Source organism: Zingiber officinale, chromosome 11B (assembly GCF_018446385.1).
Source record: "Zingiber officinale cultivar Zhangliang chromosome 11B, Zo_v1.1, whole genome shotgun sequence".
In the NCBI taxonomy this organism is placed as follows: Eukaryota; Viridiplantae; Streptophyta; class Magnoliopsida; order Zingiberales; family Zingiberaceae; genus Zingiber; species Zingiber officinale.
The window spans coordinates 37686372-37758460 of NC_056007.1; the positions used below are offsets into that span (position 1 = coordinate 37686372).

The 72089-nt window shown below is 40.3% G+C and overlaps 1 protein-coding gene across 1 annotated transcript; it reads left to right on the forward strand.

Annotated features, from left to right (window-relative positions):
• Nucleotides 1-9726: 9726 nt before the first annotated feature.
• On the forward strand, nt 9727-45976 carry LOC122033634 (mitochondrial Rho GTPase 1-like). The gene is made up of 14 exons (XM_042592700.1): nt 9727-10086; nt 10162-10294; nt 10386-10535; nt 11486-11662; nt 11793-12044; nt 12828-12896; nt 13703-13758; nt 24392-24473; nt 40310-40521; nt 40698-40767; nt 41604-41716; nt 43452-43602; nt 44648-44834; nt 45664-45976. The coding sequence occupies exons 1-14, from the start codon at nt 9860-9862 to the stop codon at nt 45735-45737; spliced, it is 1953 nt and encodes a 650-aa protein (XP_042448634.1). The 5' UTR covers nt 9727-9859; the 3' UTR covers nt 45738-45976.
• The last annotated feature ends 26113 nt before the right edge of the window (nt 45977-72089 follow it).

A 72089-nucleotide genomic window follows, 5' to 3' on the forward strand; every position in this document is an offset into this window, starting at 1 on the left:
TCACGGGACTTTCTGCTTCACTCACCAGGACTTTCCCATGGCTTCACTCACCAAGACTTTCCACCTGGCCCTTGGTCACGAGGACTTTCCCACTGGCTTCACTCACGAGACTTTCACTTTCACCTAGCTTCACTCACTAGGGTTTTCACCGCTTCACTCACCGGGATTTCCAATCTCGGCTTCACTCACGGGACTTTCACCTGCTGGCTTCACTCACCAGGACTTTCCAGTCAAGTATCCGGTCAACCTTGACCTACTTGACTCTTCTTCATTCAACCTGATCAGACCCTGATCAGTATCTCTCCGCATGGACAACTGCACCTGCATTGTCCATGTCTACATGTCTTTCTGCATTGTCAAACATCGAAACCATGACCAAGGTTTACGCTTGGTCAACTAGGTCAACCTTGACCTACTGGAAATTGCACCAACAATCTTCCCATTTTTGATGTTTGACAATACCTTTAAGTTTGGCTAATCCAATAGCCTCAACTTTCTTCATGCCACTAGGTAATGAAACATAAGTTACAACCTTACATTTTTCTTCTAAGAAGGCAACCTCCTTCTTAGATAATGAAGGCCTAACTTAAACCCTTCATTCTCCCCCTATTGACACACATCAACAAACTCTCCCCTTGAAGAGTAAGTTATCGTTGTTCATAACTTCATTTGTTGTGATCAACAAACTCTCCTACTAACTCCAATGTTCTTCCTTGAACATTCTCTAGACATTCTCTCCCCCTTTTTGATACACATCAAAAGGAGTAAATCAAGGTCAAGAGTTTCTTCCTAATGAAAGTCCCATACCTTTCATTGAAACCCTTAATTTTCCCCTTGAAACTAAATTCAACAATCAACTTAGTGATAATCCCATATCACTCATCCTCAAAAATTTCGACGAGTAAAAACTCTCCCTAAAGGTCAACTCCCCCTTGACCATTGCACCAACAATGTCTTGGAGAGTTCCAAACCTTTAGAAACCTAAAACACCACTTCCCGAGCTGAAATTTCAGACAACCAGTCGAATTTCAGCAAGTTGGCACACCCTGATCGGTCACCGGACCGATCAGGCTTCCTCTGGATCGGTCTAGTGACCGATCAGGAAAGCCCTGGATCGGTCCAGTGACCGATCCAGACACTGATGGACAGATTTCTGAATTTTTCCTTCTCGAAATTCAGAAACCTCTAGAAAATCACAGAAAATTCGAAAAATTATGAAATTTTGAGGATACATTCCTCATACCACATACTATCATGGAAAAATAGTTTTCTATGAAAATATCTTCCATTTTTCAATCTTGATACAAAGTTCAAAAGACTTTGAAATAGCTCAAAGTTAAGTCATCTTTGTATCAACTTGTTCAATGATGAAGGCTATTACTAGAAAAGCTTCATCAAGGTTTTTCAAATCAATTTTGAAATGATTTTAAACCCTTTAATTTGGGATCACAATCTTGGAACTAAATGTACATGACTTGTACACAAGCTTTCCCCATGATCCCCCATTTAGAATTAGGTTCATCTAGGTACAAGAACCATACACCTTGATCCTAACTCATCATCCTGATATCTCACACACATCTAAGATGTATCAAACACATTCAAGTCAATTTTGATGTGAGATATGGGTTTAGGTCATCTTAGGCTAAGTTCTCATGCATTTTCTAAAACAACAACTTGATCTCCATATCAAATTGTGTGGTTTATCCTTAAGTCAATTTAATTGATCCTAAATGCAAGAGAAGAGATGATGACATGACATATAATGATATCATAAATAAAACATGTGCCAATGTCATGATGTCATGGCATAAAGTGTGAAACTTAAATAAAGCATGACATTTAAACCAACCTAAGCATTATCATGACATTTTAAATGATCATAAAATAAATATGATGTCATGACATGGCATATGGCAAACAATATATGGCAAATAACATGTAAAGGTATAGAAAATACCTAATTCTAGCCTTAGTTGCCATTTTTGATAATTTCGATCATTTTGTCATAAACTCTATATTCCTAAGTGTAATAGACCTAGCATCTTATACCAAAGATTTTTAGATCACTATGTGCCAATTAGATTGACTCTAGACAACTCCTCAAATTTGATTGGCACATTATAATCACCTTAGGAATAATTCTTAATTTCATTTTCAAGGCTTGATTATACCTTGAAAAATCCTAAAGTGCCACCTTTTGCCATGATTAGGTTAACTACCTATTCAAGTAAGGTTGGCACACCCTAACTAATCTAGCGTGATGAAATCACGCTCCTAGGAACCCAATACCTATTGGAGCTCATTGGGTTCACTAAATATTCACTAGGGATGACTTCCCTAGCAACCCTCTTAATGACCCTCCTAGGCTTTGAAGCCTTGGTCATTTGGGACTCATCAAGATCAACTCTAGGGGTGACTCCCCTTGTGACTTTGGTGTTGTTCTTCCTAGCCCTAGGTTTTGTTCCATAATCGAATGGAACATTATGATAATTGGGCTTGACTACTTGGGACTTAGGTTTGTGACCCAAACCTTTCTTGTCCTTGGACTTGGGTTTTTGACCCCTAGACCCTAGAGTCAAATCCTTAAGAGCCTTTTCTAGAGAGTCAAGTCTTGACCTCAAGACTAGATTTTCTTTCTCTAATACCTCAAGCTTTAATTTATCATTTTTCTTTGAGGTATTCCTAGGCATGTGTCTAGTTGATTTGGGATTTCTACCTAGGTTCTCCCTAACCTTAGATGAGTTAATCCTAGGATTGACATTTCTAGTGTTGTCCATACCTAGGCTAACATATTTAGCACCTAAGCACATATATTGGTTCCTAAAGTTAACATGCTTATCATTATTAACAATTGCAACAAAACTACTAGCATGTGTCTTATTGCAAGAGTGAGACTTAAATGTTACCTTAGGGTTTGCCTTCGCTCCCCCTATTGACGTGCTCGGTCTCTTGTCCTTGTGAGGTTGCCTCCCCCTCGGACATTGACTCCTATAGTGTCCCCTTCACTTGCATTGGAAGCACACCACGTGCTCCTTGCCCTTGCGTGTTGGGACTCCGGCTTCCTTGACCTTTGGCGCCGGTGGAGTCTTTCTAATCCTCTTTGGACATTTACTCTTGTAATGTCCAAATTCCCTACACTCAAAGCACATTATGTGTAATTTGCTAGAAACTAAATGGCTTGAGTTACCTAGAGTTGAGGATGGATGAACGCTCTCTCCTTCATCCCTTTCGGAGGTAGAAGCTTCTTCTTCTTGCTCCGAACTTGAAGAAGAACTCTCCTCCTCCTCTTCTTTAGATGTTGAGTGGCCCTCAACTTCTAAATCCATTCCTCCATGAAGTGAGCTACTTGGCTCACTTGACTCCTCTTCATGACTTGAAGTGGAGTTCTCCACATGGAACTTTGCCAAGTTGTTCCACAACTCCTTGGCATCGTTATATCCACCTATCCTACACAAAACATCATTAGGTAAAGAAAATTCAAAAATTTTCAATACCTCATCGTTGACTAGGGATTGGTGGACTTGTTCCTTGGTCCACTCCTTCTTCTCTAGGGTTTCTCCTTTCTTGTGCATCGGAGGCTTGAAACCTAACTGAACACAACTCCAATTTTCAAGGTTAGTCATAAGAAAGTACTTCATTCTTACCTTCCAAAACGCGAAGTCGTCGCGATCGTAGAAAGGTGGAATTGTGACGTCTTCTCTAAATAACTCCATTCTCTAGCTCGTGCTCCCCCGGGTGTTGATCCAACGAAGAGCGACCTCGCTCTGATACCACTTGTTAGGATCGATGGTCGCGGCTAGAGAGGGGGGGTGTGAATAGCCGCCCCCAAATTCGCGTTTCTTTCTACAAATCAAGGTTAGCGCAGCGGAAATAAAAATAATAGAAACGAAAGCGGAGAAATCAAACCTCAACACGCGTCGATGTAACGAGGTTCGGAGATATACTCCTACTCCTCGGCGTGTCCGTAAGGTGGACGAAGCCTATCAATCCGTCGGTGGATGAGACCCCGGAAACCCGGCTAATAATCACTCCTTCTGGGTGGAGAAACCTCGCCACAATGTCTTGCAACAGCAAGATAAACAGGAGTACAAGAATACAGCAGGAAACTAAGTACAATACAAAAATGTAATAACCCTAGCTTGCCTTCTTGTCGACTGGATGAAGCAGCAACTTCACGGGAATCCAACCACAGCACCAACTGTCCAGTTGAAGTCCCAACCTAGGGAAGCTCACGCGAAGCTTCAGCGAAGAAGAGCTCAACAAAGCTCAAGGAGAAAATACTTCAGCAGTCAGTAGGAAGAAGAGGAAGAAGTAGAAGATGTTCTGTAGTGCCTCTCGATCCTTTTATAACCTCTGATATCCTGAGCAACTGCGAACTGGAAGGCAAAAGGCCGAGGTGGCCGAAATAGCCTGGCGGTTGAGTCAGCGGCTGGGCTCGACCGATCAGCTCCACCACGATTGGTCGAGGTCTTCTGATCGGCCATGGGGCCGATCGGGCTCTATGCTGATCGGTCCCTAGACCGATCGAATGCTTCACAGTTGCCCTCTCTGTTCGTACCTGATCGGTCCCGGGACCGTCAGGCTCATCTTGATCGGTCCCCGGACGATCGATAAGCTGTGAACGGCACATCGATCGCTTCGATCGGTCTCCGGACGATCAGAAACCACAGATATCCTGGATCGGTGCACCGATCCAATGGCTGGGTTAGAGCTTCCACTCTAAACCCTAACGCTGGTCTAGAGAACGAGCTACCAAGCCCTCTCGACCTAGTCGGGAACGAGCTATCGAGCCTCTCCGACTTCCACGTCCGGTCAGAACGAGCTACAGGCCCTCTCGACTTAGTCAGGAGAGCAGCTCGAGCCCTCTCCGACTTCGTCCGGTCCGGAGCGAGCTCTCTCCGACTTCCCATGCCAAGTTTCCATACTTGGACTTCTCCGTGCCAAGTCTTCATACTTGGACTTTTCCCGTGCCAAGCTCTTTGCTTGGACTTTTCACCATATGTCTGGTCAATCTTGACCCATCTGGATTTCCCTTGCCTGGTTTCACTCATCAGGACTTTCCAACTGCCTGACTTCACTCACCAGGACTTTCACAACTGCCTGGTTTCACTCACCAGGACTTTCCCACTGCTTGGCTTCACTCACCAGGACTTTCCCACTGCCTGGCTTCACTCACCGGGACTTTCACTTTCACCTAGCTTCACTCACTAGGGTTTTTACCTGGCTTCACTCACCAGGATTTCCAATCTGCCTGGCTTCACTCACCAGGACTTTTTCGTCTGCCTGGCTTCACTCACCAGGACTTTCCAGTCAAGTATCCGGTCAACCTTGACCTACTTGACTCTTCTTCATTCAACCTGATCAGACCCTGATCAGTATCTCTCCGCATGGACAACTGCACCTGCATTGTCCATGTCTACATGTCTACATGTCTTTCTGTATTGTCAAACATCGAAACCATAACCAAGGTTTACGCTTGGTCAAGTAGGTCAACCTTGACCTACTGGAAATTACACCAACAATTATCACATAAGCAACATTAAAAGACAATAGTTTTTTTAAAACCGTTGTCTTTGGCACACATTAGACAACAGTTTTTTTAAAAACTATTGTTATTTAAAAAATATTATGGTGAACAACAACAGTTTTCAATAAAACTGTTGTTAAATGGAAAAAAGACAACAATTTCTTGAAAAACTGTTGTCTATTAGGTGTGGTTAAATCCAAAATTTCTTGTAGTGTCCAATCATTGGGAAAGCTAATGTACAAGCCATGTGCATTGAGCTTAAAAAACATGGTTGAAAATTGGTTTTAAAAATCATTTTAAATATACTTTGGAAAATCTTGGTGAAGGCTATCTTTTGATAGTAATCATCATTGAAAAGTTAGACACAAACTAAAATAAAATAGTGAAGTTTTTAAGTTTGTGTCGATCTTTGAAAATAAGGTGTATTTTCTTATAAAAGTATTTTTTTTCCATGATAGTATATACCCTAAATAATGTCTATAAGAGTTTTTCATAATTTTTAGAATTTTATAGAATTTTTGGGGTATTTCTGAATTTCGCTGAAATTCATTTTTAGGAAATCAGAGCTTTAATCGATCACCCGATCGATTGGAGTGTCTCAATCGATCGGGCGATCGATTGAGATAGAGTTTTCTCGTTAGTAGAGGCTCGTGGAATCAATCAGTCGATCGATTCACTCATGCCTGGATCAATTGAGCAATTGATTTAGGGACATTTTCCACAAACAGAAGCTCATGAAATCGATCAGGCGATTGATTGAGCAAGTGACAATCAATTAAGTCCCAACCCAATCGATTGAAAAGGCTGATTTTAGTTGGGAAAGCCTGATTTCAGCACTTTAAGTCACTTTTAGTCTCTTTAACCACTTCTAACCCCTTGGAATATATTTATATACATTTAAGGATAATTTTCATGATAAAAACAAAGAGAAATGGTTGAGGAACACTAGATTGAAGTTTAGGATGAGGTTGGTTTCAATATTGAATCTTTTAAACATCAAAACTTCAAGTTTTTGGATTTCCTAAAGGTTTAGGGATTCCAAGTCATTGTTGGTGCAATGACAAAAATTTGGAGCATGTCTTTAGGGGGAGTTACTCTTTAAGAACATGAAAATTAATTTTTTTTTAAATACCTTGGAAGGTGGTTAACCTTCTTTAGAGTAATGCTCAAGGTTAAGCATTGAAAAATAATGAAGAGTGGATATCTTTGTTGTTAAGTTGTGAATGCTCAAGGATGAGTATTATGAAGTGGATTAATGCTCGCTACAATGATGGGTATGAGACCTTCATTGTTGGAATGATGAATGCTCTAGGATGAGTATTGTGAAAAGGTTTAATGCTCAAGGGTGAGCATTTGATACAATGAAGGGTATGAGACCTTCATTGTAGTGTTGTGAATAATATGTGAGGTTGTGAACAACGTTGAGTAACTCTTCAGGGGGAGAGTTTTTTATGTGTGCCAATAGGGGAAGAATATAAGGTTTAAGTTAGGTCTTTATTGCCCCTCTAGCAAAGTTTGGGGGAGAATGTAGGGTCTAAATTATGCTTTAATTATCCAAAGGGGGAGTTTGTCCTCTAGGAAAGGGAGAGAATGAAGAAAACCCTCATTCATACATTAGCATGAAGAAAAAGTTGAGGCTATGGGATTAGCCTAACTTAAAGGTATTGTCAAACATCAAAAAAAAAAGAGAGAGATTGTTGGTGCAATATCCATTAGGTAAGGTTGACTAAGTTTGAATTGACTCAAGCTTGAGTCTTGATGTTTGGATTTCGAAATTTGACAATATATGGAGATTGCAGGAGCAATTGTTCGATTGGAGAGATTATTGGAACAATTCCCCTCTAGTCAAGGTTTGACCAGCCTGATGTGAAGAAGAGTCAAGTAGGTCAAAGAGTTGATCGGATACTTGACTAAGAAAGTCCTAACTGGAGGTTAGGTAAGGGGAAGTCCTGGTGAGTGAAGCCAGGCAGTTGGAAATCCTTGTGAGTGAAGTTAGGTGAAAGACCTAGAGAGTGAAGTTAGACAGTTGGAAAATCCTGATGAATAAAGCCAGGTGAAAGATCTAGTAGTGAAGCTAGGTAAGTGAAAGTCCCGGTGAGTGAAGCCGGGCAGTGGGAAAATTCTAGTGAGTGAAGCTAGGCAGATGAAAAGTCCTGGTGAATGAAGCCAGGCAGATGAAAAGTCCTAGTGAGTGAAGCTAGACAGATAGAAAGACCTAGTGAGTGAAGCCAAGCACGTGGAAATTCAGGTGGGTCAAGGTTGACCACCCTTCTTTTATAGGCCTTTTTAGGTATCTAGATCCCTTCTAAGCGCTTCAATCGAAGCCTATCCGATCCGCTTACATTGTAGCTTATCCATATACAGGCGCCTGGATCTCTTCTAAGCGCCTCAAACCCTAATGTGGCATTAATTGGATGAAACTTCATCACTCGAGACTTTATCTAGTCCTAGGCCCCTAGATCCCTTCCAAGCGCCTCGGTCCCAGGGCGACTGGATCCCAAGTGCCTTGATCCCTTTTAGGCGCCTTAGTCCCAGACACCTAGATCACCTTGGTCCAAAAAATTTATACTTGTATCACAGAGTTAACACATAAGTATAATATTAAACATAAAATAGTTTGATAGTCTTTGGACTGTTTGATCTTGACTTTTGGATTTTTAGTGAAACCCTAGGTCATACTAACACCTAGTATTCCCTCTTAGGGAACACATCTTTTGTAATATACGGTAATTAAATAATAAATATTATTGAAAAATAACCTTATAATTTTTGAAAATTTTTAGAATTTTTTCGGGATTTAAACAAAGTATGTATGATACGTTTTAAGAAAATGAATCTATTGGACTAGGAGAAAGTCTATTTGGAATATCCTTTAAATGAGAGTTGATTGATTTAATTAAACTAAGGTTTATTTCATTAACCTAAGTATATAAATCTAAGCATAAGTGTTAATCCTTTTATTTTTCGCTATCTCCCTTCATAGTCGGTCCATTTTCTTCCTCTCGAACCCTATGCATCTCTGATGCGTCGGCGCCCCTTCTCCTCGAGAGGTTGGAACTGTGACACTGTAGGCTACTACCGTCGGGGAAGTAGAAATCACCCCCTCTCCGTGTGAGGCTAGCTAGGCAATGCAACATGTCACTGCCAATATGAGAATCGACGCCACCACCTCTCTCTCTCATCGTCTACTCTGATCCTTTTATTTTTTCTAAAAGTATCAGTTTTATCGATTTAATCGGTTCAATATAGATTTTAAAAATCAAAATTTGATTAAATCGAATAAATCGATTTTTTTCACTGGTAGAATAAATCACTAAAATCGGTTGGGTAATAAATTAAAAATTCCTAATTCCTTCGCTCAATTGCTCCTCACATGGCTCCTTTTGCTCGACACGCTTGGCGCCCTTCACCCTTCGCGACTTCAACAATCTAGGCTGGACGTCGACACCACGAGGATGTGGGAGGAATTCTCTTGCCGCCAGCTCCTCCTAGCTTCTACCTCGATGCTCTCCCTCCTTCACAACTTCGACAACTTAAGCCGAACACGACTCCAAGAAAACATGAGAGGATCCTGTCGATCCTCCTAACAGACACCCTTCCCACGGCTTTGACAACTAAGGTTGGACGTCACGTTGGGTGGGACATCCTCAGGAGAATCCCTAACTCTCGTTATCAGCATCTTTAGTGAGCTCCATATGTAGCGCCAAATACACCTTATTTTCATTCTACTTTTATTAATCCTTTTTTTCTTATGTTATTTTTTCTTTCCACTTGATTCCCAACCTTTCAATCACTCATATTCGATTAAAGGAAAAGGTTATCAATTCATCTCGCGCAACTCTTTTGAACCAGTTATAACGAGCTCTCCAATGATTAATTCTTTGACTGTTAACCATCATCATCCTATCTCTTCCTTCAAGCGTTTTCTTGATTTTAGGAAGTTAAAATGGAGTTAAACATTAAAAATTAATTAATTTGATTAAAATTAAATTAATTGATATTTTATTGGTTTAATTTATTTAATTTTTATTATAAAATTAAGTCGATTTAATTAGTTAAAAAATTTAATTTATTCAGTTTTAATTAATTCATTTTCATTATTTTGATTTATCGCTTCTTATGTAATAATAATAATAATAATAATAAATATTAAAAAAAAACAAAGAAAAAAGGGGGCATTTTTACCGATACCAAACAGCCCTAAAACCTCTGCCTCGCCTCCAAGCCCTCGCACGCCTTCATTAATTAGGACACCTTCCTCGGCGCCGCCTCTCGACTGTCAATCCCTCACCATCCTCTAGCAGGTATTTGCCAAATCAATCGATTTTAATGGCCAGTGATCCAGTTGCAGCAGCTGGTGGAGGGAACTTCGCCGGCCAGGCGAACGTCCGGGTGGTTGTTGTGGGGGAGGCCGGCACCGGTAAGTCTAGTCTCATCGTAGCCGTCGCCACTGAGTCTTTCCCGGAGAACGTGCCCCACGTATTGCCCCCAACTCGTCTCCCTTCTGATTACTACCCGGATCGCGTCCCCATCACCATTATCGATACCTCCTCCAGGTACGTACCCACAAATGTACCGCCTTTCTTCATCTTCATCTTCTTTACTTACGTTCAGATGCCGTTCTGTTCCAGACCCGAACACAAAGCAAAGCTGATTGCGGATTGCAAGGCCGCCGATGTCATTGTTTTGACCTATGCCTGCGACCGACCTTCCACCCTAGACCGCCTGAGTACTTATTGGCTTCCCGAACTCCGCCGACTGGAGGTTCTCTAATTATGCCTCTCTTCACACGGATTAGCTCTGCATTTAATAGGTCTTATTTTCATCTCTTCTATTTGATTTACCGGATTGGCAGGTAAAGGTGCCAGTACTTGTGGTTGGATGCAAGCTTGACCTCCGGGATGATCCGCAACAAGTTAGTCTGGACCAGGTTATGGCTCCAATCATGCAACAATTCCGGGAGATCGAGACATGCATAGAGTGTTCTGCCCTCAGACAGATTCAGGTTTGAGTTGGTTGTATATTTTAGTTGTTTCTTTGGTACATCTGGCTAGTATTTATATTATCAGGATAGGACATAAGGCTCAGTTAAATCAGTTAATTGATGGTTGAGATAGACAATGGCAAGGCTCTGCATAGTTTGTTGATTTGCTAGGAGTTCTTACATCATCCCTTCTTACTATTCTCATGCAATTTAATGCTCTTGTTTGTGCAAATATGTAATCGATGCTTTGGTATTCTTGTAGCATCTCACTAGAGAACACATTACTTCTGCTTCATCTGATGAGTTGACCACCATATATTAACTTACGAAACTTGAAAGTGGATGTCTAGCTCTTTGATCGGTGCTAGTAAAATCCAGTGTTGGAGGACTTGTCCAATGCACTAGGCGATGTAACATGCCACATATACCAATGGAGAATGCCTACAAATGTAATTGCAACTGTTCTTGGTGCTCAAAATCATGCAACTATTATTCAATTATTTTAGAAACTATAATTCAATTATTTTAGGAACATACATAATACAAAATTAGAAAACAGGTATGTCTTAATTTCTTATTATCATTGTGGAAGCTTAGTGAATCACATGAGATCCTTGAACATGTATGTCAATTTCTTATGATCAACCTTATTAGGTGGAATTAGATTATAGGTCTACAACCAAATATTCGTGCATAATGCTTGTGCAAAGTTCATTGACATATCTTATGTGGAAGCTGTACAGCCATATCTTTTGTGGACTTTGTACGTGAAGGTTGTACGTCTACCGCTTCAATCCTATTACATACTATGCTTACACAAGCAGTTGTAAATACAATTTTTGGAACATTATATGCCATGCCATAAACTATCAGCTCTCTTTCGTAGTTTATGTCAACTGCTTAGATTTATTAATCATTTTTTGATTTTATCGTATAATCATATTTTGTCTGGGAATATTCTTTTGCTTCAGGTCCAAGAAGTCTTTTATTATGCTCAGAAAGCAGTTCTTCATCCAACTGCTCCACTTTTTGATCAGGAGACACAATCATTGAAGCCCCGATGTACAAGGGCCTTGAAAAGAATCTTCATCTTGTGTGACAATGATAGAGATGGTGCACTAAGTGATGCTGAATTGAATAACTTCCAGGTTATTCTATGTTTTACCTATGTTGTTTTTTCTTGCACTAGATTAAGTTCATTAAATGAATTTTAGAACAGGGTTTGTTATTAGTAATTTATTTGATAAATCATATTAATTGTGTGTTAAAAGCTTTCAGGTTAGATGTTTTAATGCTCCTCTCCAGCCATCCGAAATTGTGGGGGTTAAGAGGGTTGTCCAAGAGAAGATACCTGAAGGAGTTAATGACCGTGGGCTAACGTTGACTGGGTTTCTTTTTTTACATGCTCTTTTCATAGAAAGGGGCCGCCTAGAAACAACTTGGTCGGTCCTGAGGAAGTTTGGTTATGATAATGATCTTAAACTCAAAGATGAACTCCTACCAACAACATTCAAACTTGCTTCTGATCAGGTGCTCTTTATTTTTATCACTGTTCATTGCTTTATTTGATCCAAGATTGTTTTAAAATGGCTCCTGTGGGTATTCACTGTTTAATTTTCCTAGTTAGATGCGAGGGTAAAAAATTGTTTGGAAAAGTTTCAACTTCAAATTTGTTAGTTGTTCTTGTTCCATGCTAGGCTTGTAATCTTGATTGGGTTCCTCTTTCAGTGCTCAATCAGATTAGCATGGAGCACATGTATCAATATGGTACTGAGTAGTGTTCAAGAGAACCCATCAGTGGCATTAGGTATCCCAAGTTTTATGTTTGCACTCTAAATTGCAATTCCAACTTATATCTTAGCATGCTTCTATTTTTCCTTGGGGTCAATTCCTAGTCGATGCAAAATACCTCGTTAGGTGCTTGACCTTCCCATGCAAAGGGCCGCTGGGTTAGGGCAAAATGTCATCTGTGATTTACCTTACTGTGGGATTGGCGATACTGGGCGCTTGGGGTGAGCGATATCACCTTTTGCACCAATGCTTCTATTTTTACTTGATATATCCATCTAGGATCTCCTCTGTCTACTCCATTGTTCATTCCTTCCGCTATTAACAAAATTTTTTCTTTCACCATCTTTATAACCAACTGCTTGGTGCTTATTTTGAGCCAAATATTGGTTCATAGATATAATTTGATGATTTCTCTTCAAAATTGTGAAATGGTAATTTTCAGTTCGTATTTATCCTGGTAGAATATGCATTACATTTTAAGTGACTTTTTTTATTATTATTATTATTATTATTATTTTGCAGACCATAGAGTTGAGAGATGAAGCGTTGGATTTCCTGAAGGATATCTTCCACATTTTTGATATTGACAGTGTATGGAATCATTATATCTCTTCTGATATCAGGACATGTTCTATTTAATTTCTTGGATTCTACAGTGGTGAATAAATTAGTTGTTTATTGCATTTGTATTGTTGTATTGCTCCTTTATAGGCATCTTAAGAATGCGTTGAATAATGAGGGGAAATTTTCATGTGCTTTTATGTTCTTTTCCTCCCCCCTCCTGTTAATCCATCAACTAAACAGATTGAATGTCTCCATTTATATTATGGAAATTAGTATTCTTTTGTTTATATGGAGATTCTCTGTTTTGTATATTTAATTCAGAAATGGGAAGTTCATTGGGTTTTTTGTTCTGTTCATTGCCAAAATATTGGTTTCATAACACATGTAACTTATATTGATGTATCATAGTTTGGTCAAATGTATGTGATTGAGATGAGATGCAGCCCAACACAATTGCATTTTAATCACGAAACCAATGAAAATGATTCAGTTGTATATGGGTTAACTTGCTTGTACACAACTTCACAATTGCATGCACCAAGCACTGATGAGTTAAGATAATTCAGTTTCCAGTGTTTAGCTATTGTCCTTGAATGGAAATCCTTGCTGACAGTTTAGGTTTGATTCAATTTTTAAGTTGAGATAATTCAGTGTTTACTTCTTTATCAACAGTTCAAGACTGCTGTTTTTAGATTATTGAAAATCAATTGGAATAGTGTATCTATGAATTGTTGGGACACAGTCATATTTATCGATTGATGATGCATTGTTTATTCTTATACTTCATCATGGTTACTTAATACAACCTAAATATGTATATGATCATTTGGTAGGATGGGGCTTTGCGACCTTCTGAACTCGATGAGCTTTTTTCAACTGCTCCAGAAAAGTAAGTTATCCCACAAATAGATAAATATATTGCATTAGAAATACAATGATTTTCCTCTCTTTAGATTCAAGAAAAATATTTTGCACATTTATTTATCCTTTACATCGATCTGCTTGACAAAAATTTTGTCTGGTAAAATCATTATAGCACTCAATAATTGCTTTAAAATCTAGTTGACTTACTTAAATGAAGCTAGTTTACAAGGTCAATTCATGTTAGCATCTTTAGGAATATATTAGACTTGAATTTTAAGTTGATATAGTTTATAATATATATTTTATATATTTTATTGGGATAATTTAATTAACGTTTATAAAAGCCTATTTAAAATATCAAACGTGAGAATTGTTTAAATTAATTAAATGAAAAAATTATTTTTTGATCATCAAAATATCGTCGCGGGGTAGCGGTGGATCACGGTGGGTGGCCGCGGCGGATTGCGGGGGTGGGGGGGGGGTGTTGGTGCAATTTCTGTCAAGATTGACGAGGTTGACTAAGCTTGAGTTAACTTAAGCTTGAGTTGACTCAACCCTGAGTTGTGATGTTCGAGTTTTGATGTTTGGCAATATATGGAAATTGCAGGTGTAATTGTCCGTTTAGGGAGATTGTTGGTATAATTCTCCTTTAGTTTTGACTAGTTAGATGTGAAGAAGAGTAAAATAGGTTAAGGTTGACCAGATACTTGACTGGGGAGTCCTAACTAGAGGTTAGGTAAAGACATGCCCAATGGGATGGTTGACAGACGATATAAATTCAAGTGGGTCAGTGTTGAGCGGACACTTGGTGATAAAAAGTCCTGGTGAGTAAATCTAGGTAAAAAATCCTAGTGAGTTAAGCTAAGTAGATGGAAATCCTAGTGAGTGAAGCTACGTGATGAAAAGTCCTAGTAAGTGAAGTCAGGTGAAAATCTCTAGTGAGTAAAACTAGACAGACGAAAATCCTAGTGAGTGAAATTAGGTGATGAGAAATCTTGGTGAGTGAAGCCAGGTGAAAAGCCATAGTGAGTGAAGCTAGGCAGAGGGAAATCTTGGTGAGTGAAGTTATGTGGTGAAAAGCCTTGGTGAGTGAAATCAGACATGAGGAAATCTAGGTGGGTTAAGGTTGACCTGGCACCTGATGTTTGGAAGTCCAAATGGGTCAAAGGATTGATCAAACACTTGGCACGAGGAGAAAAATCTAAGTAAGTCAAATGATTGACCAGACACTTGAAACACGGAGAAAAGTCCAAGTCGATCAAAGAATTAACCTAATACTTGGTGAAGAAGTCTTAGCAGGTTAAGGTTGAGTGGATGTTTGGCAAGGAGTCCTAAAGGTCACGGTTGACCGAATGTTAGGTAAAGGAGCCTTAGACTTAGGATTAGAAGTTAGGGATTGGTAATCGATTAAGCTAATTGATTACCATAGCTTAAGTGATTACCCTAATCGCTTAAGCCGTTTCATTGTGGAAACAGATGCTACGGTAAGTGATTAAGCAGGGATGTTTAATCGCTTACTGCTAATTATTGCGCAAATAAAAAACTTTCTAATCGACTAGGTTAATTGATTAGGAAGGCTTAATCGATTAGGGTAATCGATTAAGCGTGAAAATCTAGTCGTTTTGAGCGGATTGCAGAGGTGGAATTGCTTAAGGGAAAAGCTTAAGCGATTAAGGCTCCGACGATAACCCTAGAAAAGGGTTTTTCGTGACCGTTGCACCCAGAGCGTTCGACTCCAGTTCTTGAGATTTGGGGAGACCAGTGTTGTTGCATTTCCCACCTTCAAGAGACATTCTAAAGTAAGAAGAGCTTAAGCAAATCAAGTTTCAAAGTGCTAAGGCGTTTTTCAATTTGTATTTGTATTTGTTTCCTTATTTTGAGTTGTATTTTTGTTCTTGAGCTTGTACGAGGATTCTCCACCTCAGGATTATTTCCAAGGAGTGTTTTCATAGTGTAGAGGTGTGCGTGGATCCTTAGATTTATCACCTCATTTGATGTGGATACCAAGTAAATCTTATTTGTTAACATTGGAGGAGCTTAGCTTCGAGTATTTCACTGTAAATCATCATCTTCGAAGCAAGCGAGCTATTCACCCCCCTCTAGTTCCGTAGTATCCTACTAAGTGGTATCTGAGCGAGGCGACTCTTCATTGGACTCATCACTGGAAGGGCAACGAGCTAGAGAAAGAAGATGTTGAAACCAAAATTTCAACAAGTCAAATACTTCATCAAGAGGAGCTCAAACTTCAAAATAGATTTCCGAGATGGATTCGGATTTGACACAAGGGTGCCTTCACCATTCACAATGATAAGCTTCGATCTTTGGAAATCAAGGATCGAAAATTTTTTGATGATAGAGATAGAGTAATGGTTTGCTCTAATGAAAGACTTTGAAGTTCTAAAGGATTCAAAAGGCAAGCTCATCAAGAGAAGTAATTGGAGTGAGGAGAAAATTTGAAGATGCGAGGCCAATGATAAAGTGACCAAATTGTTGGTCAATCTATTGCTGAGCAACATTTTGAGCCAAATTGGAGACTATCACGATGCAAAGGAGCTTTGGAATAATTTGGTGAAGCTCCATGAAGATTCATCCTCAATGGAGTGCAACGATAAAGGCAAAGAAGGAGCATACTCTTTGTTTCATGTGCATGAGGATTCGGAGGTTGAGAGATGCTCAACATCAGAGGGTGAAGAGGAAGAAACATCTATCTCAAGGATTGAGGGGAGCATGGATCATCAATGCCAAATCAAGAAGAAGTCTTTATATCCGAATCAAATGGAGGATCATGTGCCATCTCTACAAGTTGAAGGTATAACAATTTCAATTTGTAATAATAAAGATTACATTATTTGTTTTGAGTGTAAGGAAAAAGGAATTACAAGAATAAATGTTCAAAGTCGATCAAGAAGAAGGGTTAAATGACATTCAAGGGCAAGAGAAGATAAAAGAAGTTGGCCCCGTGGTACGAAAAGGTAAGAAAAATATTATATGCTTTTCTTGCAAGCAAAAGGGACATTATCAAAACCAATATCAAAAGGAGGAGGAATCCAACCAAGAACCAAGAACCAAGAACCAAGAACCAAGAACCAAGAACCAAGAACCAGGAAAGAAGCACAAGTCATGGGGAGCTCTTAAGAACAAACCCAAGGTATCTTTTACTGATACAATTCCTTTAAGTAATGATAAAAAACATGATAGTAATAATTTATATTATTTTAATACTATTTATCATGAAAATAGGAAGCATGATAGGATTAAAGAAAAACATGTAGCATATTATGCTAGAACCACCTTACCTAAGGATAGGAAAGTAGAAAATGATCTAGGCAAACATTCTAAGAATTCTAGATATATGTCTAGAAATAAAAATGTCCAAAGGGTTAATGAAACACCCAATTCTAAGGATTTAAAGGGCAACCCGGTGCACGAGGCTCCCACTATGCGGGGTCCCGGGGAAGAATTCATTGTACACAGCCTTACCTTGCTTTTTACAAGAGAAGGAAAATTAAGTCTTGAGGTCAAGATTTGATAAATTAGAAAAGACCCTTAAAAGAATGGAAAATATTTTAAAATAGATAGACAAGAACTGTCCAATGATAGAGAGGTTTGAGATATAGATCTAAAACCAAGAAGAATGTGACTTCATATCATAGGGTTCCATATAGTTATGGAAGGGGTCAAGCTAGGGTTTCAAGGGAGGCTATCCTTAAAATTAACCTTGAAAAGACCAATGTGATTAAGGCTTCTAAGAAGCCTAAAAAGGTCACTAAGAAGGTCAAAGGGAAGTTATCCTTAGAGTTGACCTAGAGGAATTTAGTATGACCAAGGTTTCTAAGAAGCCTAGAAAGGTCATTAGGAAGGTAATTAGGAAAGTTATCTCCAGTAAGTACCTAGCACACCCAAGAGTACCAATAAGTTTTGAGTTTTGAAGAGTGTGTTTTCCGCACCCTAGATGGATTTAGAGTGTCAATTCTAATTTGAAGGGTAGTTAACCCAATCTTGGTGAAGTTAACACATGGAGACATTTTCAAAGTTTTGTTAACCTTCGAAAATGTAGGTTTAAATGTTTACTCTTTTGAAAGAGTAAAATGTACCAAAATTTGAAAATTTAGATTTATTAAAATTGACACAATTAGGAAAGAGTCCAAAAAAAAAAATTGTCAAGTTGGGATTTTGACATTTTCTTAGAAGAAAGGACAACTTAGGAAATTGTTTAAGGATAGAAACACTTAGATAGATAATCTAGGTGTTTCCTTTATGCTAAATTGCTATGATTGTTTGCCAATCATATGTCATGACATCATAAATTTGCATTCATACTTGTTATTAAAAATAAAAATACCATGTTATGTTATACATGAATCATATAACTATAGTTTATTTTCTTTTGAAAATTAACTCATCCTTGATGTATGTCATAAATCATCATGCATTCTTTTAATTTCTTGTAAAGGACAATGACATTAATCAACAAGTGATATCCTAGGTGGATTATCAATTTTTAAAATGCCTATATAGAAATTCACGATTCCTTAGTTTAGGGCAAAATCAAAATTTACATCTTACAAGGACTATAGGTTGGCTTGTATGCATTTTGGTGCATATTAAATACAAGTGAGATGTTACGAGGATTAACACAACTCAAGATATTGATTTAGTGTATCTTTTTGAGTTTTGATTTCATCAAAACACAGATTATATGTTATCCAATCATGGGGAAAGTAAATGTACAAGTTATGTGCATTTAGCTCAAAAATCATGGTTGGAAATTTGATTTTGAAAATGATTTCAAAAATATTTTGGAAAATCTTGGTGAAAACTATTTGTTGATAGTAATCACTATTGGAAGTTAGATACAAACTTGGAAGAAATATTAAATTTTCAAGAGTTTCTAACTTTGTGTCAATTTTTGAAAATGAGATGTATTTTCTTAAAAAATTATTTTTCCATGATAGTATATGACATAATTAATATCTACACGAATTTTCATGATTTTTGGAATTTTATAAAATTATTTATGTATTTCTGAATTTTGTCAAAATTGAAATCAGAAATTCAGTTATGATAATCGATTGAGACAATCGATTACCACACCTTAATTGATTAGGTCAATCGATTAAGGTAAATTTATGTGAGCACAATGTCTCACAGAATTGATCAATATGATCGATTAAAGGTCTTAATCGATTAGAGCAATCAATTAACACTCGATAATCGATTAAATTCCAACTTTAATCGATTAAGAGAGGCTGTAATCGATTGGTAGCTGATACCAATCGATTAAGAATGCTGATTTTGGTTTAAATAGTTTGATTTCAGTTCATTAAGCCATGTTTGGTCGTGATAACTATTCCTAACCATAGGAAGTGCTTAGGTAAGCATTTAAGGGTAGTTTTTTTTTTTTGTTGAAACAAGAAAGGAATGATTAAAGAAGACTAAAGTGACGTTTGGTTCTTTCCTTGGAATCAAAATGAGAATGAGAATTATAGGATTATGGAACGAGAATGGGTATGAGCATAGATATCACTTTTAAAAATAATGTTTGGTTAATTGAATATTTTCTATCGGAATAAACCAAATTTCCTTTTTTACGCTTAGAGGAAAATAAGAGAAAAAATTAGATGTGAGAGAAAGTTGTATGTGAGAGAAAATATAATGAGAGACAATGATGATGAAAGAGAAAATGTGATGGGAAAGAATGAAGAGAGGGAAAGTGTGATGAGAGAAAATGAGGAAAGAGAGTGTGATGAAAGAGCATAATGAGAGAGGATGAGTGAAAATGTGATGAGAGAGAATGAAGAGAGAAAATGTGATGAGAGAAAATGAGGAGAGAGTGTGTGTGATGAGAGAGATTGAAGAAAGAGAAAGTATGATGAGAGAAAAAGTATGATGAGAAAAAAATGAAGAGAGTGTGATGGAAGAGAAAGCATGGCGAGAGGGGATGAGGAGAGAGAAAGTGTTATGAGAGAGAATGAAGAGAGAGAAAGAGTCATGAGAGAAAATAAGAAGAGAGTGAATGTGTAATGAGAGAGAATGAGGAGAGAAAATATGATAAGAGAGAACGTGATGAGCGAGAAAGTGTAATGAGAAAAAAATGAGAAAAGAGAGTGTGATGTGAGAGAAAACATGGTGAGAGAGGATGAAGAGAGAGAAAGTGTAATAGGAGAAAATAAAGAGAGAGAAAGTATGATAAGAGAAAATGAGGAGAGAGAGTGCATGGTGACAAAAGGCGAATACGCTCGCCCCCAGCGCCCCCGCCAACCCATCCCAGGGCCAACACGGAGGAGGTAAATCACAGGTGGCTACTAGCCTTTGGAATAATGGCTAACACATCAGAGAGATATTTACCTCGACTTTGCTGAGATTTGAATCCCAGACCTCATGGTGGCAACACCTCATGCGCTAGCCACTAGACCGTCCCGAGGGGACAATGAGGAGAGAGAGTGCATGATAGGAGAAATTGAGGAAAGAGAAATTATGATGAGAGAGAAAGTGTGGTGATAGAATTGGAAGAGAGAAAGAACGATAAGAGAGAGCACGAAGAGAAAGTGATATGAAAGAAAGATTGAACAAATATATTAAAGGTATTTTCGTCCAAAACTTAACTCTCATTCCCATTCCCATCAAAACCCAAGGGAGGAGGTAGGTTTTATCAATATCCAAATTTTTGGGTTTCATTCGAAGATTTTAATTTTATTCCCATCAGCCAAATATAAGATTTGGGAATGAATCCATTGCTTTATTCCCAAACTCTTAAACTAAACATCACCTAAGTTGGAGTTTAGGATGATATTTAGTTTTAAAGTTTATTTTTGAACCTCAAAATTTTATATTTTGGGTTTGTTAAAGGTTTAGAAACTTCAAGTCATTGTTGGTGCAATGATAGAAGTTTAGAGCATGTTTTGAGGGGGAGTTATTCCTTAAAGACATGAATGATTTTTTTTAAACAACGAAATAATTGAAGGTTGGAAACTTTCATTGTTATGAATTTTCTAGGATGAGTATGAGACCATTATTGTGGTGTTGTGAACAATAAGTGAGGTTGTGAACAACATGAGATGACTCCTAAGGAGAAGAGTTTTTGATGTGTGCAAAAAGGGGAGAATGTAGGGTTTAAGTTAGGATATTCTCCATATTCACATGGGGAGATTGTGAAACCCTTATGTTAAGGGGGAGAATGTAGGCAACTCTCATTCATGCTTTGACATGAAGAAGAAGTTGAGGCTATGAGATTAGTCTAATTTAAACGTATTGTCAAATATCAAAAAGGGGGAGATTGTTGGTGTAATTTTCTTCTAGTCAAGGTTTGACCAGTTTGATGTGAAGAAGAGTTAAGTAGGTCAAGGTTGATCGGATACTTGACTGGGAAGTTCTAACTGAAAGTTAGGCATGGGTAAATTCAACGGGAAGGTTGACAGAAGATAAAAATTCAAGTGGGTCAGTGTTGATCGGACACTTGGTGATGAATAGTCATGGTGAGTGAAACCAGGTGAAAATCCCTAGTATATAAAGTTAGGCAGATGGAAATCCTGATGAGTGAAGCTAGGTGATGAAAAGTTCCGGCGAGTAATGTCAAGTGAAAAGTCCTAGTGAGTGAAGCTAGGTGATGAAAAGTTCCGGCGAGTAATGTCAAGTGAAAAGTCCTAGTGAGTGAAGCTAGGTGATGAAAAGTTCCGGCGAGTAATGTCAAGTGAAAAGTCCTAGTGAGTGAAGCTAGGTAGATGAAAGTCCTAGTGAGTGAAGCTAAGTGATGAGAAATTCTAGTGAGTGAAGCCATGTGAAAAGCCATAGTGAGTGAAGCTAGGTAAAGGGAAATCCTGGTGAATTAAGTCAGGTGGTGAAAAGTCCTGGTGAATGAAGTCAGAAATGAAAAAAATCTAGGTGGGTCAATGTTGATTGGATACCTGGTGTTTGGAAATCTAAGTGGGTCAAAGCATTGATCGAACACTTGGCATCAGGAGAAAAGTCCAAGTGAGTCAAAGGATTGATCGGACATTTGACACGAGGAGAAAAATTCAAGTGGGTCAAAGGATTGACCAAACACTTGGCACGAGGAGAAAAGTTCAAGTGGGTCAAAGGATTGATCAGATACTTAGTGAAGAAGTTCCAGCAGGTCAAGATTGACCTTCCGGCATCGCAAGACTCTTTCGGCGCCTCCAGCGACGCTTCCTGCGCCCCCGACGATGCTTCCGGCGCCTTCGGCGACACTTCTGGCGTCGCTTCCGGCTCTGTCGGAGGCATCCTGCAATGCATTAAGACGGGGAATCTTAAGATGCTAGTTTCGGTCGGGCGACGGAACTGTAAAAACCGTCCGTGTCGCCCGACACAGAACGACATTTCAATCCATGATATTATGTTATGCATACTTTTAGTTTAACACCGGTGGAGATAGGATATTTATTAACTATTCTAGTTTGGATTGATTTAAAAGGGAGGTATTTGTGTGCCAGACATGGTGTATTTAGGACATTTTGGTTTTAAGGAGCATGCTTTTAGTATCCTGAATTGTTGTTGTCGCCCGACACAGAACGACATTTCAATCCATGATATTATGTTATGCATACTTTTAGTTTAACACCGGTGGAGATAGGATATTTTTTAACTATTCTAGTTTGGATTGATTTAAAAGGGAGGTGTTTGTGTGCCAGACATGGTGTATTTAGGACATTTTGGTTTTAAGGAGCATGCTTTTAGTATCCTGAATTGTTGTGTGCTATTTAAGAATACCCAAACTCCGTGTGTGGTTTGGGAAACTTGCCAAATAAATTCATAAACGAGCAAGTGAAAGAAAGTTTTAAAATCTCGACATGTGTTGAAGTTTCAGTCCCAGACTAAAACGATACAATTTTAGTACCATATGATGTCGTGCCCATATATATCATAAAATAATCATTAGATAAATATGTTATTAAATATAATTTAAAAATAAATTATATATTAATTTTATGTAATTTGATAGAATATCTTTTTCAAAACTTCTAACATAAAGGATAGGTAATCTAAAGTATTTTCTAGGCATAAATAATAGATACTTATAGCAACAAAAATATGTATTTCATATGCTTAGGAAGCAAAAAATCTAAAAGTAGAGAGGTAAATATCTTAATATATGGTTCCAAATCTGAAATTGATTCTAAAATAAAAAATTTATTATCCATAATAATTATATAAATTAATCCTAATTTATATATAATAATTATATAAATTATATTTTTTTAATTGTTAATTTATATAATATATGTTTATATAATTATAGTTTATAAATATTCTAAATAATATATATTAATTATTATAGCTTATATATATATATATATATATAGAGTTTATATTGCATTTTAAAATCAAATTTATTTAAAAAATTTATATATTTTTAATTTTTTAGATTTTTTTATAAAATTTTAAAATTATTTTAAATATTTTTATAAAATTTAAATCTATTTTTAATTTATAAAAATAATTTAAAGTTTGATTTTAATTTTTTTAAAATTATATAACTATATATTATATAAATTAACTATTTTTTTATATTTTAAATAAAATAATAAAAATTTAAATTATATATTATAATTATATTAATTAATCAATCGTTTATTTAATTAATTATTAATTTATATTATTATAATCTATATAATAATTAATTAAGAATGATAAATTATATATATAATTTCACAGTTTTAATTAAAACTTTTAATAAAATCCTACTTATTATGATCTTTTCCTTTCGTATTCCCCGATTATGCCTTCTTCCCCTCACGCCTCGTGGTTCTTCCGCCTCTTCCCCCTCACGATTTTTTCTTGTCTTGCCTTCACCGAGCTCGCCGAGCTAATCTTTCACCTATGCTTCCAAGTAATCTTCATCCCAAAATGGATTTCTTCTTCCTTCTTCCTTTTGTTGCCCGCGTGCACATGAAATTGTTGCGTGTTCTGTATCGGTGCTGGTCCCGTTTCGGATTAGTAAAAATTGTCCGTTTCGGATGGCACGACTTGAGATTTTATTCCTGGAGTGAAAGTCCTCTCCCACTTTTTTAAAAATATTAGCTCTCTTTATATATGTATGTATTCTATTATTTCCACTTCTTTCACCTTATCTCTTCCTTTTTCCCTCATACTAGTATTTTTTCTAATTTTGGATTTCCTTGCTTGGTGTTTTTTTTAGTGTGGTTGATTCACCTATAAAAATATATATTCCATTATGTTCCTCAGTTTAGTTTTTAAAAGTTTTGCCGCAATTGTAGCCTGGACTCTCAGACATTGATTACTGCACGTAGTGAAATCTTAACCCATCATTTTCCAACAATGTAATGGTTTGAAGCCAGTAGCACGTGTTGAAATTTTAGCCAATCATTTTCCAACAATGTAACGGTTTGAAGCAAGTAGAACAAATCGGAGATGTAGGCAATCATGTTCTGAAATGCATGTCACTAGCCTTTTCGTTCATTATTTTTCTGATCAAAAGCTATGACATGGCGACAAAACTTATAATCCATAGTTGCCCTTCTTTGATAATTTTGTCCCTGCATTTATTACATGAATGCAGTTTGTTAAAGTGCGTAGGCTCTTTGTTGCTAAACTATAATTTCAATGGTGTGAAATACAATATCTTTTCTCTTGTGCTTCTTTTGGTTTGTTTTGCCCTAAGTCTATTGTGTTCTTTATAGCCCGTGGTCCAAATCTCCTTACAAGGATGCTGCCGAGAAGAATGTTTTAGGCGGTTTGTCACTTGATGGATTCATTTCTGAGGTACTTCTATTTTGTAGTCTTAACATTCAAGATTTTTGCTTTGTACCTGAACTGTTAATATGTATGCATTTGATGGTTCTGTGCATTTTGGGCTTCCTTTGCTTCCTTGTTTCAGTGAGGTTAATTACCAAGTCTTTTTAGATTATGATTGATCTTTAACTTGAAATGTATTTAACAAGGACAAGGGAAAAATATGGTCTTCAAGATAGAATAGGGTTCTGAGGTTAAGTTGTACTTGTAAAGGAAATCTGATGGATTGCCTCCTAGAAAATTGTTAAAGGATGGATGAGGCTTCCAATAGACTACCAAGGAGTCACTTCAAGAGGTGGTCTGTTTCAATATTGGATGATTATTAAGCACATCCTTTGTTTTATTCTATATAAGAGGAGCAAACTATTGTATTATATAGTTTCGTATTTAGATGAATCACTAGACATGTATAATGATGTTTGATTCATCCAAACAACTTTCTATGTTTGAGGGTGAGGTTCATGTTTGAGTTGTATCCTATTAAATGTCGTTGATGATTATTTACATTACTACAACTTTTACTACTATGACAACCTTACACAACTTACCTCATTTTACTAAAATATAAACGATGCTTCTACCTACGTGTCATGTGGTGTGAATCAACAAAATACTACATTAATGTTAAATTGGTGAAGTTATTATGGTTTATCCCTAAAGTACTTCCCTCCAACTTTATATATACAAAAGATAGTCCGATGCATCAAGCTTTTGCCAATGTGGATCCGGGAAGGGACAGATGACATTGGGGCTATTGTATGCTTAATAGATTGTTTTTTGACTCGAACTTGTGATCACAAGGTCACACGACAACACCTATACCATTGCATTAAGGCTCCCCTTCTTCCCTCCAACTTTATATATATAAATATAAATATATATACACAAGAATGCTACCCTATTTACCTTATGGTGCTCACAAGTATATATTTTTTTCTTTATTTTTTTAGAGTTTAGGGTTTAGAATTTATGATTTAGTGTTTACAGTTTGGGTTATAGTATTAAAATTAAAAAAAAACCAAAAAAAATACACATGGGGGCTCACAAGGTGAGCATGCAAGTAGGGTATCAAGATTATATATATATATATTGATCCGATGATAAGGTGGCCCCCCCCCCCCCCTTTTTTTTTTCGTAGAGAAGTCAACACCATGTGAAGACCAAGGCCAGAGGCCGATTGGGGAAGGGCGACTGACCGGGCAGTAGGGGCGGAACGAGCCGACATGAAGGTCCGCTCGGCCAATGCATAAATCAATCAGACTGAATAGGCGTAGCCGAGCGCATGACCAAGATTCTCCCGAGCAGACTAGCATTTAAGTCTGGCTGGGAAGAATGGGATTGCCGATCGGCAGGACGTTCACCATAAACGTGAAGCAAGGGAACATCCTCTGACAGGAAGTATGGTCGAAGGACATGTTATGTACGAAGGCCTAGGACAGAATGTCCTCATGTCCCATCAGAAAGGTGGTCGAACTGTAGCAGTATGGCGTCAAGCAAAGTCACCTGACAAGCCATACCCGGGTATGGCCACAGTACACGTGTACACCTCGATTGGTGTGCATGAGCTTCCTCCAGCTCTATATAAGAGTTTACAGACTTCGCCGGAGGTAGAGTGACTCTCATATTCGGAGGGTTGTCGCCGGAAACCCCTTCCCGGCCCGACTTCTTTGCAGGTTCGCCGGAGCTCCACACGGTCAGCGGGGGAGCCACGTCATCAACTAGGAGAGCACCACGTGCCCAGCGTCCGTTGGTTCAGCGATTCGGACAGGATCAAATTGGCGCCGTCTGTGGGAACGCTCCTGCATCCGATCGGAATTAATGGACAAAGCTGGACGACCGCACTCGGTGATGCTTTCCACATCGGAATCAACGGACGAAGCTGGACGACCGCACTCGGTGATGCTTTCCACAGAGGAGCTCGACGCACTAATTGAGACAAGAGTAGCTAAGCTGGTGGAGCAAAGGCAGAAGTCGCAAGTCGAGCGGATTGAGCAGCAAGCGACCTCAGTTTCAGGTGGCCGAGCGGAAGCACCTCAGGCCACGGTTCCATTTCACCGGGCCCTATTCCGCACGCCTTCGGAAGCCGCAACAGTTAACCGCGAGCGAGGATCTTCATTGGACGAAGTGCCATTACGAGATAGCAAAAAAGGAAAGGCTCCCCGATCGGACGCTTCTCCCGAGCGGTCCAATCGTCAATTCTCAAAGGCTATCTTGCAAGATCCTCTGCCAAAGCACTATGTGCCCCCGGTAATCGGTGAATACGATGGAACCACCGACCCAGACGATCATTTGGGAAAGTTTGACAACCCTTCATCAATATACAGATGGAGTGAAGTGTCGGGTTTTCCTTACCACCCTCTCGGGATCCGCTCAACGGTGGTTTCGGAGGCTGCCGGACGGATCGATTACTAGCTTCAAGGAGTTCCGCACGGCGTTCCTCCATCATTTTGCAAGCAGTCGGCGTTACCAAAAGACTAGCGTCAGCTTGTTTGCTATCAAACAAGAGGCCCGAGAGTCGCTCCGTGCTTATATTCAGAGGTTTAATCGAGTGGCTATGGATATTCCGCTCGCTGATCCGGAAGCCGCCTCGGGATTATGATCACATGTTGCACCGAGCCAACGAATATATCAATGTGGAAGAAGCCCAAGCTGCAAGGAGAAAAGAAATTCCGGCCGAGCGACAGACACCCTCTGAGCGGAAGCAATCAACTGGCAATCAGCCGCCAAGGGGACCACGAGTTGAAGCCGCCCGCCCTCACTCGCATGTGAGAAATCAAGCCGTTCAAGAGGTAGCTGCCGAGCAGCCCAAGCCGAAGAAGAAGTGGACGCCCATGTTCTGTTCGTTCCATCGAACAGACACCCACAACACTCGAGATTGCAGAAGTCTTCCCTTCATTACGCATCCCGTTCCTCGGAATGACCGTCGTCGGTCCCCATCTTCCGACCGGCACCAAAGGCATCAAGTAGCCGGTCGTCAAACACCTAGGAGATCGCCAGATCGACATCAACCCCAGAGGCGTGGAGATAATACCCGGAGGTCCAAACAGCCAAGACCATCCGCCCGGGAGGAAGAAAATAGAAACAACGCGTCCCGAGGAGAAATCAACATCATAGCTGATGGGCCGACCGGCGGTGACTCCAATCGGGCACGGAAGGCAAGCGTCAGACAGCTCGAGATACACTCTGTCGGTTGCAGCCAGGAGCGGGCGAGTGGACCCGAAATCATCATCAAAGCGGTAATAGCTAATTATACTATTCACCGCATTTTTATTGATACAGGCAGTTCGGTCAATATCATTTTCAAGAAGGCCTTCGACCAACTACAAATTGATCGAGCCGAGCTGCTGCCTATGTCGACCCCACTCTATGGGTTCACGGGCAACGAGGTTCTTCCGGTCGGACAAATCCGGCTCGCTATTTCATTAGGAGAAGAGCCGCTCAGAAGGACCAGAACTACCAATTTCGTAGTGGTTGATTCCCCCTCAACTTATAATATTATATTGGGCCGACCAGCTCTCAGTGAATTCCGAGCGGCCGTCTCCACCTTTTATCAGAAAATCAAGTTTCTCGTCGAAGACAAAGTTGGAGAAGTACGAGGAGACCAGTTAGCGGCTCGGAAGTGCTACATTGAGATGGTCCGAGCGGAATCTAGTTTCGCGAGGAAGACGCCACGCCTTGAGGTGAATGCCATAACCGAAAAGCCTCCCTCCTTGGTTTATGAAGAAAAGGAGGAGGTGCAGATTCATCCCTCCCGACCGGAAGTCACTACATTCATAGCATCTGATCTGGGAGCAAGCCAAAAAGAAGATGTGATCAAATGGCTCCAGGAAAATCGCGACGTCTTCGCTTGGTCAACACATGAGCTGCCTGGAGTATCTCCAAACATCGCCCAACATGAGCTCCACGTCCGACCGGACGCTCGGCCAGTAAAGCAAAGAAAGAGAGATTTCAGTGCCGAGCAGAATGCTATAATTCGAGGGGAGGTGGAAAGACTCTTGGAGGCCGGCCACATACGAGAAATACAGTTCCCAAGGGATCTGAACAAAGCGTGTCCGAAGGATTTCTACCCACTGCCCCGGATTGATCAACTAGTGGATTCCACGGCCGGATGCGAGTTCATCTGCATGTTGGACGCATATAAGGGTTATCATCAGGTGCCGCTCGCCCGAGATGATCAAGAAAAGGTCAGCTTCATCACCGACGACGGCACTTACTGTTACAATGTAATGCCGTTCGGATTAAAAAACGCAGGAGCAACTTACCAGCGCATGATGAATAAAGTATTCAAAGAGCAGATCGGACGCAATCTAGAAGTATATGTGAACGACATTCCTTTCGCCTTGGTCCTCGCCGCTCGGAGGCTTCGCCCATACTTCCTGGCGCATACTATCATTGTGAAGACTAATAGCCCGCTCGGAAGAATACTCCTCAATCCAGAAGCGTCCGGACGACTCATCAAATGGACGACGGAGCTCAGCGAGTTCGATATACAATATCAACCCCGCTCGGCAATCAAGGCACAGTCCTTGGCAGATTTTGTGACGGAGGTGCAGAAGCCGGAGCCCGAAGTTATATGGAAAATATTTGTGGATGGATCTTCCACTCGGCTAGGGAGCGACATTGGCATCCTACTGCTCTCTCCTCAAGGCGAGCGAATACACCTGTCCGTCCGGCTGGACTACAGAGCCACCAACAACGAAGCGGAGTACGAGGCCCTCATAGCTGGCTTGCAGGCGGCTCAGCATGTAGGAGCCGGTCGGGTGACACTCTACTCGGATTCTCAGCTGGCCGCCCAGCAACTCTCAGGTACATTTGAAATCAATAACGCCCGGCTCAAGCTTTATGCAGAGGCCTTCGAAAAGCTCAAGACCAATTTCAGAGAAGTCATTATCCAGAAGATACCCCGAGCAGAAAACCATGCGGCAGATGAGTTAGCCAAGCTCGCAAGTGCACTAACACCAGTCATCCTTCCGCGGCCAGTCGAGCAAGTGTCCTTGGTGGCACATATCGATCGGATGGAGGGCATCACATTCCCAAGCGATTGGAGGGCAGCTATCGAATCGACACCATCCGGCCGGGAGGGCCCGTCTATCGAGAAGGAGGCGGTCGGTTCACACTCGTTGGTGATCAACTCTAAAGGCTTTCTCCCGCCCACTTTTGAAGTGTGTGAGCTGGAAGGCCGAATACATCCTCCGGAAGTGCACGAGGCTCGTGCGGGGGACGTGGCGATCTCGAGGAAGATCCGTTGGCGGGGCCACGATGACCGCTCGGACCGTGTCGGCGTGCCTTTCTTGCCAGTATCATAACTTCTCCCACCGGAGGAGATGAGGCATCCACGGTCGCCTGCCGTTCGATCGGTGGGAATGGATATTGTTGGTCCATTTCTGATGGCGACCGGAAATTTTATTGGTGGCGATCGATTATTTTTCCAAGTGGGTGGAGGCCGAGCCGCTAGCCAAGATCACCGAGCAGATAGTCAAAAGTTTACATCTGTCGGTTCGGCGTCCCTCGCCGACTTGTTTCCGAATTCACGGGGAAGTTGCTCGAAGATTGGTGCAAGCTATGACATCGAGCAACACTTCGCGTTTGTGGCTATCCCAGCGGTCGGCCGAAATAGCAATCGGAAATTCTTTGATGCGCTCGGCTCGACCGTTTGGGAGCGGGTGGATGAAGTGGGCGTCTATGGGCTATCCGCCCCGAAGGAAGGAGCACGCCATTCCGTTTGGTGTCGGTGGCGGCATCGATTGAAGTCGGCGTTGAGTCCGTCGGATCGAATTATGATTACGATAAGCGAAGGAACATGGGTGGATTTGGTCGAGAAGCGAGCCAGGCGTCCGTCCGGTGATGGCGTCTGAAGAATGAGCGGAACTACAACCGTCGCGTGATCCTAGAGCCTTCAAGTTGGCGACCTTATGCGGAAGAAAGTAAAGCGGTCGGCGGCGTCGGCAAATTGAAGGCTCCTGGCGGGCCCTTGGTCATGGTGCTCGCTCGGGTGCCTCTATCGGAAAATGAAGGCGGCAACTAGAGGCGTGGGGCGAACCACCTCCAAGGTGGCCTGATGTAAATCATCCTGTATACTTTTTTTTGTATACTTGAAATGCAAATGAAAAATCGGAAGACTAAAGCAAGTATAAGGCATCGTCAGCCGAACCGTGCCGTTCGGGCGGAGGTAAATTATCCGAGCAGTGCTCAGCGAAGGCCCGTCTTGGTTTGGTAGGAGGTAAATTATCCGAGCAGCTCGAAAAGAAGGCAGGACCGCTCGGATCGGAGGTATATTATCTGAGCGAGGCTCGATGCGAAACCCTGCTGGTTCGGCCGTGTAGACATCGTCAATTAGGCTTAGAAGACCGTCGAGCTCAGGCGTTAAATATCGAGGCGGCGGCGTCATAAACCCTCCGGCGGAAGCCGTCGAGCTCAGGCGTTAAATATCGAGGCGGCGTCATAAACCCTCCGGCGGAAGACCGTGCTCCGGCGTTAAATATCGAGAGTCGGCCCGGCGAATAAACCCCCGAGCGGAAGGCCGTCGAGCTCAGACGTTAAATATCGAGAGTCGGGCCGGTGACTCCCGGCGGAAGACCGTCGAGCTCAGGCGTTAAATATCGAGGCGAGGCGGCGTCATAAACCCTCCGGCGGAGGCCGTCGAGCTCAGGCGTTAAATATCGAGGCGAGGCGTCATAAACCCTTAGGCGGAAGACCGTTGAGCTCGGCGTTATCGAGTCGGGCGTCTATAAACCCCCCGGTCGGAAGACCGACGAGCTCCGTCGTTAAATATCAAGAGACGAACCGGCGTCTATAAACCCCCCGGTCGGATAGCGTGCAGCGTGGCACTGGCCAATGGTAAGAGCAGATCGACAACAGCATGCTCTATGAGGTCAATATACGGATGAGCGGCACGCTCGTCAGCAAGGCCTTCCAAGTAAGGAGGTAAAGTAAAATGTGATTAATGAATAGAGAGCGAGGGAATGAACGAGGTTCGCACGCCGAACGGTAATCGCACAGGCTCTTGGCGAAAAATACTTGCAAATAATCGGCTCTAATCCGAGTTAGCATATTGAACCGAACGGATAACTCGCAGGGAATACTTGGCAAAAACAAATTTCAGTTATACCCAGCGACGAACAGACAAAAGTTGATGACAAAAAATATTTTTGCCGAACGGCGAGGATACGAAAAAGTTGATAAAAAACACTCCTCACGTGTCAAAATCAAAAAGAGCATCAGGAATGACTCCCATCACGGTAGCCAGATCCTCTGGGCGATGGTCAGCTCGGCGGGAAGGTGACCTTTAGTCTTCAAGTAATCCACCGCCGCCTTGATCGCCTCTTCGAAAGTGAGGGAAATCTTGTCGGTGAATTTCTCTCCGAAATCGTCCGAGCGGACAAATGCCTTCCTCACTTCGTCAGAGTGGGCCGACTCCCCATCCTGATACCCTTTGAGCGCGGCTCGGGAAGTATCGTTGGCGGCATGAAGATCCTTCAAGTCTCCTTCAAATTTGAGCAGATCGGCCGAGCGGCTCTCCCTCTCGGTGGCCAGAAGGGCATCCAGATACTTGACGCGTTGCTCTAGCCCTCTGATCTCCACCTTCATTATGTCCATGTCGTCGATGGCCTTGCGCTTCCGAGAGGTCGCCGTCTTGATCTCTTTATCCCGTTGTTTGACCACAGCTTCAAGCCGAGCGACCTCGCTCGCCAGATCGGAAGCTCGTTTCCGTTCGGCTTCCAAAAGCTTTTTGCTTTTCTCCAGAACAGCCGTGGATTGCCCTTGGTTTGCCTCCGAAAGTTTGAGCAGTTAAGTTAAAAGTTAAAATAAAAAGTATCAGTAAAGCAAAAAGGCATACCCCGGTCGTCTGCTGCAGGTAACTGTCCCCTAGCTGACTGGGGGACATGAGCGCGACGCGTATGCGCGCGTCCTCCCAAACTTTGGCGAGCGGGCCGGTGAGGGTTATTTGTTGTTCAGGGACTGCGGGCCGATCAGCAGCCGATAGATACTCCTCCGAAGGAAATCGGAGAACTGTTTTGACCACCCTCGGGCCGCTCGGTCAGGGCAGGACGCTTGCCTAGTCGCTTGAGGCGACGCAGAGGCCGGGAGGTGGAAGGCTGCGTCTCGGAAACGGTCGGGGGTAATCCAACCTGCGTCGGAGTGTGCTCTGAAGAGACTGCCTCAGAGACCGCGTGAGCTGCATCACTCCGCTCGGAAGGCTGCCCATCTGATGAGATCGATTGAGGAGCTTGCTCTAGATGCCGGCGCTTTCGAGTCGCCAAAGGTGCCTAGTCAGCCGATCGGCCTTCCTCCTCGGCCTGGGCAGATGTTGTGATATTGGCCGCGGCCTCGTCAGTGGAGACGCGGGCGGCCGAAGCCTCGGGAGCAACTTGAGTTCCCTCGCTCCCTTCAGTTGTAGGGCCGGTCAGGACCAGCCCTCGTTCGGCCGCTTCCTTGTCCTTCACCGCCTCAATATTGGCGGCTTTCAGCTTGAGCTTTTCGGTTGCCTTAGCACGCCACATAACTTCAGCTGCAGAAACAAAGAATAAATCAGTTAGAACAAAAGAAAAAGGGGGATAAGAATCGCTTACTCATGCTACAAGGCAAATCGGCTTGGATGGGAAACAAGCCGAATATATACATTACTCCAGGAAGGAGCAACTTGCCGATATCGTAACGTTGGCCGACTAGCTGGTTGGCCGCATGAAGATACGCCGGATGGCTCTTGAATTTGCCAAGACCCGGTTGATTCGGCACCGCCGTCTGCCACTTCATTCGGAAGGCCGGCCGCTCGGGGAGACGCATAAAAAAGAAATGCTCCTTCCAATGCTTATTGGAGCTCGGCATGTTGGTAAATAGGACGAAACCCGATCTAGATTGAAATATGAAGGTCCCCCACTCGGATTGTTTTGGGTAGAAGAAATAGTGGAAGATTTGGGGGTCCAAGGGGATATCGTTCAATTTGAAAAGGACTATCACCCCGCTCAGCAACCTAATTGAGTTCGGGACTAATTGGCCGAGCGGGAGGCGAAAGTGGTTGCATATTTTGAGGATGAACGAATGTGGAGGAAAGCGCAGCCCGACCAAAAATTGATCACGGAAGAAGCAAATGGTACCGGGCGGCGGATCATTAGGCCGATCGGAAGGCGTAGCTACAACTATCTCATGGTCGGCCGGAATTTCATACGCCCGAATGAGACGCAGTGCGTCTTCTTCATCGAATCGGCTCTCCATAGTCGTATACCAGAGACTAGGAGCGCCGACTGTAGGCGTAGAAGTACTCGCCATGGTCGAAACAGAAGAGATATTGACAGAAAAACTAAAAGAAAATGCCGACAGAATGAAAAAGAAAGCAATACAGGAGGTGGGGAGCTGAAAAGGAAGGCTTACGGGTACAAGAAAGATCGAGGAAAGGAAGAAGATGACGAGCGCACCAAACAAGCGGAGAATAAGGATCGTCGGAGCAAAGAGAACAGTGGAAAGCCGAAGAACGAAGGAAGAAGAATGTGGCAAAGAGGAGAAGGTCCGGCTTTATAGGGTTGGGGCCGAACGGCCTCCACCGTTGGATTAGGTCGCAAAGAACAAGGTGGCCATCGGGCCGTCCATTTCAAGCGGCGGCTGTCCCATCGACGGTAATGCCACCGCACACTGACGACTGCTAATCCGCCACGTGTTAGGCGGACACAGGGCGCATTTAAGGAAAGCGTGCTCAGTAAAAAAAAAAAAATTTGCAGGATATCGAAAGAGGCAGCATTAACCGCCTGCCCATGAGGTATTGCCGAACGGGCGGCACAAAAAGGAATGGCCGAGCAGAAGAGCATTCCATGGGCCGGCTCAGCGATCATTATTCGGTTAGACCGACAGTCCAGTCAGTCGGACTTAAGCGCCTCCCTCGACTAGACTTGACGGGGAGGCAAGTGATCCGGTGATAAGGTGGGCCCCCCTTTTATTTTCGTAGAGAAGTCAACACCATGTGAAGACCAAGGCCAGAGGCCGATTGGGGAAGGGCGACCGACCGGGCAGTAGGGGCGGAACGGCCCAAGGGCATAAGCAGAAGCATAGACCCGACGAGGGGTCGGGTTTCCGATGCTCATGATAAACAAGGACGCCGAGCCGACATGAAGGTCCGCTCGGCCAATGCATAAATCAATCAGACTGAATAGGCGTAGCCGAGCGCACGACCAAGATTCTCCCGAGCAGACTAGCATTTAAGTCTGGTTGGGCAGAATGGGATTGCCGATCGGCAGGACGTTCACCATAAACGTGAAGCAAGGGAACATCATCTGACAGGAAGTATGGTCGAAGGACATGTTATGTACGAAGGCCTAGGACAGAATGTCCTCATGTCCCATCAGAAAGGTGGTCGAACTGTAGCAGTATGGCGTCAAGCAAGGTCACCTGACAAGCCATACCCGGGTATGGCCACAGTACACGTGTACACCTCGATTGGTGTGCATGAGCTTCCTCCAGCTCTATATAAGAGCTCACAGACTTCGCCGGAGGTAGAGTGACTCTCATATTCGAAACCACTTTTTTGCTGCTTGCTTGCCTGACTTGAGCGTCGGAGGGTCGTCGCCGGGAACCCCTTCCCGGCCCGACTTCTTTGCAGGTTCGCCGGAGCTCCACACGGTCAGCGGGGGAGCCACGTCATCAACTAGGAGAGCACCACGTGCCCAGCGTCCGTTGGTTCAGCGATTCGGACAGGATCATATATATATATATATATATATATATATATACAGTTTCATTATTCTACCCGACTCATTGTGTGCGACTGAGTGGTCGGGGCTTCCGGAAGCGAGATCTAAAGTGAATGCACTCAGGGTTGCCCGGATCAGTTCCGGGCATCCCGACCACTCAGTCGCGCACGGTAAGTCGTGCAGGATAAAAGTGCTCTATATTATGTATATATGTATATAAGTTTAACTCTGAACATAATTGCTTTCTTATGTATTCCAAGTCTCTCTCTCACACACACACACAGACCTAAATCCTCTATGCCAAGTGCTTCAATTCACTTAATCCTCCGTTTGAAAGCGTCAATATAAATCTTGCTTGCAAAACTGTCATCAATTATGATGATTTTATCCACATAAACAATAAGAATAATATGTTTCAGACTAAGATGCAAAAATTGAAATCCAGAATGAGTTGATTTACTTTTGATTACTAAACTTACGAAGAATTTATCCATGTTTATTATACCATACTCTTAAGATTTGCTTCAGCATATATAAATACTTTTTTACTTTAGATAAAATATTAGCTTACTATAAGCAACAAACTTAGAAAGTTGGTCTACGACTTCTCCTCTTAGGACTTGATACTCTCTATTGACACCGACTCCTTTGCATTAGAGCCAACCTCTTGCGAAGGCCAGGAAGGATATCTCTATGAATGTCAGGCCTCTCATTGAGCTAAGGAGGCACTCCAATTCTACTTGTCTTGAGTGCCGACTTCCTAGAGAACTTGGGTAGCCCTGAGATGTTTGCTCGGCTGACCCCAGGGGGCCTCTGTCTGAGCTAGCTCAACTCAAGATACCTTTGCCCCTTCAGCCACTCTGATTCAACTTGGCCACTTCTTAGCACGCTCACTCCTGCCCACTCTTTTCTAGCTTGGCCTCCCGACCTTGGGCCATACATCATTGACTGTTAAGCTTGACCTTACATTACCGACTCCTTAGCTCAGATGAATGATGCCGATCTCTCGACTCAGCCTGAGATCTCCTGTAAGTGGCTAGCTCGACTCAAGGTGTCCTGTGAGTTGACAACCCCCTCCCTCTCGATGTGGTCTACTGGAAATGCAGGGAACATAGAGACCATGAGATCACGTGGCTCCTTATCCATCGCTAGCAAGAACATCGAAGATCATGGGGCGATGTGTCCACCTCCCTTGAAATGTGGGTAATCGGGGCGCACATTGAGGAGAACATGGACCTCAATGACTCTTTGAAAGATCGCCCGCTCTTGCGGGCGTAGGTATGAGCATACCAATCCTTGAACTCCCGAACCTTTCCCTATTTCCTCCAACTCACGCGCACCCCACTGACTTCGGAGTGGCTTCATCGGGACACCTCTCGACACCATTCGAACCTCTTTCTTTGTGAGCCTGGCCGTTCCTGTCCCTTGCCGACATTCCCTCAAGAGTTGTACAATTTACCCAATTCGTTGATGGGTGGTTTGACCATCTACGGTGTTTAAGCAGGAACAATCATTTTGCCACTAATCTAGTTTTAAGTTTGTCAATGGAGCAGTCAGAGAATGTTTTAATGAAAAACAGTCATTTGCAACCCAAAATAGTTGGCCAAAGAAAGAAGAACAAGTTTCCCATGTACCATTATAATCTGCTATCTTTCCAATTGGTTATCTATACCTTTAATCTGAAAGAACCTTTAAGTTAGTTTGGAAAATTCTAAATGAATGTAACATGGAAAGACAAGTAGAATACTAGAAGCCAATGAAGCCTAAGAAATGTATTAGGAGCATGTAAGGTGTTAAACTTATGAGTATCGTTAAAGCAATGGGAAAGTCAAGGCCTGAGATAGGATCTGAACAATAGGTGGTGTTGGGATAAGACGTAGTTTGAAGGACTATTTATGACTTGCCTGACTCTTCATCCTCTATTTCGCACTTTGATGAAATTGTGTCCTTGTAAGAGAAGGTGGTTTAGGAATAGATAATAGTGATAAAATAGATAAATCCTTCAGGACAAACTTGAAAATAGATGGTTTGTTAGAAAATAAAGAATAAATTCAAATAAATTTTGATTTGTGGAGACAATTGTATATTGTAGCAAGGATACCTCCTATACATGGAAATTGTCTAGTATTATTTCCACTATGAGATAGTGCATATCAAAGCAAGTATAAAAATGATATCATCCCAAAACTTGAGAGGATAACGCATATTTTTCTTTTAGCACCACCATTTTGCTAGTGTATGGCTCTATGGAAATTATTCTCAAGGAAGATTCATTTAATAGATCTTGAAGTATTTTTTATTCTACAATGAGATGAGTAATTCAAAGCAATTATACTGGCACAGTGGAATTAGCGTAACATAGAGAAGACCTTCACTTATCGATCAATCTAAAATTATGATAATTTATAATTTATATATATATTACCTGGGGTAATAAGGATTCTAGGATGTATAGACAGTTTTCTCTCTTGTGCATCGTTTGATGGAGAATACAAAGATTCCTAGGACAATCACGTTTTACTATTTTCTACTTTAAAGTTTATAGCCAATAGGTTTAGGTGTTGATGTTGATTTCCATAAGTGCATGGTTGTCGTCAAGTAATAAAATATCGATCTCACAAGACTATAAATCGAGTACTAGTCAGTCTTCTGGAGCAGATTATCTAAATCAATCAAAATCGAGAGAAATCGTGTGAACGAGAAAACAAACTAAGAAAGCAAAGAAAGTTTGTGGAAGAAAATCGATTTTTGGTAGCAATTTTAGGATTTCTGTTTCACCACAATGATCGTTGACACCCTAAACATTTTCACTCTTTTAACTTTGTATTTGATAATTATGAAGGTGGTCTATCTCGTGGTACTCGATATAGATTTTTGAAATTATACTGGTGTGTCTATCAAACGCGGTATCTACTTTCAGAACCTTACTAAAGCGACGATTTTTCAGGGGGGCTTCTGTCATAGTGTCCCACAGTCCTTTATGTGTTATCCCCTACTTCGTGACGTCGAATCAGGGTAAACCCATTAAGCTTTGTGATAGCCAATAGTGTCCTATTTTGAACTATTTTTGTAAATAATCCTTCAAATGTTGGACTTTAGGGGTCGGGGAATTGAGTTCATCTCTCGGTCCTTCCCCGCATCTCGTGAGATGAAAATGCATGCAAGTGTCATAATCATGTATGCATTCTAAATCCAGATCATAAATTAAACATGTCATGCGATAAAAAAAAATAAAAACATGCAACAAGTGTCAACAATTCATTAGACTATTCTCTCATCTTAGAATTAAAAGAACTACTCCCTGGAGATGGAGTTACAACCAAAAGACATGCAGAAAAGTGTTTTACAACTCAAATCAAAGAGGAGAGCAGAAAGGCTTAGTCATGGTGTCCGTAGTTGTCTTTGGATGAACTCCAAGCTCTCGGGAGGATAAAATCTCAAGTGCTCCTTAGAAATGATACTCTCCTAGGGTTCCTTTCACAAGGAAACCCCCTTGATGCCCCAAAACGAGGCCCATTGGTCTTTTTAAAGCTTCAAAAGCCTCTAAAGTATTTCAAATTGGTCATGACTTTCCAAAATTGACTTAACATGGTCATGCTAGTCGGCTCGGCCTGGGTGTATCGGAGGCTAGATCGATGAGCCAATCGACATAGCTAGGCGTGTCGGAGGCTGACCAAACTGGCTCTTCGGTAGGAGGGAGCACCACTGTGCTTGTGGGCATGACCAGCCCCTGTCAAACTCTACAAATTCCGTGGTTGCTCTATTTTGCGTCTAACTTCGGCTAGAGGAACACTCATGTCATGGGACACGGCCAAAGCATGTTCCATGTTCCTTGTTGTGGACTCTCGTTTAAAGGCTTTTTAACTCCAATTAATCTTTGAATTTGCGTCCTTTCAATCCAAAAGTGCAAAGAGTAGTTCTCCAAACTAAAATAATGAAAACAATGCGAAAGAGATGAAAATATGCTCATGTGATGAATAAAATGCATGCAAAACAATATAAAAAATTATATATGAAACATACACATCAGGTGTCACCCTCAGCAACATTGTTGCTGGAATCTTATTTTTCTTTCAAGACAAGATATTGCCATGGGGATTTGAGGGGAAATCAGTTTGCAATTTTGGGTTTGTTCTGCATTTTTTTTATTTTTTTTAAAGAGTTTTAAATTTTTGAATTTTCTTGGAAAGTTCATTATATATTTTCTGGGATATGTTAGGTCAGTTATTTTACAAAGAATTAGGTAAGCACAGGATCCCACGTAATTGAATTAGCTTTCATTCTATCATTTTTTTTTCTCTTTTCATAAGTTTTGAGTGGTTAGCCTACCCCACCTAGTGGGAAAAGGCTTGGTGGTTATTGTTGTGTGTTGGTGCTATATCAATAGGCTGATTAGCCTGGTGCCTTGTCAATTTATTTTTTGGCGTGTTTGTGCTTCACCACTGATTCATTGACCCACTGGAGTCAGGATGGCAAGCAACAAGTCAGTGATCCATTAGTGTTTGTGTAGTCAATTGGTCTTGTTCATTGGAGGTCTTTTCTTACATATGGGAAGCCATTTTGCTTTTATGGAATTTTTCTCCCTAGGTGCAACCAATCCCACTTCAAACATATATGCAATGATTAGATAACTGGTCCAGTCAGTCTCTGTCTGCATTATATCAGTATATACCAGATTCCAAAGTATAAAATGACAGCCTGGTTGGTTTAATATCAAGTGGATCACCAGTGCATGAACTATAAAGAATATATGGAGTACAAGTTTATGGTGGATTTATTTGGTGATTTGTCTATTTGTTATCTTTTGATTTCAAGATTTTGAATTTCCTATCCCACTTTCTTCACTTGTGTTTTTGTACTTTTACAGGTTCAGTAACTCGTTGAATGCTCTAAACTTCACCTTGGCCTACACTATTTATCTGAAGTTCCTTTACAATAATGTTAATCATTACAATTTTTTGCATTCAGATTGAAGTTAATAAATCTCATTATAACTTCTTGGAATTTTCCTTGTGCAAGAATTCCTTTTTACATATACTAAATGTGACCTTTAGTATAAAAATTCCCTGATGCATCACTTTTGGTCGTGCTTCGTTATTATTGACCAACATATCCTATCTGTCACAGTGGGCTCTTATGACACTTCAAGATCCAAAGGCTAGTTTAGCTAACCTGATTTACATTGGATATACTGGTGATCCTGCTTCAGTATTTCATGTAACAAGAAAAAGGCGTTTGGATCGAAAAAAGCAACGTACACAGAGAAATGTTTTTCAATGCTTTGTCTTTGGTCCTAAAAATGCAGGGAAAACCACATTGCTAAATTCCTTTATTGGAAGGTGAGCCTTTACTTTTTTTTATATATATATATTTTTATTTTTGCAATAAATTGATCAATTAATCTGTCTTGCTGTCTCATATTGTTCACAGGTGCATGATAACTGCTCACAAAGTTTGTTATCTTTTAACATGGCTTCTTAGGGATTATATCTTTATTTCATCCTTTGTCATGCAGGACATTCTCTGACAAGTATACTCCTACAACATCTTATCGTTTTGCTACAAATGTTGTTGATCTTCACAATGTAAGTGCAGCTGAACAAAGAAGCACCATTTGTTTTGTTACTTTCTTTTGGTGCATCATTATTTTTTCTACTGAATTTGGCTAATTTCTAGTGATCAATACTGTAGCAAAGATGTGCATGCTAAGGTGGATCTATGTGGGAAAAGACAAAAAAAAAACTATGTATACTTTATTAGAGGTAACTCTAATAGATGGTACAATAAGAGAAATCAGCTTGAGATGATATTCACATGTTCAAATAACCAATAGATTGTATATTTTGAAAAGTTAACATCTTTTAAAGTAAGAGGGGTAACAGGTAGAGAAGGCTTGTTCATCTTAATGATGGTGCACACTAATTTGATCAATTTGACTATGATTTGAACCTAGTTCAAGCTGTCACCCATCAAATTGAGCCCACACCTCACTTGATTTAATATTCTCAATCCAATCCAAATTAAGCCTTGAATTGATTTTCCCCCCCCCACATTTTACCTCATTTACATTAATTAAAAACTTAGTTAAAACAGCTATACATGTTGCCTAAGTTGCCTCTAGTTCGAAACTTGTTAAATAAGTGGATCCTCGAGGGAATGGAGCTGTGGGAGAACTCAAAATTGTTAAATTTCATATCCTTTCAAAGCCCCATTTTCTTCCCCCTTCCTCATCTTTTTTCTGCTAGCTCTTGTCTTCTCACAGCATGAGTTGTACCAGTCTCGTTTCTTTTTAATCACCAATACATATGCTTGAAGATTTACTTTCATAATCTTTCCATAATCCAGGACTAGATAACCTGCGCATTGACTTATTTCTCCCTTTTTTATTTGCATTCCTAATTCTGTATCTGTTGTTTTGTAGGGTACTAAAAAGATACTTGTAATGCGCGAGATTCCTGAACAGGAAGTTAAAAACCTGCTTTCCAACAAGGAGTCTTTGGCAGCATGTGATATAGCTGTATTCATCTATGACAGGTACTATGCTCTAGCTATAGCTGTATGATTAATGAACTCATTAATCATTAAATTTTATTGTGTTTTGTATGTCTTTTATTTGTGTAATTTAATTAATATTGAAACAGAAAGCATACCACTCTTTTCTTATTGTGCATCTAACTAATAAGACCGCATAGTCTTGTTCAATGGAGAGATAGGGTCCAAGTAGCTGACCCCAATGGTTGGTGTGTAAGACTTGTTCTAGCTAAGATAATTAAATATATGTTCGTTTAGATAAACCATGTATTGATACTGGCATTTTTTGTTGAATCAATTGGAAATCAATCCAATTGACCTCAGATGATTCTAACTGATTTTAATTGATCCCTTGAGAATTTAATTATGGTGCGTAAAAAAGGAGAGACAGATATAAAGCAATTCAACAATTACAGCAACAACCGAGTCTTATCTCACTAAGTGAGGTGGCTATATGGACCCTTAAAAGATGTGAAAGCAATGAATTAAGAAAAAAAAATTAAAAGAGTGGATAAAAGTTAAGTGTTCTAGATGGAAGAGGGGACCCAAATTTGAATTTTCAAATCCATAGATGCAGAAAATAGGATAAGTTTGTTTTTGTTCTCCTCATAATAGATGAGTGCAATGTTAAAAAGGTTCCCTAAGCGCATTGTATGCATATGTTACTTAGACTTGTGAAAGAGTACCTCCGTATCCATGTTGAATATGAATCTTAGGTACATGATTTTTTTAGGCATAAGATTTTCTCAAAATGAGGACAGAATTGATCTTAAACTTCAAATACTAATATTTGATCAAATAATAGCTAATTAATTTGTATATGTTTTAAGTTATATAACCTAACTTTTAAATTATATAACATATATTATATAGTAATTATTATTATAATAAGTATAACTTATAACTTATATCTGAATTTATATTTTTAAAATATGAATCTGTATAAACTAACTTATATAAGTTATATTCTCCATAACCCTAACCCACCTTTAGTTCCAACACAAGCTGCTCTCTTCTTCTCAATGTGAGCTACTCCCTTTCCTCCAGAGGCAAGCTGCTCCTACAGGCCACCTCCTTGCGACATGAGAACCAAACTCCACTGCTGCAAGCAACACTACTGAACTTTGAAATCCCTTCCCTACGTGCAAGCTATGGGCCACCTACTTGCGACATGAGAGCCAAACTCCACTGCTGCAAGAAACTCTACTGAACTTTGAATCCCTTCCCTAACGTGCAACCGATTCAATAATGCTCTCCTTGCTCGTGCATGGCACTCTTGAACTCTAGGTTCTCCCACCATGCAATTCGCTGGTAGGTTTCCTTTGCTTCTTCTAGCTCTCATAGGCAAGGACGACTACTCGGACTCGTGTGTCATGTTTGTGTCCAACTACTCAGACTCGTATATCATGTCTGCATCCATGATGTATCATGTCTACACAGGTATGTTGGGGTTAAAGGCTAAATTTTCAGTAACAAAGTTGTGTTCTATTTCTGCATGTTTTGGACTTGTTGCTCTCTTAAAAGATCTATATGATCCTTCACTTGTCCATGCTGTGACATGTTTCAACTTTTAGCTCCACAATTTAGAATGGTCTTGTTGCTGTTCTTTTGGACTGAATAAACCCAATAAAGTTGTTAGCTACTGGGTGTTGCTTTGCAGTTATCTTCATTTTTTATGCATTTCTACTGTGTTATTTTTTTTCCTAGGGAGTTTAAACATTAGTTTTTTTATTTGCAGTTTCAATGAAGAATCTTGGAAGAGAACCAAAGAATTACTGGAGCAAGTTGCTTATCATGGAGAGAACACTGGCTACGAAGTTCCTTGTCTTATCATTTCTGCTAAGGATGACCTTGATGCCTATCCCTTGAGCATACAAGATTCAACTAGGGTACTTCAAGCCATGTTTTGTTCATTGTTATTTTTTTGTCTATAATATTATATTATTTACTTTCATGGAAATTTGGAATTGTAATGTAGCATTAAGTTGCCATTGCATGTTGGGAACACTGGTCCCTTTGGTACCATTTAATAAGGTTAGAGATCGCTATACCACTAATTAAAACTTGCCACTACAAACTAAATACTTCTATCTATATCTGGTGTCTAGATGTAGAATAATCTTTACTCCACTGCCATGTGGTGGGATGTTTCCCTTGGTAGAATAACACACACAGACGATCAATTTAATGTGGTTCAATGTTAGCCTGTTCTACAGAGAAAATCCAAGTCTTGATGAGTGAAAAATACAATGTAATAGGACAAATCAATGTCTATTCTGCACCTTGCATAGTATCCCCTCAATTTACCCTAAATTTCTCTCAATACTGGTGGAGAAAAATAAGAAAATCTCACCTTGAACACTTGGGCACAAAATTCCAAAAAAATAAACTTGTCTTCTCCACAAGAGATGATTTCCCATGGGCTTCCAAATGCAGCCAAGGTGTTGCCTGGGTTCTAGAATGCTCCATCGATGAAGATTCATAGCCATTGAAAAATTCCAACCTGTTACATGCAAATGAAATCCCATAATAAGAAACTGCTAGAATTGGCACTAAAACTGGGTTATCATGCGCTTGGCCACAGGCACATGAGCCAGTAAACGTTTGGTTTTCTATGCCAGCACTTATGCTGGTAAAAGCCCAACACTGCCTCTATTCTTTCCACAATTTGCTAATGTTACCATAATATCCATCTAATTGAAAGCAATCAAATACCTATATAATCAATTAAAAAGAGATAATAGTACATCTATATATAAGATTAGGATAATGCCTTATGCTGGTATGTCCATGTGGGATTAAATTACATTTTCTAATGCTTTTGATAGTGGATAGTTGGTTCCAGTATGTTCGAGGACCTTTTCTATTTTTGAATGAAGTATGAGCATTCACTACATTGTTGATCCTAATTTTATGTTTTTTTTTTACTGGAAGGTAACCCTTGAGATGGGAATCGAGTCACCTATACCCATCAGCATGAAATTACGAGATCATAATGATGTTTTCTATCGAATAGTTAGTGCTGCACAACAGCCTCATCTAAGTATTCCAGAAACTGAAGCTGGCAAAAGCCGCAAACAATACCGACGCTTTATTAATCAGTCTCTCGTGTTTATCTCAGGTACCATTAAAACCTTTCAATAGCACCTGCTTTTTTGTTGATTCTTCTTTTATTTCAGTGTTTTGAAGCTGCTCATGTTTATTAAGTTACATTTATGGAAAAAAAAACTTGAAAGACGTTATAACTTTTATTTGGTTGTTTCCTATTTTTATGTGTACCTTCATATTCTTACTCTTCTTACTGATCCATATTCCATACATTTTGGTAATCCATCAGAAGTATTGGACATATGTTTTGTTGGAATAAGCTGTTTGCTGTTATTGGCAAATTGATGCATAATTTTTCTAGTTATTCATTGCTCGAATTACTCTTCTTACTGATCCATACTTCTTACTAATCCATACACTTCGGCTACTTGACAGTCCCAGGCCCAGTTGCTCTAGAAGCTTAATACTTCTTGAGCCGACTTAGGACCAAGACCGTAACTTGGCTCGAGATTTCAAATATTAATTTAATTAGTTTTGCAGGTTATAGAATGCCTGACTTTCGCTGGGAACCAAGTGATCTTTCAAATTTTTGTTCTTAATCAGTTCCAACTTCCAATTTACTAGCATCTACTCCATCTTTTTCGCTGCATCCATCTTAGTGGGATTGCCCTCTTACTTTGCATGCATATGTGCTTATCTGCAAGGATTTATTTAGTTTGGAGGGCATTTTACCATATAAAACCTTTGGGACGTAAAGTTTGATGGCATTTTTTTTAAAAAAGGGTAAACCAGGAAGCATTTTACAAAGAGCTGAAATTTATTTGCAAAATGTTATCTTCGTTGTCTTTGTGACTCTTTGTCGTCTTGATTGTTTATTTACTTTTGCCTGTCTTGCCATACAGTTGGAGCTGCTGTTACAGTTGCAGGACTGGCAGCTTATCGAATTTATGCAGCAAGAAAGAACACATCAAGTTGATGCCACTATCATAAAATACGATGGTACTTGGTTTGCTATGTTTTGGAGCTTTCCCAATCATCAATTTTCTCTGGTTGTATAGCGTTAGTGAACATGTAGCTTCCTTTTCTATTTGACTTTGTTATTTTGATGTTTCCTTTTCTCTGAAGGTTAACAAAGCAAAACCAATCTACTTCTAATTGGTTTGTAAACTCACACTACTTAAATCTATGTTTATTTATGAACTCACCTTGATAATATATAAATTCTGATAATTAGGTAACGAGGCATGCAATGTTAATCTTATGGAGGTGTCATGCTACAAAAGCTACTCTTCCTGCGCATAGGAACGACAATTAAATGTCTTTGATAGACTACACTTTCACATTGAATATGATAAATGCCATGTACTTGGAAATTTTTTGGTGATATTACCTTGGTGATATTACTCAAGTCGTTTACCATGCATTATTTTTAACCTTCATTAACAATTTTTACCTAACCACAATTTGAATTTAACAACTCGTCATTTTCATATAGAAATCAGTAGATCAAGCAAGAACTTACAGCAATATGTGCACAGGAAATCAGTTGAACAGGTCTATCAATGTGATTAAGTTGCATTTACAACAAATTAAGCGCCCTCAATAAACCTAAGTGTTTTTAAAGTAAATGCCAATCAATAATGAGAAGGAACTTACCACAGTGCTAACTGAGCAGCAGTTGACTATTCGAAACTCAGTATTAACAATTCAAATATTATAATACAACACCATAGAAATGAAAGGCGATGACCAGGCAAAGAGCTGATGAACTAGAAACAAATTAACAAATACAAAACTCAACTGACATGATATGTCTTGAATATGTAAATGAGTAACATATATTGACCAAGTTAAATTAATATGACTTTAAAAGACTTTATTTTACACATTTATTTTTATGAAGTTTGGTTAATCTAAAAAATAACAATAGTTTTGAACTAACACTTAATTTTGAATTAACACATGTAACACAATCCATTTATGAAATGATTAGCGGAATTGCCACCCCATGGTTAGGAGAATTGTAAGGATGCTTTATTGGAAATTTGATCTGATAGATATATGTTGTTAATTTGGAGGAGCTTAAGGGATGCTTTATTATTGTTATTGCTTTCTATTTGTCTTGAATTATAATATGGTAATTAGATCCTATATAATTGTAGCAGTTATCTGGTCAATATTATAATATTATATTGTAGTAACTATGAATTGTAGTTATTATTATATAAATAATTTATTTCTGGTCAATATTATGCTGTACCGACTACAAGATTGTAGTTGCTATAACAATGTAGTTGTAGCAGTTATAAAATCATAGTTGCTATAACTGTGTAGCAGCTATGATCTCATAGCTGCTATAATATAATAAAAAATAAGGATATCTTTGAAAATAACTAGGTCAAAGTAGGATGAGGTGCTATTTTGATAATAATTAAAAAGCACTCTTGATTTCTGCCTTGATTTATCCCCAGTGATAGCTAGGGGTGCAAACGAATCAAATCGAGTCGAATAATAAGAAAATATTAATATTTGAATTAGAGCTCAAAAAATATATGTAATATTCGATTCAAAGTTAGAAAATATAAATAATTTTAGCTTGAACTCAGTTCGAAATAAAATTTGAGCTTGAGTTTCACTGGAATTATTCGAATATCCAGTAAAATTGAACTATAGTTTGAAATCGGCTTGAATAATTTGAGCATATTAAAATTAATATTAAAATTAATATTAAAATTATATAAAAATAATCTAAGTTTGATTTGAGTTTATTTCGTGAATAATCGAACAAAATATTATGGGTTCAAATTTGATTAAAAAAAATAATCGAACATGTTTGAGTGGGGCTAGATTTCAATAAGTTTGAATACGAATAAAATATTTTTTAAACCGGCTCGAAAGGCTCGCTAACAAACTCTATTTGGTTGGGAGGATGGTTCATTGGTGAATTTGATTTCGTCTACAATGCTAGTTACACATATATAGTCAATAAAAACACAAATATTGCAATAAGACAAGAAGATAGAAGCAATAAAGATGAGCAATTTTATGTGGTTCGACAATCCTCCCAAAGACACCGACTCCATACCCTTGATACATAAGGTGGATCACATCTTGAAGTTTCCTCTAAACTTTCTCCTCCATGGTTGACAATCAAAGGTAGGGGAACAATCTTACACTAATGTATAATTTAAGTAAAGAAGAGTATGAAGGTCCCTTAAGACTTTCTTTTGTAAATCAAATTATAACTTTCTTTTGTTTTGTTTTGGTTACAACTGGGAAGGTTGTTAATCCAAGACGTTGAAAAACACTAACAAACTCCTTCGAAGAAGGCAGAGAAGCATCTTACAGTAATTATAAGGAAATAGGTTGCTAAATACGCAAACGCGCAGCGGGAAAACCTATTTCCTCCAGAAGATCCATGCGAAGGGAGAAGAAAAATATACTAAGTTTACATAGGAACATGAGAGATTATACCTTTGTAGCGTGCTCACGGACTCCCGATAGCTCAGTTCATAGCACGATCTTACGTTCGCGCCTCTACGGTATCCACACGAACAAGCGTTCGTTTGTCTCACAAACTCACAAGATGGAGAAAGGTTGTGCTAGCAACCTATAGAGTGGATTTCGGCCAAGAGGAGAGGAGCAATGAGAATGAAGAGAATTAAGCCAAAATGAAGAGAAAATAATTAAGTATTTTCATCCAATGAAAATACTTAATTAGCATTAATAGCCTTATTGAGCATTTACACTCCATTAAGGACCACACACTTGTAACTCCTCATTTCAAATAACTCCTCATTTCAATTTCGAAAATTGAATCAAATGTATCATTGAATTTCGAAATTCAATGAATGTCTCATTAATCCTCACTTGAGTGTAACTCAAGTCTCCTTGCTTGAGTCTAACTCAAGTCTAATTCACTTGAGTCTAACTCAAGTCTAATTCAATCGAGTCTTACTCAATTAATCTCATACAATTCAAATTCAATGAATCACATTTCATTAATTTGAATTGACTCTTTGAGTCTAGTTTGAATTAGACTTAATCTAACAATTAGATCCAATTGATTCTAACTCAATAAGTCCAATTCGGATAAGACTTAATCCAATGATTCATCATATGAACCCATCTCCAAATCTACTTGTTCTTTGTGTGTGACCCAATAGGTTCTCGTAATGTTGGCAATGTACCTAAATCAACATTTAGATACATAAGCAATGAGTGACATCTAGCAAGGCATCATTGCTACCCAAGTGACGAGAAGGTCAAGATCCGACCTAACTCGTCCGTGACTATTATCTTGTATGACTTGGTCCCTCTATCCTTGATATCTAGATTGATCAATAAGGCATAAACCGTGCCATCCTCTTATCAACTTTTGTGTTTCTTGATATCTAAGTAGACACACTCAATCAAATAAGCTCAATATCTCATATTGACTCATTTGAGCATGACCATGCTTTCTTTGTGTCCTACTAATCAAGGGACCCACAGATATCACTTTCGTCATATGGAAGAGATAGATTCCATCTACATCACTCACATCCCTCCGCATAATTCATTGTATACCCAGTGATCGACTTTATTGTCCACCTTGTCACAGGTGACGTTTGCCGATACCAAAGTACACAACTCCTTATGTAGGGAACCGTAGTGACTTCAGGTCTAAGGACTATTCATACCAATAGTCACATGAGAATGTTTATGACACTCATATAGTGATCCATGAAACATTCTTATGGCGGGTCATTCAGTATATATTCTCTAATATATACCTATGTATCAACCTGATATCTCATATCCATGACTTGTGAGATCAAGTCATCCGTCGACCTACATGCTAGTCTCAACGCATTAATATTGTCCTTGTATATTAATGCTCGACTAGGAATAGTTGAGAGTAGTGCTCTTTACAATATCTCACTATCAGTTCAATCAATTGATATACTGTAGATAAGAACCTACTACCCAAGGACATTATTATACTTATTCAATTGACACTGAACTGAAATAAATATAATAACCAACTTTGTCTTTTATTAATAATGATATATGATACAAAATGAGCCCTTTACAATCATCTCATAATTGGTACTAGGGCTAATACTAATAATCTCCCACTAGCACTAGTGCCAATCACTGAGATATCGAATACCCAATGACCTAGTGTGACCTTTATGCTTTCTCTGTGCCAAAGCCTTGGTCAAAGGATCCACAATGTTAGCATCGGCCGGTACTCTGCATATCTTCACATCTCCTCGATCGATGATCTCTCGAATGAGATGGAATCGCCGTAGTATGTGTTTGGATCTCTGATGAGAGCGATGTTCCTTAGCCTGTGTAATAACCCCATTGTTATCACAATAGAGGTCTATTGGACTTGCTATGCTAGGAACAACACCAAGCTCTGTAATGAACTTCCTGATCCAAACAACCTCTTTTGCTGCAGCTAAAGCAGCAATGTACTCGGCCTCTGTTGTAGAATCAGCTATTGTCTTCTACTTCGAACTCTTCCAGCTCACATCACCACCATTTAAGCAAAACACATACCCTGACTGCGATCTTTAATCATCCTTATCTGTTTGGAAGCTAGCATCAGTGTAACCTTTTACAACAAGCTCTTCATCGCCTCCAAAGATCAAGAAATAATTTTGAGTCCTTCTCAAGTACTTAAGAATATTCTTGACTGCTATCTAGCGACCTTCACCTGGATCTGACTGGTATCTGCTCGTCATGCTTAAAGCATATGAGACATCTGGGCGAGTACAAAGCATGACGTACATGATAGATCGTATAGCAGAAGCATAAGGAATCTGATCCATGCGGTCCCTTTCTACCTTAGAAGAGGGACATATACTCACAGCATGTGACATAGGCAAGAATCCCTGCTTGGAATTCTCCATGGTAAAACGTTTAAGCACCTTTTCAATGTATGTACTCTGGTTTAGGCCAAGCAATCTTTTAGATCTATCTCTATAGATCTTAAGATCTAAAATATAAGCTGCTTCACCTAAGTCTTTCATTGAAAAATAATTCCCAAGCCAAGTCTTCACTAACTGAAGAGTAGGGATATCATTTCCAATGAGTAGTATGTCATCTACATACAATATGAGAAAGATGACTGTGCTCCCACTAACCTTCTTGTAGACACAAGGTTCATCTTCATTCTTAATGAAACCAAACGTTTTGATCGCATTATCGAATCGAAGATTCCAGCTTCTAGAAGCTTGCTTTAATCCATAAATGGATCTTTGCAACTCACAAATCTTTCCAGCATGCTTTGGATCTACAAAACCCTCAGGTTGTGTCATGTACACATCCTCAAGTAGATTTCCGTTAAGAAATGCGGTTTTGACATCCATCTGCCAGATCTCATAATCATAGTAAGTTGCAATAACAAGTAAAATCCGAATGGACTTAAGCATCGCAACTGTGGAAAAAGTTTCATCATAGTCTATACCATGAATTTGCTTGAAACCTTTAGCTACCAATCTACCTTTATAGGTATGCCTATGCCCATCCATGCCAGTCTTCACTTGAAAACCCATTTACACCCAATGGGTTTGATCCCTTCAGGTGGATCAACCAAAGTCCATACTTGTTTAGTGTACATGTATTTCATTTCGGATCTCATGGCCTCTAGCCATTTCTCAGAATCTGGGCCCTGTACAGCTTCATGATAAGATGTAGGCTCATCAAGACCAATAAGCTCTACATCACCGTGGTTAGACAAGAGAAATGAATATCTCTCAGGTTGACGGTGGGTCCTATCAGATCTATGTAGAACGTGTGCTACTTGAACAGGTTGTTGCTCCACAACTTCTTGTGGTGCCTGCTCAATTTCCATCAAGGCATCGGTGCTAGTTTCTGTATCTTGAATTTCTTCAAGATCGACTTCACTCCTTCTAGTCTTTCTAGAAATAAATTCTCTTTCTAGAAAGACACCAGTTCTGACAACAAACACCTTACCTTCTGTGGGATTATAGAAGTAATATCCCTTTGTTTCCTTGGGATATCCTACAAAATAGCACTTGTCTGATTTGGGTCCAAGTTTATCTGAGACCTGTCGTCGAACGTAAGTCTCACAACCCCAAATCTTCATAAAAGACATCTTGAGACTCTTCCCAGTCCATATCGTATATGGTGTCTTTATGACGACCTTAGATGGAACTTGGTTAAGTGTGAAAGCAGCCGTCTCTAGAGCATGCCCCCAGAAGGAAGTAGGAAGATCTGTATGACTCATCATCGATCGTACCATATCTAATAAGGTGCGATTTTTCCATTTTGATACACTATTCCATTGTGGTGTTTAAGGTGGAGTGAGCTGAGATATGATCCCACACTCAATGAGATGGTCATGAAACTCTTGGCTAAGGTATTCCCTACCTCGATCTAATCGAAGCATTTTAATACTCTTACCAAGTTAGTTTTGTACTTTATTCTTGAATTCTTTGAACTTTTAAAATGATTCTGACTTGTGTCTCATCAGATACACATAGTCGTATCTACTGAAATCATCAGTGAAGGTAATAAAGTAATGATAACCTCCTCTAGCTACTATTCTGGAAGGGTCACATACATCAGTATGTATGAGTTCTAACAGATTATTAGCCCTTTCGCCATGTCCACTAAATGGAGTCTTTGTCATCTTACCTCGAAGACAAGATTCACATACCTCATATGATTCAAAATCAAATGAGTCCAACAGTCCATCCTTATGGAGTTGGGATAGCCTCCTCTAGCAGCTATTCTGAAAGGCCTACATACATCCGTATGCATGAATCCTAACAGATCATTAGCCTTTTCTCCATGTCCACTAAATGGAGTCTTTATCATCTTGCCTCGAAGACAAGATTCGCATGCCTCAAATGATTCAAAATCAAATGAGTCCAAAAGTCCATCCTTATGGAGTTGGGATATGCGACTCTCATTTATGTGACCTAGGCGATAATGCTAGAGATATGTTTGGTTCAAATCATTAGACTTGAACCGTTTGGTATTTATGTTATAGATTGGGTTTTCAAAGTCTAGAACATAGAGGTCATTCATAAGAGGTGCACTACAATAGAACATATCATTGAAATAAATGGAACAACATTTGTCCTTTATTACAAATGAAAAGCCTTTCTTGTCCAAACAAGAAACAGAGATAATGTTCTTTGTCAAAGCAGACACATAACAACACTCTTCTAGTTCTAAAACAAGCCCAGTGGGCAAAGATAAAGAATATGTTCCTACAGTGACAGCAGCAACTCTTGCACCATTGCCTACTCGTAGGTCCACTTCACCCTTTGTCAATGCTCTACTATTTCTCAGCCCTTGCACATTAATACAAATGTGAGATGCACATCCGGTATCTAATACCCATGAAGAAGAAATAGATAGATTGACTTATATAACATATATACCTGAGGCAGAGGTCTCACTTCTCTTCCGTTTCAGTTCCTCTAGGTAAACTTTACAGTTCCTCTTCTAGTGTCCGGTCTCACCACAGTGGAAGCAGGTTCCTTCCTTAGCAACCCCACCTTTGGGTTTCAGTGCATGAGCCTTGCCCTTGCCTTTGGCTTATGTCTTACCCTTACCTTTAGGCTTCCACTTGCCTTTGCCCTTAGACACCATTAAAATGGAACTAGGCTTTGCCTTTTTAAGGTTTAGTTCAGCAGTTCTTAACATGCTCAACATCTCAGGCAGTGGTTTGTCAATTTCATTCATGTTGTAGTTCATGACAAATTGACTATAGCTATCGAGCAAAGACTGCAAGATAAGATCAGTGGTCAACTCTTGGCCTAGTGGAAATCCTAACCGCTATAGGTTTTCTACATACCCAAATCATTTTGAGTACATATAGTCCTACGAGACTTCCTTCTTGAATTCTGCATTGAAACAATGCTTTAGAGATCTCCAATTTCTCATGCCTTGCTTGTCCTTGATATAGTTGTCTAAGGTGTTCAACCATATCATAAGCATCCATGTTCTCATGTTGCTTCTGAAGCTCAAAGTTCATGGTGGCGAGCATAAGGCATGACACATCAAATGCATCATCTTGATGCTTCTTGTAAGCATCCCTATCAGCTCTAGTGGCAGTAGCGGGGGGTGCCTCAGGAATGGACTGCTCTAGGACGTACAATTTTCATTCTTGCTTGAGAACTATTCTCAAGTTTTTATACCAGTCCAGGAAGTTAGCTCCATTGAGCTTGTCCTTATCAAGGACAGATTGCAGAGAGAGAGTGTTCGACGTATTTGATGACATGATTATCTACGACAACATAATGCAGAACTTAGTATCATATATTGATCATTTAATTAGGCCTTTAATTAAATGATTCTCTCACAGAATTATAAAGCTTGGTAGGAGCGAGTCATGGTTGTGGTTTTACCCACATTACTAGCTCCAATTCCAATCGCGATAACATTCATGTGGGACAAGCCCCACATTATACCTCATCTTTAGTTAGCTTTGGCTAATCACCCAAGACTCGTATAATGTAGGTAGACATCTTATACCAATTGCATCAAATGCAACTCTTGTATAGCTAGATGAACAATACTATTTGTTCATTTGCCCATCTTATGAAATTCATATTATATCTCATCTTGAGTTAGTTTTGGCTAATCGCCTAAGACTAGCACAATTTGAATTCCATCTTATGGGATATGCCTCTAAGCTCTCATTTTAAATGAGACAACTTAGTTAGATGTGACAATTGCCTTGTCGCACTCTAGCAAGATAAATTGAGTCACTTTGCTTTAGCAAAACCTGACTACAATTAATCAAGCTAGATGTGAGTATTAAACTTTTGGTAGGCATATTCTAAAAGGACCTAATTATATATATTAAACATGTATCGAATACATCACAAAACACACATCACACATATATGCATAAACCAAAACGTGACACAGTTATGACCCCCATAAACTACGATCTTCTCAAGCCAATGAGAAGAGCGATGAGTCTATCTAGGTCAAAGCAGCTTTTCCAAGCGCTCCTTTTTGTCATCGTGTGTTGTTGTTCTTCCTTCCTTCCTTTTCACCCATCGTCCAGTAGACTAATTTCTTTCTAATTTGTACATTACAACAACTAAAGAAACTCGATTTACATTCGAGTGTAGTCAAAAATTACAACTAGAATAAAAGGGATGAAGGCACGACACGCAGGCCGTATTATGAATTACAACAACACACACAACCACTGTTGGATTTTTCGGGCCGCAAAAACCGCATTTTGCGTTACGGAAACCCCGAAACCCCGCCACCGGATCCGTGCGAAGAAATAAAATTTACGTAAAACTTCGAGTACGAGTTTTTAGCCTAGATCTAAACTAGATCCACAAAGGAGAAGAGCTTTACCCTTGATGCGATGCCCTTCGCTAATCCCGCTCATCAAAGGTTCGCCGGATCTCGAGAGTATCAAAGTAGATACTCCTCTATGTGTATCCACACAAGCAAGAGATGGAGAAACCAAACAAAAGGTGTGCTAACACCTTTGAAAGGTTCGGCCAAGGTGGAGGAGAGGGAGAGAAGAGAGAGCTTGAGGAAGAAGATGAGAGTTACACAAAAAAATGAAACTCACCCCATGAATGAGTGGCCGACCACATGAATGAAGTTAATAACCTCCATGGAATATCAAGAGTCATAACTCTTGGTAACTCCCATGAGGTGACATCCCACTTAAGCAATCATGATGATGTGGAGCATCATCATTAGCCCAATGAGGTGACAAATAGTCATGTCAAACTTGACCCTTCATCTTCCTCTCAAGTCAAGTCAAACTTGACCACTTCTCTCCCATGGCTGATCAAATCTAATCATTGGTTCAAGTCAATTTTAATTTAATGAATCTCGATTCATTGAATTAAATTGACTCAATGAGTCTAAGTCCAAATTAGACTCATCTAACACATGAACTAAATTGAGTCCAACTCAATTAGCCTAATTTTGATTACTCTTAATCCAATTTGGTTCATCACATGGACCTAATCCTTTAGGTTCATCAAATGAACCTAATTTTCATCTAATCGCCCTTTGTGTGTGACCCTATAGGTTCTTATAACATTGACAATGCTCCTAAACCTATTTAGAAGCATAAGTAATGAGCGGTATCTAGCAACACATCATTACTACCCAAGTTACAAGAATGTTGAGATCCAACATCACCTTGTGACTACTAATTGTGACTCTTCACAATATGTGACAAGTGTCCTTCTATCCTTGACATCTAGATTGATCAATATGAGGCATAGACCGTGTCATCCTCTAATCAATCTAAATCTTGAATCCCAAGTAGACTCATTCAATCAAATGAGCTCAACATCTCATATTGACTCATTTGGGCATGACAATGCACTTAATGGTCTCACTCTATCAAGAATAATGATGTCACTCCCGTCATATAGGAGGGATAGATCCCATCTACATCACTCACATCCCTCCGCATAATTCGTTACATACCCAGTAATCGCCTTTATAGTCCACCCAGTTACGAATGACGTTTGACGAAGTCAAAGTATGTAACTCCTTATGTAGGGAACCATGGTGACTTCAGGTCCAAGGACTAATAGTCATACTAATAGCCACATGAGAAAGTATATGACACTCATATAACTATCCATGATACTTTCTCATGGCGGGTCATTCAGTATACATTCTCCAATGCATACCCATGTGTCAACTTGATATCTTTATATCCATGACTTGTGAGATCAAGTCATCGAGTTGACCTACATGCTAGTCTCGTCGCATTAACATTGTCCCTGAATGTTAATACTTGACTAGGAATGATTAAGAGTAGTGTTCCCTATATCATCTCACTATAGATTCAACCAATCGATTGATATTGGTAAGAACCTTCTACTCAAGGACGCTATTATACTTAGTTATTTGACACCAATACAAGTAAGCATAATAACCATAAACAAATGCCTTTATATACATAAGAAATATGATACAATGAGTCCATACAACAATCATCAAATGATTGGCTCTAGGGCTTTAACTAACAATCTCCCACTAGCACTAGTGCCAATCAGTATAGGCTCTAAGGCCTAATGACCTAGTGTGACCATCATGCTTTCTCTGTGCTAAAGCCTTGGTCAAGGGATCTGCGATGTTAGCCTCTGTGGGTACTCTGCAAATCTTCACATCTCCTCTATCGATGATCTCTCGAATGAGATGGAAGCGCCGTAGTATGTGTTTGGTCCGCTGGTGTGAGCGAGGTTCCTTAGCCTGTGCAATTGCTCCATTGTTGTCACAATAGAGCTCAATCGGATCAGCTATGCTAGGAACCACCCTAAGTTCAGTAATGAACTTGCGGATCCAAACTGCCTCCTTTGCTACTTCTGATGCAGCAATATACTCGACCTCTGTTGTAGAATCAGCGACTGTGTCCTGTTTCAAACTCTTCCAGCTCACAGCACCACCATTTATGCAAAACATGAACCCTGACTGCAATCGATAATCATCCTGATCAGTTTGGAAGCTAGCATCACTGTAACCCTTTACAGTTAGCTCATCATCGCCTCCATATATCAAGAAATATTCTTTAGTCCTTCTCAAGTACTTAAGAATATTCTTGACCGTTATCCAGTGACTTTCACCTAGATCTGACTGGTATCTGCTCGTCATGCTCAAAACATACGAGACATCAGGACGAGTACATAGCATGACGTACATGATAGATCCTATGGATGAAGCATAAGAGATCTGATCCATGCGGTCTCTCTCCTCTCTAGAAGAGGGACCTTGAGTCTTCGAAAGACTCACACCATGTGACATCGACAGAAATCCCTTCTTGGAGTTCTACATGGCAAACCATAGTAGTACCTTGTCAATGTATGTACTCTGACTTAGGCCAAGCAATCTCTTAGATTTATCTCTATAGATTTGTATGCCTAGAATGCGGGATGCTTCACCTAAGTCCTTCATTGAGAAACAAGTCCTTAGCCAAGTCTTGATAGACTGCAGCAAAAGGATGTCTTTCCCAATGAGTAGTATGTCATCCACATACAATATAAGGAAGACAACTGTGCTCCCAACAACCTTCTTGTACACACAAGGTTCATCTTCATTCTTGATGAAACCAAACTGTTTGATTGCATCATCGAATCGAAGATTCCAGCTCCGAGAAGCTTGCTTTAGTCCATAAATGGACATATGCAGCTTGCATACTCTGCTAGTATGCTGTGGATCTACAAAACCCTCAGGTTGTGTCATGTACACATCCTCGAGCAAGTTTCCATTTAGAAACGCGGTTTTGACATTCGTATGCCAGATCTCATAATCATAGTACGCTGCAATACCAAGCATGATCCGAATGGATTTAAACATCGCTACTGGAGAAAAGGTTTCATCATAGTCAATACCATGAATTTGCTTGAAACTTTTAGCTACCAAGCGACTCTTATAAATAACTCCATCCATGTCAGTCTTTCTCTTAAATACCCACTTACACCCAATGGGTTTGACCCCTTCAGGTGGATCAACCAAAGTCCATACTTGGTTAGTGTACATGGATTCCATCTCGGATCTCATGGCCTCTAGTCATTTCTCGGAATCTGGTCTCATCACAGCTTCCTGATAGGAGGTAGGCTCATCCTCAATGAGCACAACGTCATCATGGTCAGACAAGAGAAATGAATATCTCTCAGGCTGACGACGTACCCTATCAGACCTGCGAAGAGGTAGGTCTACATGAACTGGTTGTTGTTCCTCAACTCCTTGTGGAACAACATCATCCACAACACTTTGTGGTTCCAATTCAACTTCCATCGAGACTTCAGTGCTATGGTCCACATCTTGAACTTCTTCAAGATCGAATGTACTCCCACTAGTCTCTTTAGAAACAAAATCCCTTTCTAGAAATACCCCAGTCTTAGCCACAACTATCTTGTGTTGACTGGAAATGTAGAAGTAATATCCCTTCGTTTCCTTGGGATATCCAATAAAATAGCACTTATCGGATTTGGGTCCTAATTTGTCAGAGACTTGACGTCGAACATAAGCATCACAACCCCAAATCCTCATAAAAGACACCTAGGCATCTCTCCCAGTCCATATCCTATATGGTGTGTTTATTACAGCCTTAGATGGAACTCGGTTGAGAATGAAGGCTGCTGTGTCTAGAGCATAACCCCAAAGATACATAGGAAGATCTGTGTGACTCATCATAGATCGTACCATATCTAATAAGGTACGATTCCTCCTTTTGGATACACCATTCCACTGTGGTGTTCCAGGAGGAGTGAGTTGGGATAGGATCCCACACTCAGCTAGATAGTCACGAAACTCATGGCTAAAGTATTCTCCACCTCGATCTGATCGAAGTATCTTAATACTCTTGCCAAGCTGGTTTTGTACTTCATTCTTGAATTCTTTGAACTTTTCAAAGGATTTTGACTTATGTGTCATCATATACACATAACCATATCTACTGAAATCATTAGTAAATGTAATGAAGTACCTATAATCACCCCTAGCAGCAACATTGAAAGGTCCACATATATCACTATGTATAAGTCCTAACAAGTCAGTCGTTCTCTCGCTGTGTCCACTAAAGGGAGTCTTGGTCATCTTGCCCAGTAGGCATGACTCGCATGTCTCATAAGATTCAAAATCAAATGAGTCGAGCAAACCATCTTTATGGAGCTGGGATAAGCGTTTGTCATTTATTTGACCTAAACGATAGTGCCAGATATAGGTTTAGTTCATGTCATTTGACTTGAACCTCTTGGTACTTATGTTATAGATTGGGTTCTCAAGGTCTAGAATATAGAGTCCGTTCATCAGAGGTGCACTACAATAGAACACATCATTTAAATAAACTGAACAACATTTGTTCTTTATTATAAATGAAAAGCCTTTCTTGTCTAAACAAGAAACTGATATAATGTTCTTAGTCAAAACAAGCACATAACAACAATCGTCCAATTCTAGTACAAGCCCAGAGGGCAGAGATAGAGAATAAGTTCCTACAACAACAACAACAACCCATGCTCCATTGCCTACTCGTAGGTCCACCTCGCCCTTCATCAATGCCTTGCTATTTCTCAGCACGCGCACATTAGTACAAATGTGAGAAGCACATCCGGTATCTAATACCCATGATGAAGAAATAGATAGATTGACTTCTATAACATATATACCTGAAGTGGAAGTCTCACTTCTCTTCTTCTTAAGATCTTCCAGGTACACTTTGCAGTTCCTCTTCCTCTTCCAGTGTCGGGTCTGACCGCAGTGGAAGCAGGTAGCATCCTTGACAACCCCTCCTTTCGGTTTCAGTGCCTTGCCTTTACCCTTGGCTTGAGACTTTCCCTTACCTTTGGGCTTGCCCTTGCCCTTGTGTTTCTGAACCATCAGAATAGAGTTGGGCTTAACCTTCTTAAGGTTGAGCTCAGCAGTTCTTAACATGCTAAGTAGCTTGGGCAGTGGCTTGTCAATTTCGTTCATGTTATAATTTAGAACGAATTGACTATAGCTATCTGGCAAGGATTGCAAGATCAGGTCAGTGACCAGCTCTTGGCCAAGTGGGAATCCCAACCTCTGTAGGTTTTCTATGTACCCAATCATTTTGAGTACATATGGGCCTACGGGAGTCCCATCTTGCATCTTGCACTGAAACAGTGCCTTAGAGATCTCGAATCTCTCGTGCCTCGCTTGTCTTTAATATAGTTGACGAAGATGTTCAAGCATACCATAAGCGCTCATCAACTCGTGTTGCTTCTGAAGCTCAGAGTTCATGGTCACGAGCATAAGACATGACACATCTAATGTGTCATCTTGATGCTTCTTGTAAGCATCACGATCATCTCGCGTGGCAGTGGCAGGAGGTGCCTCAGGAATGGGCTGCTCTATGACGTACATTTTTCGTTCCTTTGTGAGAACTATTCTCAGGTTCCTGTACCAGTCCAGGAAGTTAACTCCATTGAGCTTGTCCTTATCAAGGACAGAACACAGGGAGAAGGAGTTCGTGTTTGACGACATGGTAATCTACAACAGAAAAATACAGAAAAATAAATATCATATTTCAATTAATCATCTAATTAGACCTTTAATTAAATGATGCTCCCACTGAATTCTATAATTCAAGTGGGACAAGTTCCACATCATACTACGCCTTGAATTAGCTTTGGCTAAATCGCCCAAGACTTAGTATGATCGGTAGGTAACTAATTACCAATTACATCTCTATGTAACTCTTATTTATAGGATTAAGATCCGCATGTATATTAAAACTTGAGTTAACTTTGGCTAAATCGCCCAAGAATTAGTATAAATGTGATTTTGACCTATTTACCAACCATTGGAAAATGCCTATAGTTAAACTCGATCCAATTGAGTTAATTAGTTACTCAATCTAATTGAGTTGTACTCACCCATGCATTGATAGGCGGGACCAAGATTGTCCCTCCGCACCCTACCAAGATAATATGCGTTGCTCTGCTTAGGCAGATTCAACAACAACGTGTGATCGAGGTAGTGATGGGTATCACGGCATGGTAAGCATTTTGAGTTGACGCGATTGAGATCTAATCTAATCGACGATGTGTATCATATACGTGATTTAGATCTAATCTAATCGTGGAGGTGCATCATGTGCGCGATTTAGATCTAATATAATCGTTAAGGCATTAATTAATTACTAATCTAGCATGCATCACATACACACACAAGAAATTAATTAAATTTTGTGATTAGTCATAGCCCTACTACGATCTTCTCAAGCCAATGAAAAGATTGGTTTGTCAACCTAGGGTCAATAGCTTCCTCAAGCTCCTCCCTTTGACCGTCATGTGTTGCTCGCACCCTCCTCGTAACTCCGTCTCGAGTGGACCTTCCACCGCTCCAATTTTGTATATTACAACAAGTGAAACTCGAGTTACATTCGAGTCTAAAACTATTTTACAACAGGAATATAAATAGAAGGGCACGACGCGCAGGTCGCGAATAAAGTACAACACGCACAAACACACAAAATGGTGCGCAGGCCATATTATGAATTACAACACATATTTCGAATCAAATTGGGTTCTTTGGGCCATGACCATCACAAAATGATACATAATTCTAAATTATGTGATTTCCATAATTTTCTATAATTTTTCTAATATTTTTACGATTTTATGAGTCGTAACTTCCCGGCGGTCCCGATTAGCGATTTTTGGGCGCAATCGCGGAATGAAGCCCCTTGCGGGGTTAGGGGCAGCACCCCTACTCGCGATATAACCATCGCGAGTGTTCCTAAGCGATCCTACAGCGCCTTAGCCCGCTGTCCCAAATCATTTTGGGCGAGACTTTGTCGATTCGGAAGGTGTTTCTCGGTAGTCGAAGCCTACAAGTGTTCAAACACTTGTTGCTTCGCTTCTACGAGAAAAATACCCATAAAATACATAAAAATCATAAATTTACAGAAAGTTACAGAACTGATATTTTTCATAAAAATACAAATAAAACACGTATACGCTTCACACGTGGCTCTGATACCATTGTTGGGTTTTTCAGACCGTAAAAACCGCTTTTTGCGTTGCGGAAATCCCGAAACCCCGCCACCGGATCTGTGCGAAGAAATAAAATTTACGTAAAACTTCGAGTATGAGTTTCTAGCCTAGATCTAAACTAGATCTACAAAGGAGAAGAGCTTTACCCTTGATGCGATGCCCTTCGCTAATCCCGCTCGTCCAAGGTTCACCGGATCTCGAGAGTATCAAAGTAGATACTCCTCTATGTGTATCCACACAAGCAAGAGATGGAGAAACCAAACAAAAGGTGTGCTAGCACCTTTGAAAGGTTCGGCCAAGGTGGAGGAGAGGGAGAGAAGAGAGAGCTTGAGGAAGAAGATGAGAGTTACACAAAAAAATGAAACTCACCCCATGAATGAGTGGCCAACCACATGAATGAGGTTAATAACCTCCATGGAATACCAAGAGTCACAACTCTTGGTAACTCCCAAGAGGTGGCATCCCACTTAAGCAATCATGATGATGTGGAGTATCATCATTGGCCCACTCTTTGCCAACTCACCAATGAGGTGGCAAATGGTCAAGTCAAACTTGACCCTTCATCTTCCTCTCAAGTCAAGTCAAACTTGACCACTTCTCTCCCATGGTTGATCAAATATAATCATTGGTTCAAGTCAATTTTAATTTAATGAATCTCTATTCATTGAATTAAATTGACTCAATGAGTCTAAGTCCAAATTAGACTCATCTAACACATGAACCAAATTGAGTCCAACTCAATTAGCCTAATTTGGATTACTCTTAATCCAATTTGGTTCATCACATGGACCTAATCCTTTAGGTTCATCAAATGAACCTAATCTCCATCTAATTGCCCTTTGTGTGTGACCCTATAGGTTCTTATAACATTGGCAATGCTCCTAAACCCATTTAGAAGCATATGTTATGAGCGGTATCTAGCAAACATCATTACTACCCAAGTTACAAGAATGTTGAGATCCAACATCACCTTGTGACTACTAATTATGACTCTTCACAATATGTGACAAGTGTCTTTCTATCCTTGACATCTAGATTGATCAATATGAGACATAGACCGTGTCATCCTCTAATCAATCTAAATCTTGAATCCCAAGTAGACTCACTCAATCAAATGAGCTCAACATCTCATATTGACTCATTTGGGTATGACCATACACTTAATGGTCTCACTCTATCAAGGATAATGATGTCACTCCGGTCATATAAGAGGGATAGATCCTATCTACATCACTCACATCCCTCCGCATAATTCGTTACATACCCAGTAATCGCCTTTATAGTCCACCCAGTTACGGGTGACGTTTGACGAAGCCAAAGTATATAACTCCTTATGTAGGGAATCATGGTGACTTCAGGTCCAAGGACTAATAGTCATACTAATAGCCACATGAGAAAGTATATGTCACTCATATAACGATCCATGATACTTTCTCATGGCGGGTCATTCAGTATGCATTCTCCAATGCATACCCATGTGTCAACTTGATATCTCTATATCCATGACTTGTGAGATCAAGTCATCGAGTTGACGTACATGCTAGTCTCGTCGCATTAACATTGTCCCTAAATGTTAATACTTGACTAGGAATGATTAAGAGTAGTGTTCCCTGTATCATCTCACTATCGATTCAACCAATCGATTGATATAGGTAAGAACCTTCTACTCAAAGACGCTATTATACTTAGTTATTTGGCACTAATACAAGTAAGCATAATAACCATAAACAAATGTCTTTATATACATAAGAAATATGATACAATGAGTCCATACAACAATCATCAAATGATTGGCTCTAGGGCTCTAACTAACAACCATATAGGGAATTCAAGGGACATAACCATGGACCATGTCATATATATTCACAATATATTTACTACATAAAATTACTATGATTACAATAACAAATTATGAGCTGCAACGCCACGGCGGTCCCGATAGCCGGTTAGCGGGCGGGGTCAAGGGGCAGCACCCCTTGCGGGAGTTAGGGGGCAGCGCCTCCGAAACAAAATTCATTTTGCATACTCGTTTATGAGTTGTTGCCATGCCCGAGACCCTACTACCTTTAAGACAGACTATGTTTCATTCTGAACAAAACACCTTTGGCCGAGACCTTGTTGGTCACATACCAACTTGTTGGGTTTTTCGGGCCGCGAAAATCGCTTTTCGCGTCGCGGAAACCCCGAATCACCCAAGGCCAACGGATCCGTGCAAGGAAAAACAAAATAAATACGAGTACGAGTTAAAAAAAAACCTTTTAGATCTACTCCTAGATCTACATGTTAAGAACTTTACCCTTGTTGCGTGCCCTTTCGCGTTCCCGCTCTTCCAAGGAGTTGCCGGATCTCAAGACCGTCAAGCTCCGGTCCTCTAGAAGTATCCACACGGACACGTAGGTGGAGAAACCTCACATAAAAGGTGTGCTAGCACCTTGGTGAGATTCGGCCAAGCAAAGAGGAGAGGGAGAGGAAGAGCTTCAAGAGGAGGAAGAAGAAGATACACCACTTGAATGGAAAAATGAATTCACCATACAAACCAAAGTGGCCGGCCACTCTTCATTGTGTAACTCCCTATTAAATGCAATTAATGTGAAGTTATTATGAAAATGGCTTTGTAACTTCCATGAGGTGACACCCATGATGATGTGGAACATCATTATTGGTCCACCTAATGCCAACTCACCAATGAGGTGGCAAAAAGGTCAAGTCAAAATTGACCTTTGGTCTTCCTTCTCAAGTCAAGTCAAACTTGACCCAATCTCTACCATGGTTGATCTAATCTAACCATTTGATTCGAGCCAACTTAATATAATGAATCTAATTCATTAAATTAAATTGATTCAATGAGTCAAAATCTAAATTAGACTCATTGAACACATGAATTAACATGAGTCGAACTCAAGTTAGCCCAATTAGGATTATTCTTAATCTAATTTGATTCATCAAATGAATCTAATCCTCTTGGTTCATCATATGAACCTAATCTCCATCTAATTGTCCTAAGTGTGTGACCCTATAGGTTCTTGTAACGTTGGCAATGCTCTAAACCCATTTAGGAGCATAAGTAATGAGCGGTATCTAGCAACACATCATTACTACCCAAGTTACAAGAATGTCGAGATCCGACATCACATTGTGACTACTCACAATATGTAACATTGTCCTTCTATCCTAGACATCTAGATTGTTCAATATGAGGCATAGACCGTGTCATCCTCTAATCAATCTAAATCTTGAACTCCAAGTAGACTCACTCGATCAAATGAGCTCAACATCTAATGTTGACTCATTTGGGCATGGCCATGCACTTAGTGATCTCTCTCTATCAAGAATACCGATGTCGTTCCCGTCATATGGGAGAGATAGATCCCATCTACATCACTCACATCCCTCTAGATAATTCGTTATATACCTAGTAATCGCCTTTATAGTCCACCCAGTTACGGGTGACGTTTGACGAAACCAAAGTACATAACTCCTTATGTAGGGATCCATGGTGACTTCAGGTCTAAGGACTAATAGTCATACTAATAGCCACATGAGAAAGTATATGACACTCATATAACGATCCATGATACTTTCTCATGGCGGGTCATTCAGTATACATTCTCCAATATATACCCATGTGTCAGCTTGATATCTCTATATCTATAACTTGTGAGATCAAGTCATCGAGCTAACCTACATGCTAGTCTTATTGCATTAACATTGTCCCTGAATGTTAATACTCGACTAGGAATGATTTAGAGTAGTGTTCCCTATATCATCTCACTATCGATTCCACTAATCGATTGATATAGGTATGAATCTTCTACTCAAGGACGCTATTATACTTAGTCTATTTGGCACTAATACAAATAAGTATAATAACCAAACAAATGCCTTTATTAATATACAAGAATATAATACAATGAGTCCATACAATCATCAAATGATTGGCTCTAGGGCTCTAACTAACACTCTCCCACTAGCACTAGTGCCAATCAGTATAGGCTCTAAGGCCTAATGACCTAGTGTGACCATCATGCTTCCTCTGTGCCAAAGCCTTGGTCAAGGGATCTGCGATGTTAACCTTTGTAGGTACTCTGTAAATCTTCACATCTCCTCTATCGATAATCTCTCGAATGAGATGGAAGCGCCGTAGTATGTGCTTGGTCCGCTGGTGTGAGCGAGGTTCCTTCGCCTGTGCTATAGCTCCATTGTTGTCACAATAGAGCTCAACTGGGTCGTGATGCTAGGAACCACCCCAAGTTCGATGATGAACTTGCGGATCCAAGCTGTCTCCTTTGCTCTTCGATGCAGCAATATAATCGACCTCTGTTGTAGAATCGACATCGTGTCACCTTGAACTTTTCGACTCACGGCACCACCATTTAAGCAAACACGAATCACTGCGATCGGTAATCATCGATCGGTGCGAAGGCAGCATCCGTAACCCTTACGGTTAGCTCATCGTGCCTCCGTATATCAAGAAATATTCTTTAGTCCTTCTTAAGTACTTAAGAATATTCTTGACCCTATCCTGTGACTTTCACGGATCTGAGTGGTATCTGCTCGTCATGCTCAAAGCATACGAGACAGTACATAGCATGGCGTACATGATCGATCCTATGGGTGAGGCATAAGGGATCCGATCCATGCGGCCTCTCCTCTCTAGAAGAGGGACCTTGAGTCTTGAAAGACTCACGCTATGTGACATCGGCAGAAATCCCTTCTATGGCAAACAGAAGGAGTACCTTGTCAATATATGTACTCGACTTAGGCCGAGCAATCTCTTAGATCTATCTCTATAGATCTGTATCCCTAGAATGGGATGCCTCACCTAAGTCCTTCGTTGAGAAGCAACTCCCTAGCAGGTCTTGAAGTATAGGGATGTCCTTCCCAATGAGTAGTATGTCATCCATATAATATGAGGAAGACAACTATATCCCCTACAACCTTCTTGTAGACACAAGGTTCATCTTCGTTCTTGATGAAACCAAAATTTGATTGCATCATCGAATCGAAGATTCCGACTCCGAGATGCTTGCTTTAGTCCATATATGGACCTATGCAGCTTGCATACTAGTATGTTGTGGATCTACAAAACCCTCGGGTTGTGTCATGTGCACATCCTCGGTAGGTTTTCAGAAAAGCGGTTTTGACATCCATCCGCCATATCTCATAGTCATGGTAAGGCTGCAATAGCAAGCATGATCCGAATGGACTTAAACATCGCTCTTGGAGAAAAGGTTTCATCATAGTCAATACCATGAATCAGCTTAGCTACCAAGCGACCCTTATAGATAAGTCCATCCATGTCAGTCTTTCTCTTAAAGACCCACTTACACCCAATGGGTTTTACCCCTTCAGGTGGATCAACCAAAGTCCATATTTGGTTGGTGTACATGGATTCCATTTCGGATCTCATGGCTTCCAGCCATTTCTCGAATCTGGTCTCAGCTTCTTGATAGGTGGCAGGCTCATCCTCTATGAGCACAATGTCATCATGGTCAGACAAGAGAAATGAGTATCTCTCAGGCTGACGACGTACCCTATCAAACCTACGAAGAGGTATGTCTACTTGAACTGGTTGTTGTTCCTCAACTCCTTGTGGAACAACATCATCCACAACACTTTGTGGTTCCAGTTCAACTTCCATCGAGGCTTCAGTGCTTTGGTCCACATCTTGAACTTCTTCGAGATCGAACGTACTCCCACTAGTCTTTCTAGAAACAAAGTCCCTTTCTAGAAAGACCCCAGTCTTTGCCACAACTACCTTGTGCTGACTGGGAATATAGAAGTAATATCCCTTAGTTTCCTTGGGATATCCAATGAAGTAGCACTTATCGGATTTGGGTCCAAGTTTGTCCGAGACTTAACGTCGTACGTAAGCCTCACGACCCCAAATCCTCATAAAGACACCTGGGCATCTCTCCCAGTCCATATCCTATATGGTGTCTTTATCACGGCCTTAGATGGAACTCGGTTGAGTATAAAAGCTGCCGTGTCTAAAGCATAGTCCCAAAGGAAAGTAGGAAGATCTGTGTGACTCATCATAGACCGTACCATATCTAATAGAGTACGGTTCCTCCTTTCGGATATACCATTCCACTGTGGTGTTGCAGGAGGAGTGAGTTGGGATAGAATCTCACACTCAGCTAGGTAGTCACGAAACTCATGGCTAAAGTATTCTCCACCTCGATTTGATCGAAGTATCTTAATACTCTTGCCAGGCGGTTCCGTACTTCATTCTTGAATTCTTTGAACTTTCAAAGGATTCGGACTTATGTCATCAAGTACACATAACCATATCTCCTGAAATCAATAAATGTGATGAAGTATCTATAACCGCCTCTGGCAACATTGAAAGGCCACATACATCACTATGTATGAGTCCTAACAAATCAGTTGCTCTTTCGCTATACCCACTATAGGGGTCTTGGTCATCTTGCCTCGTAGGCATGACTCGCATATCTCATATGATTCTAAATCAAATGAGTCCAAAACCATCCTTATGGAGTGGGATAGCGCTTGTCATTTATATGACCTAGGCGAGTGCCGAGGTAGGTTTGGTTCATGTCATTTGACTTGACCCTCTTGGTACTAATGTTACAGATAGGGCTCTCAAGGTCTAGAATATAGAGTCCGTTTATTAGTGGTGCACTACAATAGAACATATCTTTTAAATAAACAGAACAACATTTGTCTTTTATTATAAAGAGTATCCTTTCTTGTCTAAACAAGAAACTGAAACTATGTTCTTAGTAAGAGCGGGCACATAACAACAATCATCTAAATCTAGTACAAGCCCGGAGGGCAGAGATAGGTGATAAGTTCCTACAGCAACAGCAACAACCCGTGCTCCATTGCCTACTCGTAGGTCCACCTCGTCCTTTGCCAATGCTCTGCTATTTCGCTTGCACATCGGTACAAATGTGAGAAGCACATCCGGTATCTAATAACCATGATGTAGAAATAGATAGATTGACTTTATAACATATATACCTGAAGTGGAAGTCTCACTGCGCTTCTTCTTAAGATCCTCAAGTATACCTTGGGTTCCTCTTCGGTGCAAGGTCGACCGCGATGGAAGCGTGTAGCATCCTTGGCGACCCCTTTAGGCTTGGCCTTGCCTTTGCCCTTTTGAGACCCTCCCTTTGGACTTGCCTTTTTCTGGACCATCGAATGGGCTTAACCTTCTTAAGGTTAATCTCAGTGATTCGTAACATACTAAGTAGCTCGGCGGTGGCTTGTCAATCTCATTCATGTTATAGTTGAGAACGAATTGACTATAGCTATCCGCAAGGACTGCAAGATCAAGTCGGTGGCCAGCTCTTGGCAGTGGAAACCCCAGTCTTTGTAGGTTCTCTATGTACCCAATCATCTTGAGTACATAAGGACCTACAGAAGCCCCGTCGACATCTTGCCTGAAACAGTGCCTTCGAGATCTCAAATCTCTCATGCCTCGCTTGTCACGATATAGTTGGCGAAGATGCTCAACCATATCGTGGCGCCCATCAACTCGTGTTGCTACGCTCGAGTTCATGGTCGCGAGCATTAGACAGACACATCTAATGCGTCGTCTTGATGCTTCTTGTAAGCATCTCAGGGCATTGGCGGGAGGAGCCTCCGGAATGGGCTGCTCACAGTTTACGTTCCGGGTGAGAACTATTCTCAAGTTGCTCATGAAATTCGCTCCGTTGAGCTTGTCCTTCTCAAGGACGGATCGCAGGGAGAAGAATTCATGTTCGACGTCATGGTTATCTACAACAAAAATTTGCGAAATAAATATCATATTCTTTAAAATCATTTAATTAGGCCTTTAACTAAATGATGCTCCCACTGAATACTATAATTCATGTGGGACAAGATCCACATCATACTAACCCTTGAGTTAGCTTTGGCTAATACGCCCAAGGCTTAGTATGATCGGTAGGTAACGATTACCAATTACATCTCTATGCAACTCTTGTTTATAGGATCAAGATCCATATTTATATTAAAACTCGAGTTAGCTTTGGCTAATACGCCCGAGAGTTAATATAAACGTGATTTTGTCCTACCTTTCCAACTTATTGGAAGAATGCCTATAGTTGACTCGATCCAACCGAGTAACTAGAAATACTCAATCTAATTGAGTTTGTATTCACCCATGCGTTGATAGGCGGGACCAAGATTGTCCCTCCGTACCCTACCAAGATAATATGTATTGCTCTGCTTTGGCAGATTCAACAATACATGTGATCGAGGTAGTGATAGGTATCACAGCACGGTTAGGCATTAGAGTTGAGTCGATTGAGATCTAATCTAATCGAAAGGGATGCATCTTGTGCACGGCTTAGATCTAATCTAATCGCAAGGGTGCATCATGTGCACGACTTAGATCTAATCTAATCGTAAGGCACTAATTAATTAACTACTTTTTAAATATGCATCACATACACAAGCAATTAATTAATCTATTTGTGATTTAGTCATGGCCCTACTACGATCTTCTCAAGCCAATGAGAAGATCGATTGGTCAACCTAGGGTCAACAGCTTCTCCAAGCTCCTCCCTTTGACCACCTTGTGTTGCTCGTGCCCGCCTCGGAACTCCGTCTCGTGTGGACCCTCCACCGCTCCAATTTGTACATTACAATTTGAAACTCGAGTTACATTCGAGTCTAAATCTAATTTACAACAAGAATATAAGAGAAGGCACGACGCGCAGGTCGCGAATAAAACACGCAGGCCGTATTATGAATTACAACACAACCAATCATATTGGGTTTTGGGCCATGACTATCACAAAATTAATATATAATCAAAATTATATATTTTTCATAATTTTCTGTAATTTTAAAATTAATTTTTACAATTTTTACGAGTAAAATTTCCCGGCGGACCCGTTTAGCGGTTTGCAATCGCGGAACGAATCCCTTGCGGGGCCAGGGGTAGCACCCCTACCGCGATCTAACCATCGTGAGGGTTCTTTGCGATCCAACAGCGCCTAAACCCGCTGTCCCAAAAGCGATTTGAGCGAGACATTGCCGTTTGGAAAAATCTTCCTGGTTCGTTTTAGCGATTTGGGTGCAACATGAGCAAATCCCTTGCGGGGTTAGGGCAGTACCCTACCGCGATCTAACCATCGCGAGTTGCTCCTAAGCGATCTAATGGCACCCAAGCCGCTGTCCCAAAAAAACTAAGCCGTTTTGGAAAAATCTTTCCGGTAGCCGAAGCCTACAAGTGCCGAGACACTTGTGCTTCGCTTCTACGGAAAAATTACCCATAAAAACTCGAAAACCATAATTTTACAGAAAATTACAGAAACTTTAGTTTTCATAAAACCAAAAACAAACTCGTACAAGCCTTGCACGTGGCTCTGATACCACTGTTGGGTTTTTCGGGCCACGAAAACCGCTTTTCGCGTCGCGAAAACCCCGAATCACCCAAGGCCAATGGATCCGTGCAAGGAAAAACAAAATAAATACGAGTACGAGTTAAAAAAAAACCTTTTAGATCTACTCCTAGATCTACATGTTAAGAACTTTACCCTTGTTGCGTGCCCTTTCGCGTTCCCGCTCTTCCAAGGAGTTGCCGGATCTCAAGACCGTCAAGCGCCGGTCCTCTAGAAGTATCCACACGGACACGTAGGTGGAGAAACCTCACATAAAAGGTGTGCTAGCACCTTGGTGAGATTCGGCCAAGCAAAGAGGAGAGGGAGAGGAAGAGCTTCAAGAGGAGGAAGAAGAAGATACACCACTTGAATGGAAAAATGAATTCACCATACAAACCAAAGTGGCCGACCACTCTTCATTGTGTAACTCCCCATTAAATGCAATTAATGTGAAGTTATTATGAAAATGGCTTTGTA

Coding starts and splice junctions, on each gene's coding strand:
- LOC122033634 (XM_042592700.1), top strand. CDS start 9,860: ATGGCCAGTGATCCAGTTGCAGCAGCTGGTGGAGGGAACTTCGCCGGC. Junction 11,663..11,792: donor CTGAATTGAATAACTTCCAG/GTTATTCTATGT, acceptor AAAAGCTTTCAG/GTTAGATGTTTTAATGCTCC. Junction 40,522..40,697: donor CTAAATTCCTTTATTGGAAG/GTGAGCCTTTAC, acceptor TTTGTCATGCAG/GACATTCTCTGACAAGTATA.